Source organism: Lithobates pipiens, unplaced genomic scaffold (genome assembly GCF_037356315.1).
Source record: "Lithobates pipiens isolate NorthernLeopardFrog02 unplaced genomic scaffold, aLitPip1_a1.2 Scaffold_10, whole genome shotgun sequence".
NCBI lineage: Eukaryota > Metazoa > Chordata > Amphibia > Anura > Ranidae > Lithobates > Lithobates pipiens.
Window position 1 is genome coordinate 82,432,289 of NW_027507686.1, and position 72,089 is coordinate 82,504,377.

General features: G+C 43.4%; 1 protein-coding gene across 1 annotated transcript; it reads left to right on the plus strand.

The window, feature by feature from the left end:
• The first annotated feature begins 15,463 nt into the window (after positions 1 to 15,463).
• On the plus strand, positions 15,464 to 18,497 carry LOC143941928 (forkhead box protein A4-like). Its single transcript, XM_077463351.1, has 2 exons — positions 15,464 to 15,532; positions 17,364 to 18,497. The coding sequence occupies exons 1-2, from the start codon at positions 15,464 to 15,466 to the stop codon at positions 18,495 to 18,497; spliced, it is 1,203 nt and encodes a 400-aa protein (XP_077319477.1).
• Positions 18,498 to 72,089: the final 53,592 nt, after the last annotated feature.

The window sequence follows — 72,089 nt, forward strand, 5'->3', positions numbered from 1 at the left end:
TTGGCAGGGGGAAGATATGGTAGAAGTGTGGATTGGATTTGAAATCTGACAAGCCCTCCTTGCACTATCTCTCTTACTTCACAAATGATCTCTCCAGCACATATCTTACCCCCCACCCCTCCCCCTTGCACCGGCCCTCTACTCATACAAAGTGCCCCCCCACATATCTAACCCTCCAAGCACCCCCAGCACATATGGGCACAGGCTGCATATGATGGGCACAGAGGCTGTATGATTGGCACAGAGGCTGCATATGATGGGCACAGTGACTGCATATGATGGGCACACAGGCTGCATATGATGGGCACAGTGGCTGCATATGATGGGCACAGTTACTGTATGATGGGCACAAAGGCTGTATGATGGGCACACAGGCTGCATATGATGGGCACAGTGGCTGTATGATTGGAACAGAGGTGGCATATGATGGGCACAGAGGCTGCATATGATGGGCACAGGCTGCATATGATGGGCACAGAGGCTGTATTATGGGCACAGGCTGCATATGATGGGCCCAGAGGCTGCATATGATGGGCACATAGGCTGCATTTTATGGGCACAGAGGCTGAATTTTATGAGCACAGTGGCTGCATATGATGGGCACAGTGGCTATATTTGATGGGCACAATGGCTGCATTTGATGGACACAATGGCTGCATTTTATGGGTCACAGTGAGGCTGAAATTGATGTTTTTTTTGGGCCACCAGCTGCCACTGCCCACCAGCACATATCTAACTCTCCCCACCACCCTGCTAGCACTAGCCCTCTCCCCAGGACATATCTGACCCCTGCATTCCATGCATAACATTCACAATTCAGCCACATGCACCGTTGTCTGCGGCAAGCTATGTGCCACATTACTACTCTCTTTCAGTGTCCCAGATCTTTTACAATCTCATAGCGTATACCCCCCCCCCCCTCAAAAATGCTGCCGCTAAAGTGTTCAGGTTTGGATTGAAGAAAAGGTGGCAACCCTATGCACAAGGCCTTATTTAATTTTCTCATAGGTATAACTTAACTTTCCCTAACCAGTTCCCATAATCTGCGTTGCGTTCATTTTGCTTTCAACAGCAAGAGGTGGCCTGGTGTCTTCTTCACTGAAATCCCTATAAAGGCCATCTTTACCTCTAGACGCTTCATATTTAAAAGGCACTGCTGACATACACTTATTTACTACTGACATCCATTTATTTACTACAAGTATTTGTACATAGTTACAAAGGTGGAATAAAGACACCAGTCCAACCTGAGTGAGTGCCTACAATTGTCCCTATCCCTGTACATTCCACACTCACATCAGTCCCTACCCTCGAGGAGCCCACAATCCAAGATCCCCATTCATATACTAGGGCCAATTTTGGACAGAAGCCAATTAACCTACCTGCATGTCTTTGGAGTGTGGGAGGAAACCGGAGTACCTGGAGGAAACACATGCAGGCACAGGGAGAACATGCAAACTCCAGGCAGGTGGCGTTGTCGTTGGGATTTGAACCAGCGACCCTTTTGTACTGCTAGGTGAGAGTACTAATCACTACACCACTGTGCCACCCTGTATATGGTGCTTTACATATTGTACATCCACATCAGTCCTGCCCTAAAGGAGCTTACAATCTAAAGTCCGTTACTCATACATACAATAGGGCCATTTAAATGGGAGCCAATTGATCTACTAGCATGTCTTTAGTGTGTGGGAGAACCCAGAGGAAACTGATGCAAGCACAGGGAGAATATGAAAACTCCATGTAGAGAATGTCCTGACCAGAATTAGAACCAGAGACCCCAGCAAAGGTGTGCGCAGCCTATTGCATTAGGATGTGCACCCCAAAGCTCAAACACACTTGCCTTTCTCTGCAGCCTCAGCTGCATAGGCCAGTAAATGAATGGGTGCTCTGTGCTGAGGAGCTTCCTGTTCTTTCACAAATGGAATCATTGTAAACAGTTTACTATGCTTCAGTTATGAATGGACACCGTGAGTGTGTTCATTTACAAAAGGAAGGGGCTGGTAAATTACATATTTACTAGCCCCTTCCCCCACTCTCCATCCTAAAAACATCCCCCACAGCAGTCAGGGAAAAAGGAGGGAAACCAACAGCACTGGGAGGCAGGGGGTGCAGTATAAGAATTTTGCACCACACATAGTGATTTGGGTGTGCCTAGGCACACCCCTTGTGCACACCTATGGCCCCCAGTAATACAAGGCAGAAGTGCTAACCACTAAGACCCCTTTCACACTGGGGCGGTGTGGGCATTAGCGGTGCTTTTCGGCCACTAGCAGGTGCTTTTAACTCCCACTAGCGGCTGAAGAAAGGGTTAGTAGCACTGCCAAAGCATTTTGCAGGTGCTTCGACAGTGCTTCCCATTCATTTCAATGGGCAAGGGCAGTGGAGGAGCGGTGTATATATCACTTCGGCACTGCCCCAAAGATTCTGCTTGCAGGACTTTTTTTCCCATCCTGCAAGGGAAACATCTTTTATTTACTGATCTGTAAAATAACTTTTTCATAGGTTGTATTAAAAAAATGGGAATAGCAATTTAAGCAGCTTAGTTTATACAAGTGATAGTGGCTAACAAGGGTTCCTAGGAATATTTGTGCAGTACAAATGACTAGGCTTCTCTGTATGGGTCTATAGGACAGGTAAAGAATTCCAGTCACAAATGACAACTGCAACTCACAATGCCTAGATATAACTATTATAATACCATAGTTGCCAACTGTCCCGAATTTCACGGGACATTCCTGGGATTAGGACATTTGTACCGAATTAATTTTGTCTCGGGAAATGTCCCGCGAAATTCGGTTTGTCCCGGGAAATCGAATTTCCCGTTTTTTTGCCGCCGGCCGCTAGACATTGTCTCCGCCGGCCGCAATTTTTAAGAAGGCCAGAAGTTGGTCTACACCTGTGGCGCCACCCACCCCCGCTGCTAGTGTGTGTTTGTGTCAGTGTAAAGGGCGGTGGGCAGCGCCACAGTTAAATGTCTGCGCGCGGCAACGGCGGCATGTCGGGGGCCAGTCTGTCAATGTGGATGTCGGGGCGGGGGCCAGTCGGATGTCAGGGACCAGTGATAGTCATGGTATGTGGATGTCGGGGGCCAGTCTGTGAATGTGGGGGCCAGTCTGTGGATGTCGGGGGCCAGTCTGTGGATGTGGGGGCGAGTCTGTGGATGTGGGGGCCAGTCTGTGAATGTGGGGGCCAGTCTGTGAATGTGGGGGCCAGTCTGTGGATTTCAGGGGCCAGTCTGTGAATGTGGGGGCCAGTCTGTGGATGTCGGGGGGCCAGTCTGTGGATGTCGGGGCCAGTCTGTGGATGTGGGGGGCCAGTTTGTGGATGTCGGGGGCCAGTTTGTGGATGTCGGGGGCTAGTCTGTGGATGTCGGGGGCCAGTGGGATGTCGGGGGCCAGTCTGTGGATGTCGGGGGCCAGTGGTATGTCGGGAGCCAGTCTGGAGATGTGGGGGCCAGTCTGTGGATTTCGGGGGCCAGTCTGTGAATGTGGGGGCCAGTCTGTGGATGTCGGGGGCCAGTCTGTGGATGTCGGGGGGCCAGTCTGTGGATGTCGGGGGGCCAGTCTGTGGATGTCAGGCCAGTCTGTGGATGTGGGGGGCCAGTTTGTGGATGTCGGGGGCCAGTCTGTGGATGTCGGGGGCCAGTGGTATGTCGGGAGCCAGTCTGTGGATGTGGGGGCTAGTCTGTGGATGTCGGGGGCCAGTCTGTGGATGTCGGGGGCCAGTGGTATGTCGGGAGCCAGTCTGGAGATGTGGGGGCCGGTCTGTGGAGTATGTGGGGGCAGGTCTGTGCAGGATGTGGGGGGGCGGTCTGTGGATGTCAGAGGGGCACCAGATGTAAGGAGGGGCTCAGCTGATGGACACAGATGTGAGGAAGGTACCTCTGATGGGGCACCTGATGTAAGGACAGACTCCGCTTGGGACACCTGATGGCATCTGGTTGCAGGCAATGTGGCTAGTGACGCGCGCATGGCTCCCACTGATTCTGCATTATGGTGAGTTGAATGATTTCATTTTATATTACAATGTAATAATAGAAATAATGCGCTTCAATCATCCTGACACCATAACAATCATGGTGCCGGGATGATTGAAACGCCAACACCAGGTATTTGGAGTATCTTTATCTGCTGATTGTCAAACTCTGGAAAACACATATTGCTATTGTGGTGTAGGATCGGGGGGCTGCTGTCCCTCCTTTCCCTCCCTTTCCCTCTCTTCCCCCCTCCCTTTCCCTCTCTCCATCCCCCTCCTTTCCCTCTCCATCCCGCATTCATCTCAGACTCTAACCACACCCCTTTGAGCCACGCCCCATGTAAGCCACGCCCACTATTTTACGTTAAAAAAATTGCCGCGGCGTGCTGAGCGCACCGCATTTTTACCTTTTCCTATGCCACACCTATAAATGCATGCCCCGCCCCCTAATTATACCACAACTCCGCCTACTGCCAAAAAAGTGTCCCGAATTTTTTTTTTACAATGTTGGCAACTATGTAGTACTTGGTCTAGAAGTACATGCATTGTGGTTTTAAAACACTTCCTAGAAGCTCTGGGGATTATCAGTCAAACGTTTTATTGGAATGCAATTATCTCTGCAAGCTTAGCTAGCGCAACAACTTGTATGAACAAGCTGTGACATTGATGAGCATCATTTGGATAATGTATAGGCCGAAAGCTGTAACTAATCAAAATAAAGAAGTTCTAAGATCCAAACTATGGTGTAGTCCCAAATAATGTAGCCTTTAATTTCAAATGTTTCCGATTTGGCAAACTTTGTAGTGTCAGTAATATGAGTGGCACAAGCTTACCTCTGTAAAAAGCCATTGGCTCCCACTTCTGTCAATCACAACCAGTGAGGAGGGAGTGGGGTGTAGAGCTGAGCTGCACTCTGTGCATCTACAGAGTGAGCCTGCACAAGTTCCCCCATACCAAGCGGCTTGCTACAGTGGGCACTAAGAAGGAGGGGGAGCCAGGATCACCGGTAGGGGATCTAAGAAGAAGAGGATTGGGGCTGTTCTGTGTAAAACCTATGCATAGAGTATGTAGGTATAACATGTTTGTTAATAAAAAAATTTGGTATTTACAATGACTATAAGAGCCTTCTCACTCGGACAGTGCCTGGCGTCGGGGGAAAGCTCCGCTAGTTTTAGCAGCACTTTACCATAATTTTAGAGGTACTTTTCAGCCGCTAGAGGGGTGCTTTTAACCCCCGCTAGCTGCTAAATAAAGGGTTAAACGCACCCGCAAAGCACCCCTGCCAAGGCGCTTTGCAGGCTCTTCAGTGGCGCTGCCCATTGATTTCAATGGGCAGGGGCGCTTTAGAAGCTGTGTATACACAGCTCCAAAAGTGCCTAAAGAAGCTGCTTGCAGGACTTTTTTTTACATCCTGCCAGGGCAGCACCCCAGTATGAAAGTACTCAGGCTTTCACACTGGGATTGCAGATGAGGCATTTTCAGGCGCCTGAAAAATGGCTCCAGTGTGAAAGGGGTCTAAATACACTGATTTGGCCAGTTCAGCAGAATATGGCTAAATTTTGATCAGTGTGTGGCTGTCTCTGCTCAACAGAAGTCAATCATTTGATTAAGTTCTTCTGAAGGGACATGCTGGAAAGGGTTTGTTGATCAGCTGCTGCAGGCAGTCAGCTGCAGACGTTGATCAGTATATTCTGCTGTCAGAATACAATGTCCTGGTGGGTTTTCTCATCCACCTCATTTGTGTGGATGGAGAAATGGTGAGCCAGCTTTATCTTTTAATCAAAAAACCTAATTATATAAAGGACTGGTTACCAGTAGATTGGACAAAATCTGTAATTTACAAATAACCAGATACCTCCTCTACTGCACTGATCGGTTTGGACGAACCGATTTGCTTTTTACCATTTGCGCTTGTATCTGGAGAATCTGGAGAAGTAATAATAATAACTATCAGAAGTAGGATCCATCATTCATTTTTAAACTCTTCTGTACTCCCGATGAGAAATAATAGAGCCTGTTCTGTTAATCTCATGTAGTGCTGTTGTCATGCCAGAATGCACCAGGGGGCTATACTTAAACCCAAACACATCTGAATTACACAGGTTCTGAGGCTAACTGAATGCAGATAAGGCCCCAAGTAAGTTAAATCATCACCTTGATCAGACACAGAACCTGTGTAATTAATGTGTTCAGTTTTAAAGGGATGAGGTGGCAATCCTAGCTGTGTTGGTGCCCTTTTCTGATGGCAAGGCTTTCACAAGATGCTCCCTGTGCTCCTGCTGTGGGCCAAGAGACAATAATATTAGTTTTTAAACACATATCCTCCTACCTTCATCTACTATATAAAAGTTCATTTAGCCACACTTCTTTCTGCTCCCTTCAAAGAAAAGTTACAGGTTTGCTGAATAGACTGCCTCTTCACTACTAATTCTTACCTACTCAGAATTCCTCTCCACTTTGCCACTTGCCAGAGCTCCTGATCCCTTGTGCTAAGTATAGGTAAGCATGTAAATCACCACTTTATGCCATGATGTAGTGCCTGTGTAGTAAAACATGAGGCTTGAATTTGCTCACTTTTCAAGTTAGAAGAGCCATAGATACAGGGCCGTCTTTAATATTGATTGGACCCTGGGCAAAAATTTTCTTGGCGCCCCCCCATGCAATTTCGCTCCCCACCTGCTCTGAGACATACAATAAATAGCAGCTACAATCAGTTTACTGTATCAGATCAGGCGGCAAATGCGATTGGTTGCCAGAGGTTACAGCATATAATTTCTGCTTACTAACTGGTTTCTAGAGGTTACAGCACACATTAAGGCTCACTGATTAGTTGCTAAAGGTTACAGCATATGATTTCTGCTTGTTGATTGGTTGCTAGAGATTATTGTACAGTAATACTGTTCACTTATTGGTTGCTATAGGTTACAACACATCTTCTCCTCACTGCAGGGGGGCATGAAATACATATGAATGCTACCTTTATTTACATATTGATGTTGCCGGCCTCAGCTATTTACATATGAATGCAGCTGCTATTTACATATGAATGACATTTATTTACATGTAAACACAGGGTCTGCAGGTGAGTCATCTGTACACAACAATAGGGCAAAGCATTAGTAGCAGCACTTCACACTGAGATATCAGGACACCGCACAGGAATAAAACTTCAAGAGATAAGGGAATTTAAATTGGGATAGTTGACAAGTATGAGGCAGCTGCTTTGGGCCCCACAACAATGACAGGGCCCAGGGCAGCTGCCCCTTTTGCCCTGCCTTAAAGACGGCCCTGCATAGATACAATTTCCTTAATACACTCACATTGGGACAGAGAGGCTCCACGGGAAGGCTTTCTGGTCCCCACTGACCTACAGAAAGCTTTTGATTCTGTCTCATGGCCATACCTTTTCGGCATTTTAGAACGGTAGGACTTCATGGGAATTGTTCACTCTCTATTCTACCTCAACTACACAAATTCGGCTAATAGGCCATTACTCTGAAAGCTTCAACATTCTTAAAGGCACTAGACAAGGGGTGCCCCCTTTTGCTGCTCAAATTCGCAATCAAAACACTAACAATAGCTATCAAATCCAACCCAGACATTAAAGGAGCCTCTTGGGGTTCAAAAGAACACAAATGTCCTTTATTCGCAGATGATATGTTACTCTTTGTCACATCACCGTTATTCTCCACCCCCAATATATTACGAACACTTAAATATTTCGGAGCTATCTCGGGCCTCAATGTCAATGTTTCCCAATCGATTGCACTAAATATCTCAGTCCCTCAAAACCAGGTCGATCAAATGAAACATCACTTCCTTTTCCCATGGGCTATTGAATCCATACCATACCTGGGAATCACACTCCCCAATAAGATTGGAAGGTTAGAACTTATGGTGGTTTTACCAGGTGGCACAATTGACCCAATTTTCCACCGTGTTGAAGGGCCGCAAACCAGACTAGATAGCCATATGGAGACAGACAGTTCCTCACCACATAATAGACTTCCTGATGTGGTGCCCTCCAAAACAAAGACCCCCATCATAGCTCCAACTCTTTCACATTCCTTGTGATTTTGTGATGTAATCCACAAGCAGAATGCCCTAGTCTCTACTATAAAACCCCTCCCTCATCTATTTCACAACCAGAACTTTAAGCCAGGGATGAACATTCTAGCCTTTAAGTGGTGGTTAAACAAGTGATTGTTTAGAATAGGTAATTTCTTCACCTCATTGGGCACACTCACACTGGGTTATTGCTCCAACAAACTGGAGATGCCAAACACAGAGAAGTTTAGATTCTCCCAGATTAATCATTTTCTACACACCCTATGGTAGACAAACCTAACCCCCCCCCCCCCCAAACCAACACCCTACGAACAATGGTGCTCCAACCTCATGGATCATAGAGGTGGGATTTTGATCATATATGCCTCTTTGGTGATCGAGACAAGCACATCCCTCTATGCTCAAGCTTGGGAGTCGGATCTGGAACTACAACTGGATCCAGGAAAATGGTTTCTCTCTTTTCAAAACTCATATAAAAGATATCTTAAATAATTGAAACGAATGTTAAGATTCTCACTAGATGATACTATGTCACGCATCAGAGGTTTCTGGAATAGGTTCTTCCATTTTGTAAGGAAGGTCATTGGTATGACAATTCCCCAGAGCCCCAAAATCACGCTTTTGAACCACAGAATAGACAACACTCCAAAACATACCCAAGCTCTGATATTTTTTATGCTTCTGGGAGCTAAAATTACTTCGGCAGGGACCTGGAAGAAGCCCAATGTATCGATGCTGACCACAAAACGCAAGATCTCTTGGATCATGACCTAAGAACAAATTGCAGCAAAACTTTTAGACAAGGTACCTAAGTTTGAAGCAATTTGAAAGTCTTGGCCATCATATATTAAAGTTCCCTTTTACCCGGGCCATAAAACCCTTTAACCGCTCCCGGACCAGATGCCGCAGTTTTACTGCAGGTTGGCTCCCCTGTGCCAAATCACGTTGCTGTAAGTGATCTCGCGGGGCCCGGATAGCAGGTGCACACGAGCGTGCTGATGCTCGTGGCCAATGATCGCAATGACCACTGGCCACGAGCAATCGTGACCAGAAGACATAGAACAGGGACGAGTGTGTGTAAACACACACTTCCCTGTTCTGTTTTAAAAGGAGTGACAGATCGTGTGTTCCTATTAGCCAGGAACCACGATCTGTCACTTCCTGTAGTTAGTCCCGCCCCCATCAGTTAGAATCACCTCCCCAGGGAACACAATTAACCCCTTCACCGTCCCTTAGTGTTAACCCCTGCACTGCCAGTGACATTTTTACAGTAATCAATGCATTTTTAATCGCACTGATAACTATATTAATGCCAATGGTTCCAAAAATGTGTCAAAATTGTCCGATGTGTCCGCCATAATGTTACAGTCTTGATAAAAATTGCAGATCGCCGCCATTACTGGTAAAAAAAATAAAAATAGAAATGCTATAAATCTATCCCCTATTTTGTAGACGCTTTAACTTTTGCGCAAACCAATCAATATATGCTTATTGCGATTTTTTTACCAAAAATATGTAGAATACATATTGGCCAAACTGAGGGAAAAAAAATTATATATTTTTGGGGGTATTTATTATAGGAAAAAGTAAAAAATAATGCGTTTTTTTCAAAATTGTCGCACTTTTTTGTTTATAGCTCAAAAAATAAAAACCGCAGAGGCAATCAAATACCACCAAAAGAAAGTTCTATTTGTGGGAAAAAGGGACGTCAATTTTGTTTGGGTACAACATTGCACGAGTGTGCAATTGTCAGTTAAAATGACGCAGTGCCGAATCGCAAAAAGTGCTCTGGTCAGGAAGGGGGTAAATTCTTCCGGGGCTGAAGTGGTTAAGCAGACTCAACTGGATGCCTAGCTTTTCCTCTCTCCTTCCTTCAATCAAATCGCTATCAATACTCTTTCTTCCCTTCTTTCTCATTTCCTCTTACTGTACCACGTTGCCTCATCAGGCCTAATGCTGAATGGCACAGTTAGGCTCATTTTCAAGTACTTAGTCCTGATATATTGAATACAATATGAGATTTTTCCTGGCCAGGAATCGCCACTTAACGTCATCAATAATTTTGGTTCTGTGAGAAGGAATGCACAGCAAAAATAGGAAGGGGGGGAGGGTGGCGGATTCAGAGTACTGGGTCGGACTATGAGGGGACTGTACAGGTATGGCATGACAAAGGAATAAATGGAAGGTAAGCAGCATCAGAGATGGCAGACTTTTCAGCAAACCTGTAACTTTGTCCTGAATGTCCTGAATGAGCTGAATGAGTCAAATGTAAGTACTGTTTCAGATGTTTTAAATGTATAGGTATTCTAGACTATGAGCATATTGTCCATATGTTCTGATTAGGTATCCAACTGTTTCACTAAAGGTGTTATCAGGATAGACTTCTGCATTGACCTTTTTGCTTAGTCTCTAGTCATGATCAAGAGCTGGTAGGATGGGTTCCCAATCATGTGACCGCTATTAGTGGTCATGTGATTGAGAAGTCATCACAAAAACCCATTTAATGGGATGCCAGGACTGGGAGGGAAAAGGTTAAAATGGTTGGGGGATTCAAAGTCCACTAATCCTAAAAGAAAACATATCTGGGTGTTTTTAGATCCGTGACATAAAGTTTTCATAAATAACCACATGTGCAGATCTGGGGAATGATAGATAACTGAGGGATCCACACCCAAGTCCAAAGATTTTCTAATCCAAAGTGACAGGCCAGAGTGTTTGCCCTTGTACACACGGTCGGAGATTCCGTCGGATTTTGTCCGAAACTGTTGTATACACACGGTCGGACAAAGTTGTCGGAAAATCCAACGTGATGACGTTATTTCGTTATGACGGGACTATGTTCACGCTAGTAGCCAATAGCTTTGGTGTAGGAATTTGATCTGAGCATGCGTGGCACCATGTCCGATTGGAAATTCTCTACACATGATCGGAGTATGTCCGATCGGAGCATTTTGTCGCAAAATATTTCCGGCAAGTTGGAAAAGTTGGTCCGACGGATATTCCAACGGAAACAGTCCGATGCAGACCACACACAGTCGGAATATCCGACAAAACGCTCCGATTGGACACATTCCGACAGAATCTCCGACCGTGTGTACAAGGGCTTAGAGGTCCTTCATTAGAATTAGAATCAATCAATATAGGATTAGCCTAAAAATCGAAATGCTAGACTTTGGATGTGGTGCACTCATTCATATACTATTTCTGGATTTCTTCTGAGATGTCCTGAAAAGGACATCCTGTGTGTTGTGATTAGCCGAAATGACTATACTCCCAACACCAAAATTCATACGGTTACCCACATTTAGAAGTAATCCTAGGTAGCCTATAGGTTTTTTTTTTTCATCTGGCAGGTTAAATTAAGAAAATGACTTTACTTTCTCATCCACATATTCAAGGTGGACAGGGGAATCCTCCCACTGTGTCTTTGTATTCTGACAGCGGAAAGATTCCCCTGTCATCAGAATACACTAATCAGTGCTGCTGGCTAAAGCCGGCAATGCTGTTTGAGCAGCAAAAGACTTCCGTACAACCAGCCTGCCCATACATGGAACCAGCCGAATTTCGATCCATGTATGGCTGGTTTTAAAATCCAGCATCTCCCATCCAAACATCTCACACACGTGCAGATGTCTCATCAGGAACAGTAGATGGTAAAGTATTTGCCTGCCTGGTGTACAGTCAGGTCATATTTTCTTTGTTTCTTTTGTTTAAAGAACTCAAGATATGTAACATTGTATTTAAATCTTCTGTGCAATTATATCCTATTGTTCTCTGCTATTAGACCCTTTGGTGTGAAAGAAGCCGAGGAAAGGCTAAATACCTCAGTGTCCCTCAATTAGATTACTCAACAGGATGTCTTCTCTGTAAAGCTCAATGCCTCCAAAAAGTTCAGATATAAACCTTTTTAAAATTATTAGCCTTGTTATACACACAAGCTCATGTTCTAAGCCCTTGTACACACGGTCGGAGATTCCGACAACCAAATCCGTCGGATTTTGTCCGAAACTGTTCCATACACACGGTCGGACAAAGTTGTCGATAAATTCGACATGATGACGTTATTTCGTTATGACGGGACTACGTTCACGCTAGTAGACAATAGCTTTGGTGTAGGAATTTGATCTGAGCATGCGTGGAACTTTGTCCGATCGGAATTCTCTACACATGATCGGAGTATGTCCGATCGGAGCATTTTGACGGAAAATTTTACCAACAAGTTGGAAAACTTGGTCCGTCGGATACTCCAACGGAAACAGTCCAATGTAGACCACACATAGCATAGCATACTTGCTCATTATGAATAACTTACCTGAGAACAAGCCCCCGAAGCGTTCCTCCTCCTTTATCTTCACCGCTGCCATGCATCCCAGAGTGACTTCCGGGTCTCGCTGCTCCGGCGCTGTGATTCGCCGGAGCCGAGATGATGTCACTCCCACGCATGCGCACGGGAGCCGACACGTGCGGCATATCGCCGTGATCTGCGGCGTGCTCAGTGCGCCTGCACGCCGCTGTCTACAGCGCATGCACCGTAGACAGCGGTGCCTGTCTTTTTGTAAATATCTCCTAAACCGTGTAGGTTTAGGAGATATTTCTTGGACCTACAGGTAAACCTTAATCTAGGTTTACCTGTAGGTCAAAGTGGTTTGTAAGGGTTTACAACCACTTTAAGATGCTGTTGCAAAGTGATAAGTTATCATCATTTATCATTTTAGCATTGTAAAATAAAAAAAGTTAAAAAAAGCTGACAGGGTGTTTGGGGACTTTCCAAGCATTTATCCCTGGGTGCATACTGCCCTAAATGCAAGTATTGCTAGGTGCCCCACCCAGCCCTGTCTAGCCACTGGAGCTGTCAGCCTCATTGTTTGATAGATGCAATTGCTCCCTCTGCCCACAGCTAAATGCCAGAGTTCCATGCACCAAGGCTAAGCGCCCATTAAAAATGAAGCCCAACTAATTCTGCTATATGTGTAATCTTACATTTATGTACTGGGCCCCTACAAATAAAATAATTTTGTAAGGATATAATCTTTACATGGGTAAAATGGGTATTTTACGAGTCTACAGTTTAGTTAATGTGTTCATGTAGATCAGGGGTCTCCAAACTCTCTATACAAAGGGCTAGTTTACTGTCCTTCAGACTTTAGGAGGATTGGACTGTGGCCACCAGGAGTAGAAAAAGTCCCAGCATCAGTTGGAGTAAACCATGCCCCATCTTTGGTGCCTGTGAGGGCAATTATGCCCCATCAATGGTATCTTTGGTAGGAATTGTGCCCCATCACTGGTGTCATTGTGCTCCATCTTTGGTGTCATTGGGTGGAATTGTGTCCCATCTTTGGTGTCATTGGGGGGAATTGTGCCCCATCTTGGTGTCATTGGGAAGAATGGGCCCCATTGTTGATGTCATTGGGAGGAACTGTGCCCCTTTGTTGGTGTCAGTGAATGAAATAGTGCCTCAAGGACCGAATAAAATCAAGCAAAGAGCCGCAGTTTGGAGACCACTGATGTAGATGCTAGAAGACATTCATGCACAGGGCTTTTGGGTAGCAAAAAAAATATTTTTTTCTTTATACTTAGGGGAAATCTTCACAGCCAAAAGAAGATTGCAAATTTGCAGTTATTCTCAGATTCATTTTACAGACTATGTTCCAGATAATCCACCAAACTGTTTATTTTTTTTTTTTTTTTTTAAGCCCCTGGTGTGTGAAACACATTCAGACTAACAACCGGTGCAAAAAATAGTGCACACAAATGTGAGAACACAAAAAAGTGCACAGGGTATACACATGTTCTTCCCCCGAAGAGAAAGGACCCTTACCCTGATCCCCCCGGGGAGCAACACTCCTGATGGGGACTGAGGTACTTCCCTGGCCCACCTAGCCAAAACCAGGCAGACCCCACTCTCTGGGAGGTCTGCTGAAACAGACCAACCCCAAACACTAGGTGGTGCTCCTCCGAGGGGAGACCCCATGAGAGAGGGCGAACTATGTCAGAAGGCCATATCCTCCCCCTCCCAAGACTTTCAGGGCAGGCCCAAGGACCTACAACCTACTAATCAAACGTTAATAAAGTGTACCGTAACAAAAAAAGACAAACGTGACAAACACAAATAAAAGCGGGGAAAAGGAAGTGGAGAAGTGCGAGTAGTGCCATAGTGCAATACCATGGCAGGCCCTTCAGCCTGGAATCAAAAATTCCTCTGGTCTTAGCCAAAAGGCCTGTGTGAAAAAAGTGTGTGGTGGTGCAGTGACCTTGGTGTCAGCAAACTCCAAAATGCCCCGTACATAGTGAGTATTACGGCACCCCTGGATTTCCACCCCAGGGGCACATACACCATGGGCTTCTTTCGGAGCCTGGCCCTCGGCCAGATCAGTCCAGCCCCATCCCTACCAGGAAGGCATCAGAACTTAGAGTGCTTGGAGAGAGCCTTGCCTACAACTGGGGACAAGCCCTTGCGCACAAGGCCGAATCAACCCAGGAGGAAAACTGGCCCCTCAAATTGGCAAAGAGAGTCAGGGTTTTTTCCCTAATGATTGATAAGAACAGATACTACACTTGATCTTTAATCAAAAGGTAGAGAAGCCACCAAGCTGTTGATATACTAAGACTGCATATCAGATCTATACAATTTTAAAATGATTATATCTAAAGCTAATAGGTTATATGGAGCATGAGCATTTGAATTGCATTGGTGCGATGTAAATATATTAAAGTATTAAAGAACAGCTCTATTATCTATCCTTTCTCATTTCTACCAGTTACCTTGTGGCCTCCCTATAAGTCACGTATTACAAATATAGGTCCTAAAATTTGTAGATCCACCTGGCTAGGAAGGTGAAAGCCACACCTACTAGACCCTGTTGAAGGGATATGTATATGACTGAGATTTATTATTAGGACTCTCACATCATGGTGGTCAAGTTAAATTTCTATTAAATGAGATGCTTTTACAAAATGTCCCAAAATTAAGAGGCAGGAAGAGATCCCTGACAATACTTTCTAGAATGAAAATGCCACCATGAACCTATATCCTTGTTGATGGGGAACTCCTTGATCCTATTAGCATTTTGATGAGACAGACTGGTGATTGAAAAAAAGGATAGGAGGTGTGTGTGAATGAAAGCAGTCAGGGGGGTACAAGTAACTTCCTTTGTCCTAAACTGATTTGGCTCTGCAGGTAGCCAGTGAAGAGGTCACAGGAAGATTCAGGAAAAGGGGCGGAGACTTTAAGGAGGATAGGTCTATTCAAATGCTCTGTGCGGTTTGCCTTTAAATGTCTCCAGAGACCCTGCTTTGCTTGGAAAAACTTTTGGATTCTGCACTAGAGGAGTCATCTTTACCACCAACACAAAAAATTGGTGGCTGTTTAAATCCTTTTTAGCGTGAAGGAGACAAACCAAAAGTCAACATTTAGACTATGCTCGGTAGAGTCAAGTTGGAAATGAAAGACCCAATGGACTGGCATTCAATGTACCCAGAAAGTGAGGTAAGTTGGTTTATATACTCCTATAACATTTATTTGATTATTTTATATCTTTCTCACTAAATATACATTGAATTATCTCTGAAAACTAGTGTAATCAAATAAATTCTAATGTTGGGTAACAGTGGACAATAGTCATAATTTAGTAATAATGAAATCCCGTTTTGAAGATTTATCAAGTGCTAAAAATGCTCAGCCATTCTGCAGTATTTAAAGACCACATTCGAGAAACACCAGACTCGATAATTGTCACTTTTTAATGTGTCCATATATGGGCTAATTATTCGTAGAAAAATGTCAATATAGAATTTTTTTTGCTAATAATTTGTCTATCTGTGAATGATCATATACTTGAAAATCATAGACCGCACATAGCCAGAATGGGATATTCATATAAGGACTTTGTCATTGCATTTGTGGTGCTAATTTGTCCTGGAATAACCAATTACATTTTTCTCACATAATATGGCTTTCATCACACACAAATCTGTCATATTTGGCTGTCAACTATAGATGGCAAATCTGTTGTAGATAACATTGCCATCAGCAGACATGCAGAAAATAGATGTTTTGATATTTGTGCATAGCGAGCTGTACACTCTAATATTACCGTAGTCGTGCTAAAACTCATGCAACAATTACTTCTAAATTATACAATATATTCTTCTGAAAATCCTCCACTAACCTGAAAACAATGTATTTTCTGGATCTAGGTCCCCTGCCTACACACACACACACTTCTAGTTTGTCTACCTTACCAATTTATTGTCTCTTAACACAGGCAGCACTTAAAGATGATTAACACATAGTCTTTGTATTGTTCAATCAAATATAGTTATTTTTTTGTTTGGATATTCCAGTAAAATAGCATTTAATTCTTCAAAGTATTTTGTGTGTAAGCCGATATGTTCATTGTATAGCTATATAACTTTCTTTTTTAAAATTTTTTTAAAGTTTTAATGAAATATGAGGGAACTCCTAGTCTATAGTTGCATAGGGGCAGATTATAAAGGGGCAAACTGGCCCCCTTACTGACTTTTTTTTCTTCCAGAATTAATGCCTTTAGACATACAAATGGCAGCTCAGTAACTTATAGTATAGGTTCGGCATGCAAAACACAACATTATAAAGGTAGACTTTCCCGTTTTTGGAAGGAGTGACTTAAAAAACACCTATATAACATGTTTTAGGCACACTGCTGGTATGGCAAGCAAGTCCAGCTTGTGAACTCAGCTAAGACAAAATATTACGGGAATACACATGGGACTGCCATTTACATTTGGGACTGCAAAGGTAAAAAGCAATGTTTAGTAGGCAATTAAACATCATTGTTATTCAACACTAGATGTCTGAAAAGTGCAAGTTCATTTGGTAGAGACTGAAGGAAGTGCTGCTTTGTGGGGAGTGTAATCCCTTTATGTATATTACTGCCAACAGGAAAGGCAGACAACACTGTACAGTGATGCTAAATATCTGAGTATGCATAGCAATAGGAAATGCAAACAGACATTGCAAAAAATATAAAGATATGATATGATATACATTTTCAACTACACATTTTAATAACTGGTAATTTAAGTTTAATACAATGCTTTTAACGACAAGGTCACTTTATTACCACTTCAGTTTTTTCTAGTGTCTCAAAAAATGTGCATTATACAATCTGTTTACATTTTGATATAAGAGAGTAATCATAATTACTGACATTTAATCATATGATATAATTGCTGCTAGAATGTAAACGTAGTTTCAGTGTAATATGTATGATGTTTGTATACTTTGGATATGTTTAAAGAGAACATCTCGCTTCATTATCTTATGTTTATTTTGCTAGGTATATTCTGGAATACATAACATGAACAATGGCCTTCAAAATAATACTTTCATGTCTAGTGATGTCTCAACTGTAACAGCAACAATGACCTACATGAATAATTCCATGGCAGGACCTGTAAGCAGCATCCAGAACCAGAACAATCTGAGTTCTCTGAACTCCTTAGTTCACAATATGGGAGGGCCAACAACATCTTCTTCAGCATCTTCATCTGCTTACCCACTGGGCTATTGCCAGGGAGAAGCAGAGTTCCAGAGGGATCCTCGGACCTATCGGAGAAATTATTCCCATGCCAAACCTCCCTACTCATACATTTCACTTATAACAATGGCCATCCAACAGTCCCCAAACAAGATGATGACACTGAATGAGATCTACCAGTGGATCGTTGACCTTTTTCCTTACTACAGACAAAACCAGCAGAGGTGGCAAAACTCAATTCGTCACTCTTTGTCATTTAATGACTGCTTTGTTAAAGTTCCACGTTCACCAGAGAAACCAGGAAAAGGCTCCTACTGGACTCTTCATCCAGACTCTGGAAACATGTTTGAAAATGGATGCTATCTGAGAAGACAAAAGAGGTTCAAGTCTGAAAAATCTAGGACTGCAGATTCAGAAAAAAAAACCAGCAAACCTGGAGATGAGATGTCAGTTAGATTAAGAGAGTCTCCCGCTGTTTATGATGAGAGTTCCTCTTCACACTCACCAAAAAATGCAATTAACAGTGGAGACAGGGACTCATCTGCGGCAATACCCCAACTGAATGTGTCTTCACCAGTGGGAATTAGCCCTAACTCTGAACAAGGCGGGTCTTCGTTACAGATCTTATACCCATTGAGTCTCTCTAATGATGGTTATCTTGGCATGGTGGGAGAAGATGTCCAGATGAAACATGAACCATTTGTTGGGAGGCACCCATTCTCTATCACACAACTCATGTCTTCTGAAAATGCACACACATACTCTAGTAAAATTGATATGTGTCCAACCACAGATCATCTTGCTCACTACCAGAACTACCCTTCTGATTATCATAACATGACCTCTTCGAAAAATGTAATGGACATGCCATCATCCCCTGATGCAGGCTACTATACTAATATGTATTCTAGACCCATTCTGAGTTCTCTGTGAATGACAAAAGCTTTCATACTAAGCTTTGCTGAGATGCTTTATTTAAACCCATATTAACACAGTCATTTTAAATTCTAGACTAAGATTTTAGAATAACAATAAAAACTGATATACTGGTAATTCTCCAGCTTTTGAACTTCGTTCAGATGTAATAAACTGTGTAAAATTAGGTTGCACAGTTGTCATACATGCTTGAAATAGTATAAATACTCTGCCATTTCTAATCCAGTTATTAAATACATTTCTCGGATTGGTTCAATAGCGCACGATATTATAATATTTTGTGCAATAAAGTAAAAGTTTTAAAAGATAACTATTGTTGAATTGCACAACTGCCTCCCCCTATTCACACAGCAATATTTTTTTTGGTTGACTTTAATTTCCAGTAAAGAAATTAATAACAGTTCTCTCAATCATATCAATTTCATAGTAGTTTTACTGTCTAAAATGTAGACAGATGAAAACTTGTTCTGTTAAACAAGAACACATTTGCACTGAACTTATTGGAGCTTTGCAAATTCGTATTTGACTGTGTGTATATATACTGTATGTCATGTTTGTTTCAATATTTAAATGTTGAAAATGTTTTATTTGTTTTAAAAAGTGTACCTTTTTTACTTTTATATGCTGCTTGTGTTTTTTTTTTATATATTGATGTTTGTGCTGTTTCTTAATATTAATATATTTAATTAGAGCTATGGTCTATATTCTTTACCATGTACTGAATTTCCTTTCCATTATCACTGATATCTAGTTTCTTGGTGTACTAAAACCCCAGCTAAAATGTATTTTTATCGTTTTAGTGGGTGAAAGAGTTTGAACCTCTTTTAGGATCTTATTGTCATATTTCTCTTCTAAAAATGAAACTGAGTGGGAAGAAACCTCCTCAAAATTAGGTGAGATCCTTCCTTGGGCAGTTGTCACTGGAACAGCTGTCTCAGTTGGGTGATTTCTCTTCTCCTGTTCTAGTGATGATTGTAACATTTTAGATTTTCCTTCACTTTCTGTTTGGGTAGCAGTGGTCACAAGAACAGAAATTAAAGTGAATCCTCTTAAAGCAGTCGCTGAGCGCAAAAAAAGCCTACCCAACACTTTAATATTTTCCCACAATAACCAAAAATACATTTTGGATTGTATTTAAACCAATACAATGTTGGGCCTGGTATAAAATGGAGATGAATGGCACTGTAGTGATCTGTAAAAATCAAATTCCAGTTTACTGTAGTTGATTGCGATGGACAAAACCTCCAACGACTAGCCTTAAACCAGCCAAAGACTAGACTATTTTCTTTCCTGCAACCACAGGTTGCAGGAAAGAAAATTGCTTGATTTGACCAATTGTTTTGATGGGGGAATTCCTCTTGCGCAGCTATTGCATTCTGCAGGCGGGGTAGCCGTCCCTGCCGGGAGAATGCAGTGATTGTTAGTGGCCATAATCGCATAAAAAAAATCTGACAGGCTGGTTGTACCCAAGGGGATCGATTGATCAACTTGAGTACAATCAGCCTGGCCATACATGGTTTGAATCTTGGCCAGTCCCTGTTGAACCAGTCGACATTCAAACCCTCTATGTCCGCATTTACACTATTGAAAGCACATTCCTCCACCAGTATGCACGTGTTTAGTTCATTCTCAAATGAAATTTCAAATGTCAAAAACACTTATTTCCAGCATCTTATAGGCGGGCTCCAATCTTCAATTGTCATTGCTGCAAAATATAATTGTAAGGTATGCATGTTTTTTGTTGTGATCTCAGAGAATAGGTGCAGGAACTGCCCCCCCCCCCCCCCCCAATGTGCTGCGTCATAGGGTGGGTATAACCAAATTGCACAGTGGGCGGGTATTAAAGGGGCATTGTAAACCTCTGCCCCCCTTCCTAAGCTCACTTCTGTATCCCACTATCTACAACTAACCTCTGCATCACCGTACATGGCTCACTGTGTGCGCCCTGGTCCACAACTGACTTCTGCACCCCTGTCTGCAACTCATCTCTGCATCCATCATCCAAAACACATCCCTGCATCCCAAATCACAACTCGCTTTGGCATCCCTATCCAAAACTGTTGACAGCTTACTTCTGTACCCCCTGCCACAACTCCCCTTTGCACCCACCATGCACAACTTACCACTCCACCCCCATCCACAACATGCCTCTGCGCCCCATGAAAAACTGTCTGCATTCAACCTTTGCACTCCCTAACTGCAGCTCACTTCTGAACCCCCACCCTTCTGCAATTCACCTCTGCAACCCCACACTCTTCTGCAACTCACCTCTGCACCCCCTGTCAGCAATTCACCTTTGCACCCCCTGTTCGTAAATCATCTGTGCACCCCCTCATCCTTCCGCAACTCACATCTGTACCCCCTGTCTGCAATTTACATCTGCACCCTGCACTCTTCCAGAACTCACATCTGCACCTCCTGTATGCAATTCACCTCTGTACCCGCATCCATTCGCAACCACCTCTGCACCCCCTGCCTGGTGGGAGAGATGCTCTCTGAGCTGTCACTTGTAAATACATAACTGAGGCTTCTGTGTTTACAAGTAACAGTAGGCAGTGGTGAGCACATGGCCGATGCCAGAGGTCATGTTCCTGCAGAAAGAAAGCCTTGGTTATGATTATCTAGGTTGTAAACAGTTATCACTCTAAGGCCCTGATGCCCAACTTGCAGCCCTTTGGTACTTGTGGTGCAGCTCTTGGACCCCAGTCCTTAGTTGTGGGATTGCTGGTTTGTAGCTGGATAATAGCAGTGATCTCTATTAAACTCATGTAATATCTCTATCTTCTACAGCATGTCTTCTCTTCATCATTTTCTCTAAAAAGTCTGAAGTCTCTGACAGGCCTCTTTAGAATTAGATATACCAAATACATGTTCCTTTGCTTAAGGCCCTTCATGACCCATAAGTTGACAACTGCTGTTTTGAGGTCTTTTACTAGCTTATGTAAACCTGATATATTTCCCTCTACATAAAACAAAATGTAAAGTATAAAAATACTTATTTATTACAGGTACTTATATAGCACTGTCAATTTATGCAGACCTTCACATTTCTATTATACATTCATTCCCTGCCCTCAAGCAGCATACATGATTGCTGAGAAGCATAGGTTTATTTATGACCGAAAAATAAACCAATACCTTACCCCACAAAAAGGCATCAAAGCTGATTACATTGGAAATAGGGTAAGGCCACAGCTTTATTGAAATCTGTAAATGTAACAATTTTCCAAATGTACCAAACACCAATGCCAGTCACAGTTATACTGTGAGCATCCAAACAACATAAACCCCTATAGTCTAAAAGGCCTGTCCTCACCATCAGTGCCATATAGGCATTGGACTGATCCCAGAATTTAACTTGAGGGCATATCCCATAAAGCAACATCAATTGCTGGCAAGGTCAAAATCGCCAATAAAGCTTTGACAAAACATCACAATGGGCAGGTAACTCTTGTGACATCTGAATCGCCTCAGAGCACAGTTAGTTCAGGTTCCACCCAGTTCAGGCTCCACCCAGTCACCTCAGGTCTTCATAGCCAATCCTAAGCCCCTGTACACACGGTCGGACATTCCGACGGAAAATGTCCGATCGGATCGTGTTGTCGGATAATCCAACTGTGTGTGGGCTCCATCGGACTGTTTCCGTCGGAATATCCGACAGACAAAGTTTTAGAGCTGGGCTGTAAAACTTTCCGACAACATGATCCGATGTGTGTAGAGAATTCCGATCGGACAAAGTGCCACGCATGCTCAGATCAAATTCCTAGACCAAAGCTATTGGCTACTAGCCTGAACGTAGTGCCGTCCTAACGAAATAACGTCATCACGTTACTTACGATTGGATTTTCCGACAACTTTGTCCAACCGTGTGTATGCAACACAAGTTTTGGACAAAATCCGTCAGCAAAATCCGACGGATTTTGTTGTCAGAATGTCCGACCGTGTGTACAAGGGCTTAGGGAACCACGTAACTTCCCTATTAGGTTCACGCCCACAGTGATGCCATGCTTCCAGTAGTCAAGGCTCCCTTTCCGTAAAGGGGGTGCAAGGGGCCTTTAATCTAAAGTCCCTAGCTCACATTCATACATACGTATACTAGGGTCAATTTAGACAGGATGCAATTAACCTACCAGCATCATCAGCATGTCTTTGGATTGTGGAAGGAAACCCATACAGGCAGAACATGCAAACATCAGGCAGGTAGTGTCATGGTTGGGATTCGAACCAATGACCCCAGTGCTAACCTCTATAAACTGAATACAAGATTTAAGTCAGGGGAAGGCTTGCAGGTGTAGGCGCTGAGGGGACAGTCTCAACATTAAGAAGAGGAAGGAGCTAGTGAGCCTGACCTCAGATTAAAGGATTTGTGTACATGATACGGGTACACTGGGGAAAGACAACTCTTGTGACTGCTAAATCTCTTCACGCAGTTGGACATGCCCCAGTGTAGCCTTTTCTTAGAGTTCAGGCTCCACCCAATCACCTCAGGTCTTTGTAGCCAATCCTAAGAGAGCCACGTAACTTCCCTTTTAGGTTCACATCCCCAGTGATGTCATGATTACAGCAGTCAAGGCTCCCTTTCCCTAAAGGAGGTGCAAGGGGCTTTCAATCTAAGGTCCCTAGCTCTCATTCATACATAAACATACTAGGGCCAATTTAGACAGGATCCAATAACCTACCAGCATATCTTTGGATTGTGGGAGAAAACCCACGCAGGCACAGGGAGAACCTGCAAACTAAAGGCAGGCAGTGGCATGGTTGGGATTCAAATCAGTAACCCCAGTGCTGTTAGGTGGAAGTGGTAACCACTTAGCAACTATAAAATTAATATAAGATTTAAACGTGACAAGCTATAAATGGAGAGAAAATGTCTTCAAGATGATAACTCCATTGAGGACCTTAAGGTGAAACAACACCCTCCTATCCTGTAAAACTAAGGAATCTGCCACCTCACCTTATCCTCTGTTTGATCTGCAGTTTCCATGGTGATAGACCTGTGAATAGCTTAAACGCCAGCCATTTGATGGTTTGGTTGAGAGCTAACCTAAGCAAACTGATACTGGTACCAGTTATTCAAAGCATTCTTTAGATAGAACTATTTTGGGAAAAACTTAAACTTAAATCTATGGATTTAGTTCTGCTTTAATAGCTGAACCCCCCCCCCCCCCCGTTTGGTTTGCTCCAGAATTCTCGAACATTGCGAAAGTTCGGAGCCGAATAATGAACCACATTGAAATCTATGGGGCCCAAACTGGAAAAATCAAGTACTCATTTTGAGGGCTTAGATGCAAGTTATTGGGCATACAAAAGTTTGTAAGAAAACATATTTTTTTTAAATGAGTAGTGATTTATTGATGCTTAACTAGTTGCCGACAGGGCCATAGCCGAATGACGGCTACATCACGGTCAAATAACTCTGGGAAGGCGTACCATGACGTCCTCCCAGAATCGCTCTCCCGTGTGCCCCCAGGAATGTCCATGACTATCTGGTCCTCACCCAGGCTGTAAAAAAGTCTCACACACCTGGTATTGCAATACTCATGAGGAGTAGTAGAATATATTTTAGGGTGTAATTTGTGGTCTGCATATGCTGTGTGTGAGAAATAACTTGTTTATATGACAATTTTGTGAAAAAAAAAAATCTTCATTTTGCAAAGAATTGTGGGAAAAAATCACAACTTCAAAAAACTCATAGTCTCATACTGTTAGCCCACGTACACACGGTCGGAGATTTTGGCAACCAAATCCATCGGATTTTGCCCGTCGGATTTAGTCCGACGGATTGTGTCCGAAACTGTTGCATACACACGGTCGGGCCAAGTTGTCTGATTTTGCGGTTGCCAAGAACGCGGTGACGTAAGCCGTGTACGGCGGGACTAGAAAAAGGAAGTTAAGCACCACGTCTGGCACCCTTTGGGCTCCTTCTGCTGATCTCGTGTTTTAGTAGAAGTTTGGTGAAAGACGATTTGCGCTTTTCAGATTAGTGATTCAGATCGGTACTGCTCTTCAGTTTCTGCTTGTCTTTGCGTATCTGATAATCAGTGCGTGCAGTCATTAAGTATTTGCTTCTCATTGTGGACTCTATCTTGGTATAGTACGCTTTGAAAGGCATTTTTTATTGTCTGCTTGCTTCTGCTATTCAGGTCATCCTTTCAGGCCTTGCTGTTTAGCGTTGCTTTCTGGTGTCCGTTCTGATCACCCGACCGTTTTCCAAACATGTTTAGTCTACATACTCATCGTACAGTTTGTGCTGTGCAGGGGTTCTTACTTTGACTTTGACACAAGCCCTTTGGCTTGTGTCAAAGTCAAAGTAAGAGCCCCTGCACAGTACAAACTGTACGATGAGTACGTAGACGAACCTTCAGGACCAAGTTCTCTACAGGCATCTCCCCCCAGGCTCTGGGGATCATTATTCCAGAGACCTCTTCTGCCATCATTCAGCTCCTGCTGAAGGACTATATTATGCTAATTTTTAACCCTAAACATCACATTCTATGTATTTCATGATTGCTAATGTCTTGCATTTCTTTCCTCATTCCCTAATTACCATCGTTGCAATATGCTCTAATTCATATGCTCTGCCCCTTTGTCCTCATGTGGATTTGCCTCACTAACTTCCCCACCATGCTCTTCTTGGCCCCTAAAACTATAGTCTAGTCACTTGACAATGTCTTTTGGCAGCTCCATAGTATTGCTTTCCCCTAAACACCCCCTAAAATCTCTACAAATGTGATGTGTGTGCTTCAATTCATGCAAAGTGACCTTTTTATTGTTTTTTGGAGTTGTGCCAAACTCATTAGGAACCCCCCTCTCCCCAACTGTTACCTCAGCTGATAGCAATCTTCTATCTGATGACTTGACCCAACCCAATACACACTCTAAATACCTTTTTCATGATCATTTATGGAACAATTCACCAAAGCATGTAGTGTAAGGGCCTGCCTCAATACCTTCAAATGCTAGTTTTATTTTTTTAACACATTCATTTTCTTGCTATGTAATAGCAGAATGTCAAAATGTCCTTCCATTTTGTTATTATGACACTTCTTACCTGTCCGGTGGGCTGCCAATAGTGTAACTAAGGAGGGGCTTCACAAAGTATCACACATTATTTAGGCATTCAGCTCTCAATCAAGTGGAGAGGGTTACCTCTCCTAAATATCCCCCCTCATTTTTTATCAAGGGCCCATCAGATGGGGGGATGGGGGGGTTAGGACTCTCATAAGGGGACCTTATACTTTAGGCTTTAAATACTCATTTTAAAAAATGTTATACTAATTTTGTCCAAAAATGTGGGTGTCTAATCTGCATGCAATGTTGATTTGTCAAATTACTAGTTTTTGTTCTTGTTTCACTACACAGTGTCCTTCAATGCCACAGGAATGGCAGACTGTGGCCTCCCACTTTGCCAGTTTTATTAAAGTTGTGCCTTTTTCACCAACAGTGCAAATCCAAGTTCAGAGCGAGATGAGGGGACAGTCTCTTCTTCAGATAATCTTATTATGTTGTGGGTCTGCTACACACACACCTTCTTTTTGTTAACTAATGTATGTAGTGCATTACTGATCAAAATCGTGCTAATTTTCAGCACCATGGCAGGAAAATGGCATGATTGTCCAAATTTACACATCACTGTGGGTGCTTTTTACTAAAGGCACATCCACTATGCACTACAAGTGCACTGCAAAAGTACACCTGAAACTGCACTTGGAGTGCAAAGTGGAGTTGCCTTTAGTAAATCACACTCCTTCTCAGCACAAACTCAAATTTCACTAAAAATACATTTTACAACATGTACATTGATCCCCCATGATGTGAGATAGCGCCTGTTTACACACTCTGTGCATCTTCCAAATTTGGAATTATGCAAAATACACCTTTTTTTTAAAAACAAACAAAAATAAAACCCTATCTAGTTTTTTCATTTTCACACTCTCCCCAAAACATCAATGGTGTTCTTCATTTTATTTTTAACATCATTGATGTTTTGTTGTACAATTTCCAAATCCCTATTGCACCCCATTATCTCCCCGATCAAGATCTGGGCACTTTCACTGGTAAAACGGGAATCTTCCTCCACATCACCTAGAAAAAAACAAACAAACACACCATGTAATCCAAATATGGTGATATACATTGATGATGAGCTTACCGGAAGCTGTGTTCTCCGACACTCACCTGTTGTGGTGCCAATTTGGCCAACCTCCACGATCTCTCCTTCCTCCTCCTCCTGCTCCTGCTCCTCTGTTTCTTCTTTTGGAAGTTGCCCTTCTTTGGGAGGGGTGTGGTCCCTGGTGTCCTCATGGTCCCTGGTGTCCTCATACTTGCCGAGTCTTCTCTCCCCTATGAGAATGTAAACAAAGATTAATTAGCACACAGAGGGCATAAATAGGAATATGAAACATTGCTTGGAAGTGTTGTACAATTTTTTTTTTGGACCGAGTTACAAGGTGAGAACATTATTGGGGACACTTTGTTAAGCTGGAATACTTCCCTGCAGAACGATGTTTCATACAAACGAACGAAACCATGAGCTTGAAAGTGGCCATTTTAAAATGCACAACATGAAATCAAAGCACATGGAGCATGTCTGCAAGCAAGAATAATGATATGAACACACGACAACTACTTACTTTTTTTAAGAACACGCTTGATCCTTAGGTACTGCTCGTGCTCCCTCAGTTTCAGGTCTGACCAGCGTTTTCTCAGTTGATCCTTGGATCGGCGTACCCCAAAATTCTTCAGAAGACTCTTCACAACTTTATTCATGATCTTGGCCTTTCTGATATTTGGGTTTGGATAAGGTCCATACTTCCCATCATAGTCGGTCCTGTTCAATATGTCAACCATCTCCAACATCTCTCCAAAATACATATTTGAGGCCTTAAATCTTGTCTTCCTGGATCGGGATGTTTCAGGCTCCGGGCTTTCCTCACCCTCCTCCTCGTTAGTGGAACTATTATTGCGCACCTGCGTTCTCTCCGCCATGTGCTCTCCCCACTGCGCGTGAAGCGAAGGGGCGGGGAATAGTCTGGAAAGAACGTCAGGGGCGGGCGGAGTTTCATGCATGTGCACTGTATATAAAACGCCACACATGTGTATACGATCTGGGAGTCACGGACGCGGCGAATGTCGAAACGAAGGTAACATTTTAAAATTTGTGCTTCACTAGACTAAACTGCTTGTATCTAGGCCGCTGTTGGGACCAGATTAGGAGGGATTTTAATTGCATTATTAGTATTTGAGGGTTTGTCTTGTGTTGTGTCTTGCAGACAAAATGGACCCATTCAACAATCCCAACTTTATGGGGCTATTCCTCGAGCTCTACATGGAGATGCCCTGCCTGTGGCAGTTCCACAACAAATTTTATTATGACAGATCAAAGAGGAACGCAGCACTGGAGAAACTGCTTGCTTTGGTGCAGATCAGGGTCCCCACGGCAGACATGACATATCTGAATCGCAAAATTGTGGCCAGTAAGCTTACATATTTCAGGGAGAGAAAGAAGCACCTGGAGTCCTTGAGAGCAGGAGATCCAGATGCTGTTTATTACCCCAGGATGGTGCACTTTGACAGACTGCATTTTCTGGTAGACCAGGGGGTACCCAGGCCACCACTCAGACCACCACTCTCCAGGCTTCCTCCAAGGCATCCTTCACCCCCAGCTGAGGCTTCTGATGTACAACCTGGGCCTTCCAGGCAGCACCATGTGGTGGGGCCCAGCTTGAGACAGGTATTGCATTGTTGAACATATTTCTTGTGTTACATTTAATGATGTTAACTAGATGTTCTTATTGATCAGTAAGTTGAGATTTCTCCAAGTGGTTTACATCTCAAGAGACAGTAGTGACCAAAAATGATTGGGACGGGAAAGAAAAATGCTGGTGTCAGAATGATAGTCTGTTCTATTTGGTAACAGTCAAATAGCAAAAGCCAGGAGCACAAAATGTTGTGATTGATGATCAAAAAACTAAAACTATGTCCCCTTTTCATACACAGGAAGACCTCAGTCGGGGGGAGGCTGTGGCAAGTGGCAGCCAGGAGGTCCAACAACGCCCTCCTTCTCCTCCTGCCCCAGCTACAGGACCCCAGCCACAGCCTGGAAGGATGCCTGGTGGGAAGTCACAAAGGAAGACCAGAGAGTGATGGCCTGGGATGAGTCTGGTGTGCCAGAAGATGCAGCCTCTTGAAGATCCCCATCCTGGGGACAGAAATGGCATCTGAATTTCCTGTTCTCTAGGACTTCGGGACCACACTTCTCTCCCTGAGATATCTACTCCTCAGGCCACCAATTTTTTTGTATATGTCATTTAGTCATGTCTGCCCTGGGGACCAAAGGCTGCACCAAAGTTAAGAAGTTTCTCCAGTGCTGCGTTCCTAGTTTTATTTTCGAGCAATAAAAATTAATTTTATTTTTGTTTGATGAAATACTTGTGTAATGTGTTTTCCTTCAAAAAGTATAGTTTATTTGTGAGCAGGCAGGTACATTTCCAAAATACAAAGTGAAATAAATAACAAGGGGTACCAACACTAAACAACCTCCTGTAGATTAAAAAAGAAAAAGAAAATCTAAAAAATACAATAATGTTGTTGTTGTAAGTTTACACCCAAAAATAAAAAGTTAAAAAAAAGGAGAAATGAGCAGTGTCTTTAAAGGAGATTTTTAGGGAATCCCCCCCCCAAAAAACATCCAAAAAATAAAAAAAACATTGTGTAGATGTGACTTAAACTAAAATTGTATTGCTGAAATGGTTAAAAAAGAGTAATGAAATCCGTTCGGGAGAAGTGTGTGTGACTATGAGCATCAAAAGAAGTTGGTTCTTGCAGCATTGTAAAGAACAAGAGAATGCGCTTGATGAATGATTTTTTAACATTGCAGCGTGACGAATGTGCTATATCGCTTACGAGCAGCAGTTTTACCTGAACGAGCGCTTCCGTGTCGGAATTTGGATGTGAGCATGCGTGGCACTTGGTCCGATGAAAATGCTCTACACATGATCGGATTAGGTCCGTCCGGCCCAGTTGGTCGGGAAATCTTTCCAACATGTTGGAAAATTGGGTCGGACGGAGATTCGGACGAAATCAGTCCGATGCATACCACACACAGTCGGATTATCTGACGACACGGTCCGATAAGGCTCATTCCGACAGATTCTCCGACCATGTGTACAAGGGCTTAGTGTCTCAAGAAACGAGATAGGCCTTCGGTACATCAGGTGTGATCAATTTTCAGAGATTGGCACCATAGCTTGTAGTCTCTATAAATTTCACAAAGAACAAATAATATACACTTATTTTGGTTATTTTTACTAAAGATATGTAACAGTATACATTTTGGCCAAAATTTATGAAGAAAAATGACTAATTTGCAAAATTTTCGGTCTTTTTTCATTTATAGCACCAAGAGAAAGCTCTATTTGTGTGAAAAAAAAGAACAAACATTTCATACGGGTACAATGTCACATGACTGAGTAATTGTCATTCAAAGTGTGAGAGCACAGAAAGCTGTAAATTGGTCTGGTCAGGGAGGGGGTTTAAGTGCCCAGTGGGAAAGTGGTTAAAGTGAAATAAAAATGAAAGATTCCTTTAAATATAGTGTCGGGGGGGGGGGGGGGGGGTCCCTAGTCTGCCTATAAAGTGGTGCAATTGTATCATGTGTAGAACCTGCTGCAGCAAAAATTGCAGGTCCTGCAAACTTTCTTTATTTTATAAACAACAGCCTGGGAGCCAGTCTCTATGATGAGGCCACAATTTAGTGCAGAGGGAACAAGATTAGATATTTTTTTAAATAAATTCTGGTGTCTGTTTTGCAGACTTTGGGTAGAAGTAACAGGTGTGGAAAAATTGAGCTTTGGGTGTTGATGGTGCCTTCACACCATAACCTTATAATGGTACTCTTGATGAAAGCATGAATTGGCCTTGCTGTCTAAAATGTAAATGATATGCTTCGGTCAAACAGTGGCCCACCAGGCCTTGTCATGTGGCCATGTTCAGTTTCACAGCCGGCTCAAACCCTCGGTTTCCATTCCACGCTGTCACTTGTAAACACAGAAGCTGATCTCAGATATAACAGATCCCTGCATGTAATCATGGTGGAGACAGATCTCCAGTGAGAGAAAACGATCTCCATGCAAGGTGAGGCAGAACTGCCTACACAGGTGGGCACTAGAGCAGGACCAGGTAGGAGAGAGAGATGTGAGGAAGCTTTGGGGGGGTTGGGTTTGGGGAACCCCCCATAAATCCTGCATTCTCTACATAGTGCACCCCTGAACTTTGCACTCTGTACATAACGCACTCCTGAACTCTGCACACTGTATATAGCACACCCCTAAACCCTGCACTCTGTACACAGTGCACCCCTAAACTCTGCACTATGTACATAACGCACTCCTGAACTCTGCACACTGTATGTAGCATGATTTTGAAATCCACACTCTGTACATAATGCACTCCTGAACTCTACACTCTGTATGTAGCACACCCTAGATACAACCGGACCTGTGAGGGTAACCACACTACTGATGCTGCCCGCAATTGTATTGAGTTTGACATCCCTGCTTTACTTTTAAGAGCTTTTTTTTCATCAGTTGTATCTTATTATATGTAGGTAAGAGCTAGAAACTATTATTTGCAACATTTTGTAAATGTTGTGATCATTTTAGGGTATATCAGATAATTTATGAGCATATCACATAAATCTCTATTCATAAAGATACATACAGTATATTAGAAAATAACCTTGCAACAATCTAGAAGGTTTCTGTGATATGTAAATTATAGAAAACAGCACAGGCAAGAAACACGCATTTGCAGGAAGTGGAACAGGTAAATTAATAATAAAATAATAATATAAATAACAGAGAATGTAATACCAGATTCATCCAAAGGTGGTCTAATCCACAGTAGCCTGCTGCATTTAGATTATTTAGGGCTCAGTCTAACATTCTGCAAGAATTCGTTTTTAGAACTGGATCAATGCCAGTCACAGCAAGGGCATGCAGTTAACAATGTTTTTTTACAGTACATGCTCCATTCATACCACAAATCTGGTGTGACATGTGGTGCAGTAGACTGCAGAAAAATGGAGACACGCCGCATTTTCCTGCAGTGCACTGGATATGGAGATAAGTCTAAAAAAAAATGATAAGCAGGGCCTTGTGAGTAGGGATGAGCTTGATGTTCAGGTCGAACATGAGTTTGTCTCGAACATTAGGTATTTGCCCGTTTGCCGAATATCGAACATTATGGTGCGTTTGCGGGAAATTCGAGATCGCAGTGCATTGCTGTATGATGATTGGCCAAAGCATGCACCTGACCTGCATGCTTTGGCACCTGACCTGCATGCTTTGGCCAATCCCAGCGCCCTCTGCTAAGAGAGACATAAGTCCATGCCCCACACTATATAAGGCTGCCTGCATGGCCGCCCTGTGTAATGTTGTTGGCGTGGTCAAAGACATAGCTTGATTTAGATTTCAGCAGGCAGGTTATTCAGTTAGTGGCAGTGTATTATATATATATATATATATATATATATATATATATATATATTTATGGCCCAGAGCCCTCTGACCGATACGGATAAGGATGACAAACAAGGTTAACACAAACTCGCTTACTTGAACCGGACCTGAAAGTGTGCCCTGGCCTAACGTAGGGTATACCAAAATAAGGGGGCATACCCTTGATAGAGAAATGAGTAATAAATGAAATGAAAATGAAATGAAGTGAAATGAGTACTCGCTCGAGGAGTATAATGCTTGAGAAATGCCCTGACAGGGGATGGGTGGGTGGGTATCGCGCACCGGAACCGACGAGGTAGCCAGGCGAACGGGCTGGTTATATACACCACCGGGCTCCACCCATAATTCCAGGCCACCATACTGGCCTTTCCATTTATGGCCCAGAGCCCTCTGACCGATACGGATAAGGATGACAAACAAGGTTAACACAAACTCGCTTACTTGAACCGGACCTGAAAGTGTGCCCTGGCCTAACGTAGGGTATACCAAAATAAGGGGGCAAAAACATACAGGTAGGGAATGCCTTTATTGATTCAAGTTTGTTACTGGGTGAGCTTGACAAAGGCCTGGGCCATCTCTACTTGCGGATTGGGTATGTAACGGGCGAAACAGGTGGACTTCCACCTACCCAACTTTTTGATAACGTGGACCGGGACCCCTTGGCGGGAGGCAGTTGAAGCCGCTCCGATCCGAAATGAATGTCCGGAGTAGTGAGCCGGATTGAGGTGAAGGATGCCCAGGAGTATCCTGACATGCTCCATGAACTGGGCTGCGTTCAGTGGCTTACCGTGGAATGGCAGAAGCGGGCTAGTTCCTGGTTGATCGGCCAGAAGGGTCAACAAGCGGGTGAGCATGGCGACCGGGCACCAGCGGTTGTTAGTTTTATAAAAATGTATGTCCGTCCCTGGGCCGAGCTGCTGCGTCTTGGATACTGCTATATGTAGGATGAAATGGTCTCCGTGCCTGACCAGGTGGTGCTTGCATAGCGTGCGAGCTGAGGGGCTACTGGAGGTAAACTCGCCTGGCCGCAAGAAGCCGTAGAAGGCCAGGTGTATGGCTGCTTGTATAATGATACTAGTGTGGAGTCCGAAAGGCGCAGTGGCCAGAATATCGGACATGTTTCTGAAAACGTCTCCTGTGATAGGCAGGCGTTTGAGGGAAGCCGCAGGCTGGCGTTTCTGGATGCCACGCATGACGGCCCGAATGGCGTGACAAGTGAACAAGGAGGGTTCAGCAGGGTCCTGGAGGGACGTAAAATGTTGTACCCCGGCCAGGTATAGTCGGATCGTGTTGAAGGATAACGCCAAGTCCGAGTGGCAATGGGCAATGAAGGCCAGAACTTGCTTGACCCGGGAGGTCTCTGTGGAGCGAGATGTTAAGAAACGGTTAAAGGCCCTCCAGGCTGTTTGGTAGGCCTTGCGGGTATTGTCTGCGAGGGAGTGATTGATGAGTTGCGTCGCGGCTACTAGGTGAGGGGTTAATCCAGGGTCAGTTGAGACCAGTCCGGGATAACTGCTGACGTTGGTCCGGCTCCGGGCACCTGATCGAAAAAGGAAACTAAGTTAAAGCGGGAGAGGGCGTCCGCTGCCCGATTACATTTACCGGGGATAAAGGCACAATGAACATTAAATTGAAACAATAACGAGAGCTGGACCAGCCGCCGCAGGAAGGACATAATCTCCAGAGACTTGGACCTGCCTTTGTTAATGATTTCCGCAGTGGCGAGATTGTCCGTTGAAAAGGTCACTGTTTGACCGGACCAACTGCGGCCCCACGTATGGGCAGCGGCTACGATGGGGTACAACTCGAATAGGGAGGACGTCTCGGTGAAGCCCGGAATAGCCAGTATCTGAGGAGGCCAAGGGGCTGCAAGCCAGAGGTGGCCAAAAATTGCCGCAAAACCTGTGGAGGCCGCTGCGTCGGTCACGACCTGCGGTGACGAGGAGGACACGGAGGGAATGAATAGGGACACACCATTCCAGGACGTCAGGAATTCCTCCCACATGGCAAGATCAGCTATAGCCGCGGGGTCCAGGCTGAGGATATGCTCCGGGTCTTGTGAATGAGACAGTAGGACTAACAGGCGTGATATAAAAGCGCGACCTTGAGGGATGATGCGCATGGCAAAATTAAGCATACCGAGAAGGGACTGTAACTGCCTCTTGGTACAAGTTCTGGTGCGGGTGAAGTCCCTCATGACCGACCTGATGCGGCTTAGTTTATCCGGGGGGAGGCTGGCCTGCATAGTGCTGGTATTTAAGCTGACCCCGAGGAAGGTGATTGCCTGCGCAGGGCCCTCCACCTTGTGCTCAGCAATCGGGACGTCAAGGTTATTGAAGACCACCCTTAGTTTATCCAAATCCCCTGGAAGGGAGCCAGGTGACTCGACCAGCAGGAAGTCATCCAAATAGTGTATGACTCCCTGGCACTGGGCTACGTGCAGCAAGATCCATTCGAGAGCCTGCGCAAACGAGTCGAAGAGCCAGGGGCTACTCTTGGACCCGAAGGTTAGCTTAGTGGCAAAATAGTAGAGCTCCCTCCATTTGATGCCATGCCAGCACCAGAGAGATGGGTGGATAGGAAGGAGCTTGAAGGCGTCCGAGATGTCGGCCTTGGAGAGCCATGTTCCTGTGCCTGACTTGAGAATGGCCTGGATGGCCATGTCTACGGACGCGTACTTAAGGGAGAACTCCTCAGAGGGGATAAGAGAGTTAAGACTGGGGACAGAGGAAGAATAAGGCGCTGACAAATCGTAGACCAACCTAAGTTTATTGGAGAACTTGCCCTTGACAAGCCCAATAGGGCTGACTCGCCAGGTGTTAAATGGGGGCTTCGTGAAAGGGCCTATGATGAAATCCCGGTCTAGCTCTGCCTGTAATAGCTGGTCGATGGCTTGTACGTCCGTGGCTGCTGACCGCAGGTTCTGGCACTCGTGTGTAAGGTGAGGGAGGGAAATAAGTCCTGTATGAAAGCCCTGAGTAAAGCCCTGGACTAGGTAGGTGGCAAGTGAGGGGGTGGGATGATTGGCGAGGTAGACGCTGAGCCACGACACGTTGACCCGGCTTAGTCAAGATTTTCTAGCCTGCTTGACCTCGCACATGAGCCTGGGATGAGCTCTATTACATCGTGAGCATACATGGAGCAGCCTGCACTGGCTGAAATTGCACGACCCGCTGTTGTAGTTGTTACAGATGGCTGCGCCCCCCAAGGTCTTGACCGGGCGCCCCAGTTTATCCGTCTGCGGCAGGCGTACCGGCGCCGGTAGGGCCTGGGCAGTGCCTGAGGTCGATGGACCGTCTACGGGTGGGGTTGCCACTGAGCTGGCACACCAAGTCGCGGTGTGAGTAGCCGACTGGCAAATGGCACAAAGAGGAGACCGCAGCCCTGCGAAGTGTCGACAGAACAACTCGGTGTCCAAGACACTCCAATCCGTAGGTATCTGAAATTGGGAGAGCCTGGCGGCCGCCTTAGCGGAGAAGGAGCGGTGATAGTCATAAAATGCAAAACCGCCGTATTTGTACCCCAGGTCAACTACTACGTGGAGGTAACGATCCAGTTCCTCCCTCCTGCCGGGGGAGGCCGAGCAGATGACATCCCTCAGCATGCCGAAGGCCAAGGTGAACTCGGTGACTGAAAGCTTCCTGTCCAGCCTGGGGTCTTTGGCTTTGAGGACCACCGACACGTCCCCCAAGTGTAAGCTTTATTTTCTGCCAGCTCATGAATGGATATCAGGAGTGAAGCCAGATTGACGTCCTTTCCCTCTAGGATGTCCTTCCTGATGTTGGCTGATATTAAATGAGAAGGGTACACTACTGGTGTACACCCGGGGGTACCTGCGCTGGTGTTCTCCACTGCTTGTAAAGCTGGTGTAGGAGGAGAAACAACTGGGCGGGTCTCGAGGAGGGCCACCCGACTCTGAACCTCTGACATTGAGGTCGTCAGGGATGACACCAGCGTGTGAAGCTGCGTGATGGAAGCAGCGATAGAGCCCAGGGAGGCCTGCTGGACACTATCCTCAACCGCGGCTGGGGGAGGAAAAAGGAGCCCGAAGAGCTCGGCCTTTCTGGCTGTAGCTGGGAAGGGTACACCCCTACGCCTCAACTCGGCTGTCAGCCTTGGAATGGTCCATGATCTGAAGGACCTTTGGCTGCCGCTCTCTGAGACGAGAGACGGAGACAACGGAGCCGTGTAGTCCTCGCTGCCAGCCTGGGACATGGTGGCAAAATCCAGGCTTGGTGAGCCTATTAATCCTAGGGTCCGGGTTTTTCTCCTACACGGAACCTAAGAGGGTGACATGGATTACAAGACTCGTAGGAGACTCCTAAGCAAACATTTTTTTTTTCCTTTTTTTTTTTTTTTTTTTTTTAGAGAAGGATACTACCGCTTGTGAGCGTTCCCTTCCCAGAAGATTCTCTTACCTAAGGAGGCACCGTCCGACCCGGTGCAGGTTGGACCTACTGAAAACTCGACTGATCTGAGGAGATGAAGGTGAGTTTGTATGAGACTCCTATACCTGCAGAGAGATGTCTAGCTAAATAGTGGAGGTAAGACTTGAAATGTGATGGAAGACATAACTGAAACGAGCTACATAAATAAAACGAGCAGACAACTGAATTTAGAATAACGTGCATATGGCGACAGAGACGTGACTTGGTTGCGCCGCAGATGCAAAATTTCCTTTCCTTCCCTTTCCCCATTTTTTTTTTTTTTTTCCTTTTGTTTCTAACGCAAATTGCCCATAGAACGTGGGGCTCAAGCGAAGGTGGACCCTGCCACGTGGAGCTCAGGCAGGGGGGTGAACCCCGCCACGTGGAGCTCAGGCAGGGGGGGGGGGGGGCCTGCCGCGTGGAGCTCAGGCGGGGGTGGAGCCCGCCACGTGGAGCTCAGGCAGAGAGGGGGGGGGGGGCCTGCCGCGTGGAGCTCAGGCGGAGGTGGAGCCCGCCACGTGGAGCTCAGGCAGAGGGGGGGGGGGCCTGCCGCGTGGAGCTCAGGCGGAGGTGGAGCCCGCCACGTGGAGCTCAGGCAGGGGGGGGGGGGTCTGCCGCGTGGAGCTCAGGCGGGGGGTGACCCCGTCACGTGGAGCTCAGGCAGGGGGGGGGGGGAACCCCGCCACGTGGAGCTCAGGCGGGGGGTGAACCCCGCCGCGTGGAGCTCAGGCAGGGGGGGGGGGAGGGGACCCCGCCGCGTGGAGCTCAGGCAGGGGGGGGGGAGCCTGCCACGTGGAGCTCAGGCAAAAGGGGGGGGGTACTGAAATGAGGTGTAGCAGCTGGGCGCACCAGAACGAATCGATGCATAAGGAATGCGATGGGATTCGAATTGGAGCGTAATAAGTGACAGAAATGTTATGCCATGACAAAGACTAGAATCAAGGACCATGCTTGAACCTGCGAGTGACTCAGTCTCTGGAGCACGTACAGAAATGAGGCCGAACCTTGGGGCACTTCGAAGCGAATCGGTGCGTTAGAGATGCGACGGGATTCGAATCGGAGTGTGGTAAGTGACAGAAATGATAACATGGTTAGAAGTGGCAGAAATGAAATGATTCGACATAACCGACTGGCATGATTGAAATGACTGCAATGATTGACATGGAAAGAAATGACCTGACGGACATAGTACAAACGATATGAAATGATTTTTTTTTTCCTTTGAACAACCTGAGATTTGACATTGCCCGGACTGCTCAATTTAGCGTGACAAGCAGACAGCTGTGCTTTCGAAACGGTTCGATCGATTCGAACACGACGAAATGAGTCGTTCGGTATAGCAATGACGTGCTACGAAACGAAGTGCCTGTCGGCACGAACGACAAGTACCGAAAAGGTGACAACGACTTCTTCGAAGAAGGGGTAGTGACATGAGGTATCGAATATAAGTTAAGACGTTCGTGTAATCTAGAGTGAGTGGTTCGTGAGTTCCGGAATCTAGTTTACGTGACTTAATAACACATGAACGAAAAGGGTGCCGAAGCCCTACCTGCGACAGCCGGCCCAGACGTGTTGTACGACAACGGAAAATTCGATTTAGAGTATAGCGACTCAGACGGCAACCAGACGGACGCTGACGAACGACAAGGCTTTGTCGACACGAGGCGGACGAAAACGTGGAACTCACGAACCCGGCTCACTGTAAAGTCTTGTGGATAGTCGGCCCTTGATTTCTGACGTATCAGATATCGCGCACCGGAACCGACGAGGTAGCCAGGCGAACGGGCTGGTTATATACACCACCGGGCTCCACCCATAATTCCAGGCCACCATACTGGCCTTTCCATATATATATTTTTTTTTTTTTCACTCTGCATCCAGTCAGTGTAGCCTAGAGATCTACATTCTACAGTGCATTCCGTTGATTTTATATATATATATATATATATATATATATATATATATATATATATATATACTAGACTGACTGTGTATGTATGTATGTGTATGTATATATATATATATATATATATATATATATATATATATATATATGAAGGCCAGTATGGTGGCCTGAATTTATGGGAGGAGCCCGGAGGGGTATTTAACCAGCCCGTCCGGCTGTGTTCCTCGTCGGTTCCTGTGCGCGATATCTGTTACGTCAGAGATCTAGGGCCGACTATTCTAGACTATACGTTGTGAGTTCTGTGTTCGTGAGTTCCCGTATTTGTTAGTCCCATCTTCGTGAGTTTGTGTTACGAGTCCATTTTCGTCAAATCCGTGTCCATGAATTTAAGCGTTCGTGAGTTATCGTCCTTCGAGATTCGTAACACTCGAGTCGCAGTTGTCGTACAACGCGTCTGGTTCGGATGTCGCAGGTAGGGCTTCGGCTCCCATTTCTCATTTCATGCATTTTTGTTGTGTCACTAAACTGTGATATCCAGAGCTCAAGCGTTACTCACAAACATTTCGTAATCGTAAAATGTATACCTCTCATTCGCACGCGTTCGTAACCAAACATCGGTTGCTCCTACGCTTCACAAATGACTCGTAGTCGCTCGTTCGTGACACATCAGTCGATGCCACATCAGGCACTCATTTCGTAAACATTTCAATTATTTCGAATAGTTCCTAATCATTTCAAATTGTTCTAACCATTTCTAAAAAGACATTGCGAGTCATTGCTTATCATGTCAAAACAATTCTAATAATTTCGAACCATTTCTAATCATTTCTGGAAACCATTTTTCGAATAATTTCTAATCATTTCATTCATTTCTGTCACGTATCTCGCTCTGATTCGAATCCAGTCGCATCTTCGATGCACCGATTCACTCAGGTGTGCCCCAGTTTTCGGCCTCATTTCAGAACATGCTCCAGAGACAGATTCACTCGCAGGTTTAGGTTCAGTCACTGATTCTTGTCTTTGTCATGGCATATCATTTCTTGTCACGTATTACGCTCCGGTACGAATCCAGTCGCATTTCAGAAATGCACCAATTCTCTGTGGTGTGCCCAGTTGTTTGGCCTAATTTCAGTACATGCTCCAGAGACAGATTCTCTTGTCAAATTCATTGGCTCGGTCACTGAATCTTGTCTTTGTCATGGCATATCATTTCTCGTCACTTATTACGCTCTGATTCGAATCCAGACGCATTTAAAGATGCACCTATTCACTCCGGTGTGCCCAGTTGTTTGGTCTCATTTCAGTACATGCTCCAGAGACAGGATTCATTTGTCAATCGTAGGCTCCCTCTCTGATTCTTGTCTTTGTCATGGGTATCATTTCTTTGTCACCTATCACGCTCTGATATGAATATAGTCACGTCTAAGCACTAAATTAGTCTCGGCGTGCCCCAGGTCAAGACATATTTCAGTACATTCTCCAGAGTCTGTTTCGTGCTCAGTCGCAAACTACGGCATGGCGATCTGGGCCTCTGTCATGGCAGAACTACTCATTTCATTGTCACGTACTGCGCCCCGGTTCGAGTCCAGTTGTATCTTGCAATGTTACGATTTGTCCCAGGGGGCTTTGGTTGTTGGCCTCATTTCACTAATTGCCTAATTTCAGTACATGCACCAGAGTCCGGTTCGTTGTCAGTTGCATCTGCGACACAACCGAGTCGTGCTTCTGTCATGGCAGATGTTCATTTCATGCAATCTTTTACATGATTCCAGCACAAAAAAAATCTATGAAAAAAATAATTAAATATTATATTTTTAAATATATAAATATTATAAATATTTTTTATATTTTTTACATTGATTTTTTTTTTGTGCTGGAATCATGTAAAAGATTAGTAACTCATCTGCCATTTGCTTATGATTAGGTAATAATTCGTTTTTTGTATATATTTCTACTTTCAAATGAAAAATGTATTGTTGGTGCATTGTCCTACAAATTATATATTGTGGACATGAATGTTAATGATTGTATCTGTTAGTTGTGTTGCCTGGGTGGTACTGGGGCTGCGCATGACCTGTTTTTCCATTCGCTATAAGTCGTTAGGGATTCAATATAATTGACAATTATATTCGCTATAATTCAATAAGGATTTGATATAGTTGCCAATTATATTCTTTATAATTCGATAAGGATTCGATATAAATGTCAATTATTAGTGTTCGTTGTGTTGCCTGGGTGTACTGAGGCTGCGCACGACCTGCTTCCCTATTTGCTATAATTCGATAAGTGATTCAATATAAGCGGCAATTACGAGTGACCCAGTGCGCTTCCCGAAGATGTTAACAACGAAACGTACGTCGGAGCGGTGCTTGGTCACGCTATTCAATGCCACTTCCGGCCCTCTGGTTCGTCGGTCTGCAGGCCTGGAACGCACGCCATATCGAATGCGGAAGGACCTTTTCCTTGGGTCGGAGAGTGAGTCTTTCGGTCAGAGCGAGCAGTCCCAGTGCCAGGTCAGGCACATAACCATGTAAGGAGCCTTTTGGCTGTCTGTTTTTTACTTATTTTTTATTAAAGTCAGTATTATGCTATGGATCTTTTTGTATTTTTTCACATTTGCCGCTTGAGTCTGTGAAGAGAGACATACCATCTACTATCATTTGCATCAGTATCCATATGAGCAGGCATTATCCTGTACAAGCGTTGTTTGACTTAATTTTTAATTAAAGTGGTCAAACGGATCTGGTAAGCAGTTTGGACTTGCATCTTCACAACTGGTGTAGTTCTGCGTGTATGGTGGAGGGAGTCGCAAGCCTTTTTCCAGACTTGTTGCTATATCACGATTACTATCTGTTTTCCACATTCTGGATCGGCAGAATTCGGCAGAATTCATTTTTTGTAGAGACACGTCATTGGGACTTTGTCAATTATTATAATTATTTTTGGTGGTTCACCAATGTTCACTATTTCTTCAGTGTAATTATTGTCATCATATATGTGCATATTTTTACTCTGGTGATTATTATATTATTTTAGGTATTTTTGCCACAGCTATTGTAAATTAGTGGTTTAGAAAATATTTTTTGCAGAGCGCCCCTAATTATTGTTATTTCTCTCAAGTACGCCTCTGTGGATATGGCCATCCAGGCTATACTCAAAACGGGCACTGGCACCTGGCTCGCCAAGGCCGATATCTCAGATGCCTTTAAGCTCCTTCCCATCCACCCGTCTCTTTGGTGCTGGCATGGCATCAAATGGAGGGAGGCGTATTACTTTGCCACCAAATTAACCTTTGGGTCAAAAAGCAGCCCCTGGCTCTTCGACACAGTCATGCAACCGCTTACATGGATCCTCTTACACAAAGCCCAGTGCCAAGAGGTCATCCATTACATGGACCATTTCTTGTTCTTGTCTTCCTGCTGGAGCACACGCTTCATGGAATAATGGACAGGGCACTTGAGGCAGAACAGAGGGAGGAAGAGAAGGAATTCCTTATCTCTCAAGGCCCCCTTTATCCAAACAGTATTCTCACACAGGTAGAGGAGGAGGAGGATGAGGATTGCGTCAAGTGCCCTGTCCATAGCAGGGGCATGTAATTGCAATTTTTGATCAAATATTTCACAGCAGGGCCCGTTCCTGCGCCCAACAAGAATAACTGTGAGGGGTTACAGTGTTGTGGCACCACCACCGCCACTGCCTAAGACCCAATTTTTCTGCCCCTGTTTAAGAGAGGCATGTAATTACAATTCTTGATATAATATAATATAATATAATATAATATAACAGCAGGGCCTGTTCTTGCGCACAACAAGAATAACTGTGAGGGGTTACAGTGTTCAGGCACCACCAACACCTAAGGCCAAGTTTCTGCAGAGTATTTAGGGCAGGGTGTATAGTATATATACTTCTGTTCAGAATATATAGTGCCTGGGGGCCCCCTCACGTCATTTCTATTAAAAATGTGGGTGCTGGGTTCCCCTTAATATCCATAGATAGATATAGAGACCCAATGAGCCTTGTAATGGGCTGGGGGGGGGGACCCATGCTATTTTCTCAATGATTTTCATGTAACAGCCGCAAGCAGTTTTTAATGACTTTTTTTCCTTTTGAAATGTAATTTTGCTGTGGTATTGTTCTAAACACGAGAAAACTGCGCCACTTTACAGGCATACTATAGACACCCCCCCAGGCATGATATTTAAAGGAATATTTCAATTTTATTGTTTCACTTTAAGCATTCTTAAATTCCCTTCTCCCTTTTTTTTTCATTGATACATGTCCCCAGGGTCAGGACCCAGGTCCCTAAACACTTTTTAGGGCAAAAACTTGCGTGTTCGAACAAACTTTTTTGCATGTTCGGATGTTGTTGTGCGAACCGAACCGGGGTGGGGGGGAGGGGGTGTTCGGCTCATCCCTACTTGTGAGTAAAGAACAAGGCACCGCTCATCACTGCTGCTACACATTGGCAACTAGCTAAATGCTATGACTGAACATTTTAACGTGAGTGAGTTAAACAAACTCTTAATAGCATTACAAATTATAAACAAATTATAATGCAAATTACAAATATATTATTTATATATAATTATATAATTTGTATATAATTACAAATGTAATACATAATTTGTCATGTAAAGGCACAGAATTCTGTTAAAATGAACGCACCTAAACGCAGGTACACACAAAGAGTAAATTATTTGCAAAATTTCAAGGAAAACGCCTTCAGATTGTTTCACAAATAATCGCACGTTCGTCAATGCCAGTGTGGATAAGGCCTAAAGATTGTTACTTGACTCAAACTATTCTGATGCAACTGTGTGACAGCAGGGACGAATTAATACTTCTCTAATCCTAAATCAACTGTCCTGAGGCACTCCACTGTTATTCAAGATAACTGGCTAGTTTTAGTATCAGATCTAATAAGACCAATCAGTATCAGACTAATAAGATCAAAACTCAACGTTGGAGCTGAAGAAGATAGAAGAATAACTTTAGGTGGCACACACTTGGCTGCCCATAGTCTGAAAGCCATACTTGTGACTGATTCCTCAGCTACACAGTTTTATATGAAAGACCATACAATAAATAAATAAATATATATATATATATATATATATATATATATATATATATATATATATACTGTATGTATATATTAATAATTATCAACAGCCTCAGTCGTGTGCACAGCCGCGATCCGGTGCACCAAATGTATTTGTAAACCCAGTTATTACCCTTTGATGGTAAATTACATTCTCTACAAAGACATGTGCATTTAACTTATTTTAGACCTATCTATGCCAGTGTTTCTCAACCTTTTTCAGTCAAGGTACCCTTTAAAATTCTGCACAGTCTCAAGGAACCCCATTCTATAATGTAAAAATCTAAACAACTAGATTTACATTGCAGCAGCATCCACACATGTAAGGCACCCAACATTGGAGGTGATTTATTCTTTCAAAGCAAATACACTTTTGCAAGTATTCCAGCATTACTTCTTGCTATTTTTCTCTCCCCCATGCAGCTAATGTTACTCCCATTGCTGACAGAGAGGGGTGGGGGTCAAACATGGATAATGTGCAGGTGTCTGATGTCCTCCTTATCAATCAATGGTTTTAGTGGTTGTTATGATGCTGGCGGCTGGCCTGTACAGTGCCCAAGGTTGTAACGTTGCACAAAAAAAACAGTGGTCTACGCTGCTAACACATCCAATGTACTTAAAAAAAGTACACATATATACATTCCAGAGCCAAAGCATGGGGGGCGGCAAACTCCATATAGAATAGTGTCCTTGCAACATAATGACCGGTTTTCCCCATCGGAATAAACTCCGAAGGTTCTTCTGATGGAGTTCTGCTGAAACTGTCGTGCGTACACACGATAACACCAAAGTCCGATCGTTAAGAACGCACTGACATACAACACGTACAATGGGACTAGAAAAAGAAAGTTCAATAGCCAGTAGCCAATAGCTTCCGTCTCGTACTTGCTTCAAGACATGTGTCGTTTTTGGTATGTCCGAACAGCATGCAGACAAGCGGTTTTCCCGATAGGAATTGGTTCCTTTGGAAATATTTAAAACGTGGTCTATTTCTAGGTCCCTCAGAATTTTTCATTAAAAAAAAGTCAGATGAGGCATACACAGGATCGGAATATACAATGAAAAGCTTCCGTCTGACTTTTTCTGTTGGACGTTCCGCTCGTGTGTACGCGACATTAGAGTGCTAAGTACATAGCAACCCTGCTACCCATGCTTAAAATGAAATAATCATCATAAATACTACAACAAAAATGCATATAATTAACGTATAATTAATATAACACATTTATTTTGTTAGAAACATCAGTAGTAATATTTCTGTGCATGAATTGCCCAGGCTGAACTACTAATTAATAGCGTTATATTACCATTCACAGTCAGGCAGTATTCTGATGAGCATTCTGTGAATGTGAGCGTTTGGTACACATACACTGCAAAACTATCATATTTAAATTCTAATACACACATTAACTTGAAAATAATGGAAATATTAGCTAGAACACAAAATGTTTATTAGGGCTAGGCTGGACTAGTATATAAAGTAAAACACTATCTTAGTACCCTACAAATTGCTATCTCCCAGCCAATCGGGAAGCGGCTCCTGAGATGTGGGGCACCTCCCGACCGTTGGCGCACCAGCCGCCACTGCCTCTGTGAATGCAGATTAAGAAGCCAGGTGCTAATTTTGCCCATCAGGCTACAACTGTACCTAAAGCTGGCCATACACTACGAACATCTATATGAAAATTCTGATCAGTACATTTGATGACCTGACGATGACAAATGTAATTCGAAAATAAAAAATTGAATTTGCTTTTAACATTTGATTTAGTAAAGAATGGAATTTCTTGAATGAAAACCACTGCCACAGTCACTATTAGAAATATTTTGTTTGGGGAAGCATTGCCATCCTGCTCCCTTGAATTTTCTCATCACTGTGGTCAAAAAGAATAATTTATTTGACCGCACTAATAATTAAAAATTAAACAAAAATTATGAAAATTAAAATTTACTAAGAAATTTCAATGAGAGTATGTTCAACTTAAAGTAGCTGTAAAGGCTGAATATTTTTTTACCGTAATGCATTCTTTGAATTTGTGACATTTGTATAGCACTGATTGCTGTATAAATGACAACGGTCCCAAAAATGTGTCAAAAATGTCCGATGTGTCCGCCATAATGTCGCAGTCATGATAAAAATCACAGCTCGCCGCCACTAGTAAAAAAAATATTAATAAAAATGCCATAAAACTATCCCCTATTTTGTAAACGCTATGATTTTTGCTCAAACCAATTAATAAACGTTTATTGCAATTTTTTTTTTTTTTTTACCAAAAATATGTAGAAGAATACGTATCGGCCTAAACTGAGGAAATTTTTTTTATATATTTTTGGGGGATATTTATTATAGCAAAATGTAAAAAATAATGGGTTTTTTTCAAAATTGTCGCTCTTATTTTGTTTATAGCGCAAAAAATAAAAACCACAGGGGTGATCAAATACCACCAAAAGAAAGCTCTATTTGTAGGAAAAAAAGGGACATACATTTTGTTTGGGCGCCACGTCGCACGACTGCGCAATTGTCAGTTAAAACGACACAGTGCCGAATCACAAGAAGTGCTCTGGTCTTTAGCCAGCAAAATGGTCTGGGGCTTAAGTGGTTAAGTATCACTTTTGTACACTATGTATACAAGGGCAACTACATTTGCTTAACATATGCAACCTTTGCTTCCTCTCTTGTGGCATAGCATAATATGTTCTTTTCTTTTTTGAAAGTCTATCAGTCAGCTCAAATTACTTAAAATAGACTTCTACAATTATGTGTATGTGTGAATATTGAACATTCTTCAAAATATGATATACCCATCTTGTAAATTTAAAAATCTCGGCAAAATAGCATTGAAATAAACATTGTAAAAATAATTCAAATATTTAGCTATCACATCTGATGTAACAGAAACCTGGGTTACATCAGAGGGGGGCCCATACGTCATTGGGGAAGCCCTGGCTTCCCTCAATAGTGTCAGAGGGGGCGGGGTCAGGTGATGGGTGGCCCCGCCCTCCTAATATAAGAAACGTCAGGCGCTGGGATCCCCGCAGTGTCTCCTCAGTGGAGACAGAAGATGGATGCATGGATGGACTGCGCTAGACTGAAAATTACCCATTGCTGAATCAGAACAGCCATCGCTGGACCCCGGAGAGATGATCATCTGTCTCTGGATAGCAAGAGTGGATTACCACCGCTGGAATCTTTTTTTTATTTTTTTTATTTTTAATAAAGGAATTTTTCAAAAGTGTGTTTGTCTTATTTAACAATTTTTTACACTTTCTTTGTAAATGACTATTGTAGCCCCTTACCATTTCAAACAGGGGGGGCTGGGATCTGGAGGTCCCCTTGTTAAAGGGGGCTTCCAGATTCTGATAAGCCCCCCACCCGCAGACCCCCACAACCACCGGCCAGGGTTGTCGGGATGAGGCCCTTGTCCCCATCAACATGGGGACATGGTGCTTTGAGGGGTCACATACCCCCAAAGCATCCTCCCAATGTTGAGGGCATGTGGCCTGGTATGGTTCAGGAGGGGGGGCGCTCTCTCATCCCCCCCTCTTTTCCTGCGGCCTGCCAGGTTGCGTGTTTGGAGAAAGGGTCTGGTACGGATTTTTAGGGGGACCCCCATGCAAATATTTTTAAATATTTTTTAAAAATTTGACGCGGGGTACCCCATGTCAATTTTTTTTTACATTTGACGCGGGGTTCCCCTTAATATCCATACCAGACCTGAAGGGCCTGGTAATTGAATTTAGGGGAATGGCCTTGTAAATGAAGGGCCTGGTAAATGAATTGTTGGCTGAAGGGCCTGGTAAATGAATTGTCGGCTCCCGTAATACAGAGAACTCTCATTGAGTGTTCTCTGTATTACAGGAGCCGACAATTCATTATAGCCGCGAGTGATTTTAAAATACTTTTTTTCCTGCAGAAATGACACTTTGTGCAGGGACAGTTCTAAGCACGGGAAACATGCGCCCCTTCACAGGCATACTATAGACACCCCCTAGGTGTGAAATTCAAAGGAATATTACACTTTTATTGTTTCACTTTAATCATTATTAAAATCACTGCTCCTGAAAAAACGTCTGTTTTTTAAAACTTTTTTTTGCATTGATCCATGTCCCCTGGGGCAGGACCCAGGTCCCCAAACACTTTTTAGGACAGTAACTTGCATATTAGCCTTTAAAATTAGCACTTTCGATTTTTATCCCTAGTATCAGTTAAGACAGCTCTCATAGGAAAACATTGAATTTCAGATGCCGCGACTTGGAATGCGTGTGAACCAAATACAGCGTTGCTGAAGGACGAACAGACTGAAATTGACTTTATAAATATTATTGACATTACAACAATTTTTTTTAAATAAGAGACATATCAGACAGAATTAAAATGAATATTTAATACAGGTATACATCCCTATATAGATCAAATATTTACTTTTGCAAAATATCCTCTAGAACTTTAAATCATTTTCCAAAAGGCTTATAAGTTTTGTATCATTTATTGGTCTATATGTGTGGGAATATCTCTTGCTTGTTTCTCCATTGATCATTCTTTAAAATGTCTCTGACTGTTTACAGTGTTTACAGTTCCAATTACAGGCCTGATGAACGAAGGCTACAAACTTCACTTGACTCTTCTGTTGCCTTGTTACAAACATGCTGGCCTTGTGCTGTCACCCTCTTGCTAGATTTTATACAGGGTGGCAGTCGTCCTGAGCAAACAAGCAGTTTAAACAGGTGTGTATGTGTATTGGGGGAGGTATCGCTTAACAAGGGTCACTTTTTTGAGGCTATGTACTAAAACTGCAATAAATGTTAAACCTTTTTTTTTTTTTAGGTGGAAACAATGCGTGGTATTTTAATTGCTCCAACTTCCAAGTGAAAATTATTTACAATTATATATATTTTTGCAAATATGAATTGATAGCTTGTATTTAAATGTGTTACTTTGTTTAATCATGATAATTATGATTTCCATGGAGAATATTCCATGGAGAAATTGTAATAATAATAATAATTTATTTGTATGCTGGTGGGTACAGGGGAAAATAGGGGTTTCAGGGTAGCAAATTCATCCCAAAGGTGTTCCTTTGGGTTGAAGTCAGTACTCTGTGCGCACCAGTCAAGTTCCTCCACCTCAAACTCACTCACCCATGTCTTCATGGATCTTGCTTTGTGCACTGGTCCAAATCATTTGGTGGAGGGGGGATTATGGGGTTGTTTTGCAGGGGTTGGGCTTGGCCCCTTAGTTCCAGTGAAGGGGACTTTTACGGTATAAGCATACCAAGACATTTTGGACAATTCATGCTCCCAACTTTGTGGTAATAGTTTGGGGATGGCCCTTTCCTGTTTTCACATGTGCACAAAGCATAAAGATATGGATGAGCGAGTTTAAGGTGGAGTCCTGACCTCAACCAGATAGAACATAAATATATATATATATAGTTACATAGTTAGTAAGGTTGAATAAAGACACCAGTCCATCCAGTTCAACCTGAGTGAGTGTCTACAATTGTCCCTATCCCTGTACATTGCACACTCACATCGGTCCCTACCCTCAAGGAGCCCACAACCCAAGGTCCCCATTCTTATACTACGGCGAATTTTGGACAGAAGCCAATTAACCTACCTGCATGTCTTTGGAGTGTGGGAGGAAACCGGAGTACCCGGAGGAAACCCACGCAGGCACAGGGAGAACATGCAAACTCCAGGCAGGTAGTGTCATGGTTGGGATTTGAACCAGCAACCCTTCTTACTGCTAGGCGAGAGTGCTAACCACTACACCACTGTGCCGCCCATATATATACACACACATACACACATACATATATAACTGTGAAGTGGAAGGAAAATTATAAATGTTTCTCTAAATATATTACAAAAAAATATCTGAAAAGTAAGTGTGGTGTGCATTTTTACTCAGCCCCTCTGAGTCAATACTTTGTAGAACCACCTTTTGTTGAAATTACAACTGCAAGTCTTTTTAGGGATGTCTCTACCAGCTTTGCACATCTATAGAGTGAAATTTTTGCCCATTCTTTGCAAAATAGCTCAAGCTCTGTCAGATTGGATGGAGAGCATCTGAACAGCAATTTTCAAGTCTTGCTACAGATTCTCTATTGGATTTAGGTGTGGACTTTGACTAGGCCATTCTAACGCATGAATATGCTTTGATCTAAACTATTCCATTGTAGCTCTGGCTGTATGTTTAGGGTCATTGTCCTGCTGGAAGGTGAACCTCCCCCCAGTCTCATGACTTTTGCCGGCTCTAATGGGTTTTCTTCTAAGATTCCCCTGTATTTGGCTCCATCCATCTTCCCATAAACTCTGACCAGCTACCCTGTCCCTGCTGAAGAAAAGTATCCCCTCAACATGATGCTGCTGCCACCACCATGTTTAAAGGTTGGGATGGTGTGTTCAGGGTGATGTGCAGTGTTCGTTTTCCGCTACACATAGCGTTTTGCTTTTAGACCAAAAAGTAAAATTTTGGTCTCATCTGACCAGAGCACCTTCTTCCACATGTATGCTGTGTCCTCCGCATGGCTTCTTTCAAACTGCAAAGGGAAACTTCTTATGGCTTTCTTCTTGCCACTCTTACATAAAGGCCAGATTTGTGGAGTGCACAACTATTAGTTGTGCTGTGGACAGATTCTCCCACCTGAGCTGTGGATCTCTGCAACTCCTACAGAGTTACCATGGGCCTCTTGGCTGCTTCCCTGATTAATGTTCCCCTTGCCTGGCCTGTCAGTTTAGGTTTGCAGTTGTGCCAGACTCTTTCAATTTTCGAATGATGGATTGAACAGTGCTCCATGAGATGTTCAAAGCTTGGGACACATTTTTTTTATAACCCAACCCTGCTCGAAACGTCTCCACAGCTGTATCCATGACCTGTCTGTTGTGTTCCTTTTGCCTTTATGATGCTGTTTGTTCACAAAGGTTCTCTAACAAACTTCTGAGGGCATCACAGAACAGCTGTATTTATACTGAGATTAAATTAGACACAAGTGGACTCTATTTACTAATTAGATGACTTCTGAAGAAAATTGGTTCCATTATATTTTAGTTGGGGTATTAGAGTAAAGGGGGCTGGATACAAATGCACGCCACACTTTTTACATATTTATTTGTAAAAAAAAAATGTAAAAACATAATTTTCCTTCCACTTAACAATTATGTGCCATTTTGTGTTAGTCTATTACATAAAATCCCAATAAAATAGGTTTATGTTTTTGGTTGTAACATGACGAAATGTGGAAAATTTCAAAGGGTGTGAATACTTTTTCAAGGTACTGTGTACATATATATATATTTTTTTACATCATATATATATATATATATATATATATATATATATATATATATATATATATATATATATATGATTTATTTATTTATCTAATGCCTTTATGCAAGATCCATCCTGTATTGATCTTTATGTGGAGGAACAACATACCTTATCACCTTTTTTTTTATTTTTTTTTTTTTTTTTAGGCATCAGGCTTTTTTTCTTATAATAATTTCCTTATATGGTCTTTATTGTTTCCACTGTAAAGATAATGATAGAATATGTTATGAAAACCACGGGTATTAATATATCTAGTTTATTAGGTGTGAAAATTGAACAGGCCTAGAATACAAGCAATGATTTTATTAACAGATGAATTTTGTACAAATTCATGGCTACGTACCCAGATAAAATGATTAACTTTGTATCTTTGCATCTTGGTACCACCATCTGGGTGTCAAATGCCATTCACTAAGCCATGAGCACATGCTCTAATTACTAGCACAGTTCTACTAAGATTACCAGGATTGATGTGCAGCTGTAAACATAAGAAATGACCAGTTAGGAGGGTGTTACTTGGGTTCTGTATCCTGCAAATGTACAGTACAAGACTGTGGTGAAGACCAACACCAGAGTGCTAGACTGAATGTGCATTTCCACACCTGCTGTTTATTCCTCTATTATTCTGGCAGATGTGAAGACCAATTTCACAAGAACACTGGGTAAGCCAAAAAGTAATCTGTTCGTATACTGAGCAAAGCGGACCTTATCTCATTTAAAAAAAAAAGGGTTTGCATCTTTTGCAGCTTTAACCACTTCAGCCCTGGATCATTTTGCTGGTCAAAGACCAGACCACTTTTTGCGATTTAGCACTGCATCGCTTTAATTGACAATTGCGCGGTCATGCGACGTGGCTCCCAAACAAAATTAACGTCCTTTTTCCCCACAAATAGAGCTTTTTTTTGGTGGTATTTGATCACCCCTGCGGTTTTTATTTTTTGCACTATAAACAAAAATAGAGAGACAATTTTGAAAAAAACACATTATTTTTTACTTTTTGTTATAATAAATATCCCTCAGTTTAGGCCGATACGTATTCTTCTACATATTTTTGGTAAAAAAAAATCCCAATAAGCGATTATTGATTGGTTTGCGCAAAAGTTATAGCGTTTACAAAATAGGGGCTAGTTTTATGGCATTTTTAATAATAATGTTTTTTTTACTAGTAATGGCGGCGATCAGCAATTTGTGACTGCGACATTATGGCGGACACATCGGACATTTTTGGGACCATTGTCATTTATACAGCAATCACTGCTATATAAATGCAGTGATACCTGTGTAAATGACACTGGCAGTGAAGGGGTTAATCAGTGGGTGGCAGTGTAGGGGTTAAGTGTTCCTAGGGGTGTGTTACTAACTGTGGGGGGCTGGGCTTTCATTTAGTGAACACTGATCTCTGCTCCAATCACATGGAGCAAAGATCAGCATCACTAGTTGCTAGGCAGAACGGGGAAAAGCTGTTTACAATGGCATTTCTCCGTTCAGCCGCCCCGTGAGACGATCGCAGGTATACCCGCGGCGATCAAGTCTGCGGGACCCGCGACCGGACTCATGGGGGTCCCGACCGGCACGCGAGCGCGCCGCCGGCAGCACGCTCTCGATCGCAGGGCAACAAATTTAAAGGGATGTACAGGTATGCCCATTTGCCTGTCCGCGCCATTCTGCCAATGTACATCGGCATGTGCCGGTCGGTGAACCGGTTAAAGTAGATGTAAACCCTAACTGAATTATAAGTATTAGCAAATTAAACGTCTTTCAGTTAGGGTGTACATCAACGCTCAAGCCCAAAAAAAATAAAGAAAAGGGGGTGCCCCTTAGCCACACTCACCCTCCCCCACACCTAAATATTATATTTTTCTTTAACCACTTGAGTCTAAAGCTGGCCATACACTATCAAATGTTTGAATAGACATTCATATGAACATTCATTTTTGATTTTGGAAGTAATGGACTTTACCAAGAAAAAACACATTCACTGTTAGAAATTTGTTTGTTAGAAAAATAAATGTCATCCTGCTCTTTTTAAATGTTCTCATTACTGTGGTCTAAAACAAACATTAATTCAGTGGTGGTCCATCCATAAGGGGCACAGGGGTGCCGCCCCCCTAATCAATGTTTCCGGCCCCTAATCTACATGCAGGGCGCCCAACGCATGGATTCCAATGGAGTTTTTTTTCTTTAGAAGCCAGAGGTCTTAATTGGCTTCAAAAAGGGGTGGGCTCAGGGTACAGAGCACTGCACCCTGAGCCCACCCAGCTGTGTGGCAATAGCAAATTAATATTCGCTATTGTCTTCCTGATTCTCCTCCTGGCTAATCAGGAATTGGGTCCTGAGACCCGATTGGCCTAGAGGGGAAACAATTGTACTGGCCGCCAAGGAGGAGGAGATGCAGGGGAAGCCACCGTGGAGCCAAGGAGGAGGAGACACAGGGTGAAGCCAACGAGGTTGGTTTCGGTAAGTGGCGGGGCTGGTGGACTGATGATCGAGCGATGGGGGGGGGTGTGACCGACCTACCGACTGTATTTGGCTTCATCCATCTTCCATCCAACTCTGATCAGCTTCCCTGTTCCTGCTGAAGAACAGTATCCCCACAACATGATGCTGCCACCACTATGTTTCACAGTGGAGATGGTGTGTTCAGGGTGATGTACAGTGTTACTTTTCCACCACAGATAGCGTTTTGCTTTTAGGCCAAAAAGTTCAATTCTTGTCTCATTTGACCAGAGCACCTTCTTCCACATTTTTGCTTTGTCCCCCAACTGGCTTTTCGCAAACTGCAAATGGGACTTCTTATGGCTTTCTTTCAACAATGGCTTTCCTCTTTCCACCCTTCTATAAAGGCCAGATTTGTGGAGCGTACGACTAATATTTGTCCTGTGGACAGATTCTCTCCCCTGAGCTGTAGTTTTCTGCAGCTCCTCCAGAGTCACTATGGGCCGCTTGGCTGCTTCTCTGACTAATGCTCTTCTTGACCGGCCTGTCAGTTTAGGTGGACGGCCATGTCTTGGTAGGTTTGCAGTTGTGCCAAACTCTTTCAATTTTCGGATCATGGATTGAACAGTGCTCTGGGAAATGTTCAAAGCTTCGGATGTTTTTTTATAACCTAACCCTGCTTGAAACTTCTCCACAACTTTATCCCTGACCTGTCTGGTGTGTTCCTTGGCCTTCACGATGCTGTTTGTTCACTAAGGTTCTCTAACAAACCTCTGAGTGCTTCACAGAACAGCTGTATTTATACTGAGATTAAATTACACACAGGTGGACTTTTATTTAGGTGACTTCTTATTAGAGTAAAGGGGGATGAATACAAATGCATGTCACTCTTTTCACATAGTTATTTGCAAAAAATTTGTAAGACCATTTATCATTTTCCTTCCACTTCACAATTATGTGCCACTTTGTGTTGGTCTATAGCATAAAATCCCAATAATATATATTTAAATTTTTGGCTGTAACATGACAAAATGTGGAAAATCTCAAGGGTCATGAATAATTTTTCAAGGCTTATATATGACATCTTTATAAATAAAGAGTGTATGTTAAGTTAATGACATACCACAATCAGTTTGCAGCTGGATTTGCAGAATCAGATCGCATAGGTGAAAAAATGGGTCCTGCACGAGTTTGGTCTGAATGCAATGAAAATTCCCCATGACTAAGTTCCGGGAGGGGGGGGGGGGTAGGTAAAACGCATTGGAGGCGTGGCCTGATCGGAGTCCTGGCTGCAGTTGCCACTTGATTCATTGCAGCAGGACATCATAGATGTAGGACTTCCAGGGGTCACCCTTCCTTCCTTAAAGCGGGAGTCCACCGGGACTCCGCGTTTTTTTTTTTTTTTAAAAGCCAGCAGCTACAAATACTGCAGCTGCTGACTTTTAAAATAGTGACACTTACCTGTCCAGCGCGCCCGCGATGTCGGCACCCGAAGCCGATCGCTAGGTCGTCTGTCGGGTCCTGCCGCCGCCATCTTGGGTATGGGAATCAGGAAATGGAGCCTTTCGGCTTCATTTCCCGGTTCCCTACTGCGCATGCGCGAATTGCGCTGCGCAATAAGGACGCTCCCCGCTGCCTCTGGGAGCTGTGTGTTTCCCAGCAGGCAGCGGGGCACTTGCGGGAAGGGGCGGGCACTTGCGGAAAGGGGCGAAAGTTACGCCCCTTTCCGCAGAGAGCTGTCCCGGAAGTGGGTGCAGTAACCTGGATTATCCAGGTAACTGCACCCCTCTCCCCCCTGAAAGGTGCCGATTGTGGCACCGGAGGGGGGGAGGGTTCCGATGAGCGGAAGGTCCACTTTAGGGTGGACCTCCGCTTTAAGCTTTCGCAAGAGCCAGGACAAGCTGCATCCCCTGTCAGCACTCTAGCAGCAGCTGCTGATGCACTGTCTAAATACCCCTTCTCTATTGAGCCTGAGCAGCCCACACACTTTTCCCAGGTCACTGCAATGCAAATTCAGCCATACAGTTTGTATGGCTGAAATTTGCATTGCACAGACATCACATTTGATCTACACAGCAATTTGCAGCAGTGTGAACAGGCCCTTAGGGATTGTTTCACATTTTTGGTTCAAACTCCAGCCAACAGCTTGGAAATTGAGCCAAACACTAATCCCAGGGATCCTCCTTGAACCCAAGGCAGAGGCAAACATGATTGTCATCCCTATTGTGAAAGCATGCTATGATAATCCGTGCATGTGCTACAGAGCCCTCCATGCATTTTCAAGGTTGGCTCTACGTCCTATCAGATGTCAATGTAGAGAGATAGGGAAAGAGGTTATCAGCACTGCATATTTCAGAGAAGAACAATGGTGATCAAGACAGGTTTTGTTTTTTTGTTTTTTTAACATGCCTGATTGATGCTCTCATCCAAAGCTGTAGACCAGCAGGTGTCTTCCAACCACCCTAGACAGATATTCTCCCCTAATCCAGTCAAATGTCTCTGAGCTGCCAGAAAGGTGCCTAGAAGTGCAGTATGCTTATGGACAATTTAGTTATACAGAGGTTTGCTAAAACACATTTAGAAATATCTTATGATAATCAGGTACTGTATAAATCAAAGTCAGTAGGATACCAAGGTACTGAAATGAATGGCAATTGTAAGCATCAATTGCAATGTGCTGGAAACAATATGGTCGGAACAGCACTTATGAAGATAATTAATCTGATTGTAATTTGAAAACATAACCTTGGAGATTATTACAGGAATCTGCACTTCTTCAATCATTTTCAGTATGAGATGATTCTCATCAATTGAAGCTGTGACACATCTTCTATGGAGATGGTACATTATATGGTGACACTGGTGGGAACAGAATTCTCAGGCATAATAGGCTGCATCCTTACAATGCTAAATCACCAGGAGGGGGAGATTACATGCGCCCTTCTCTCCAACAAACTTCTAAACGCAGATATAGAATAATAACAATTAGCCATTGATACAGATAGAGAAAATGTCTTGCTGCTATTGGATTTCATTACAATAGACAGGCAGGGAAAAGAGGAGGAGAGAAGAAGGCCTACAGATCTGCTTACAATAGCTCCTGCTAATCTCTCCTTTTGTAAGGTAATTAGAGGAGCTCATTCTCTGAAATGATTACTGTGTGTCTATTAGTTCGTCGCAACCCATTATCCTGTCTGATTTGTAAGGTCACAATAGGGCAGTGAATATAGGAAAGCATAAGGACTACACACCAAATGTACAGAATTACACATTGCCCTGTATTGGCAGAGACTCTAGACAGATTAGAATTGTAGCTGCATGCACCATATAAAAGCTATTGTTGGCCTCTGCTCAAGGTAGTAGTGTAAGGCTGGTCATACATTATACAATTTTATTATTCAGTTTTCTTTAGATATACCTTCAATTATGTAGTCCAAGGGCCTGCCTGATTGTATACAAGTTGAAAGTGTTTAGGTTTGACCTCATACGATATGGTTATGGTAAAAAAACATTGGACAAGAAAATTGTATAATGTACTGTATGGCCAGCCTAACTGATGGTAACATTTACAATAGGAGTTTACTTTTTATTTTATTTTTTGATGTCTGGTCACATTTAGACAGTAAGGATGAGCTCAGGCGTGCTTGCATGCTTCACGTGCAGAGCCCGCCAGGAAGTCGGCACAGCGCTGCGCTAATCACAGGCAGTGAGACATTTTCCCGATGCGCAGCTGCAGAGATCGGGCAATATCTCACTGACTGTGATTAGCGCAGCGCTGCGCCGATTTCCTGGCAGGCTCAGCACGTGGAGCATGTGAACACACCTGAGCTCATCCTTAATAGACAGTTACAGATAAATGTGACAACAGAACGCATGGAAAGTCTCAGGCAGTAAGGTTCTCCCAGACGTTAGATGATAGTCTTTATATAGCGTGTCTAGGTGAAGTACAATCTAGGCAATGGGCAGATTCCCATCTGCTATTGTACAGTGGGCAGACAGCTTTTCCAGTCAGTACTTTTTGTAACATAAAAACGAATGCTGGAGGTTTATACAGTGCGTGTATCCCACTTGCTTCCACAAGCCCCAGTTGATTTTGCTTAGGTACGCCTTAACCAGCAGTCAATGCCAGCAGTCACTCCAGGTACCCGGGAGTGTTCAGATCATATTTACACATTCAACTACCCCTGAGACCCCTTTCACACTGAGGTGTTTTTCAGGTGCTAAAGGGCTAAAAATAGCACCTGAAAAACGCCTCCCCAGTCAGCCAAATGTGAAAGCCCGAGTGCTTTCACACTAGGGGGCTGCGCTGACAGGATGTTAAAAAAAAAAAAAAAAAGTCCTGCAAGCAGCATCTTTGGGGCAGTGGAGGAGCAGTGTATACATCGCTCCTAAACTGGCCCTGCCCATTGAAATGAATGGGCACCGCTGCCGAATCACCTGCAAAGCGATTCGGCAGTGGCGCTACACAGGCGTATTTAACCCTTTCTTCGGCCGCTAGCGGGGATTAAAAGCCCCCTACTAACTATCAAATACCATCGCTAAAACAGCGGTAAATTGCCGCTAAAACTAATGGCGCTTTACCACTAACGCTGCCGGTGTGAAAGGGCTCTAAATGTATATTGATAGCTTTGCATTCATCTGTTTCTTTGACTGATTTCCATTGGTGGACTGTACAGTTAAATGGGGACTTTATATAAAATGGACATTATGTTATCTTCTAATTTCATAAATATATAAAATTGATGGTTTGTAAATGTTCTTATGGCAATATTATTATTATTATTATTATACAGGATTTATATATCACCAACAGGTTGCGCAGCGCTTTACTACGTGAGGGCCGACAATACAGTTACAATATAATTCAATAAAGGAGGAATCAGAGAGCCCTGCTGATTAGAGCTTACAATCTAGGAGACTATGATTACTAAATGCAGCAAAATACATGTAATATAAAAATATATAAAAATATATAACATTCGCAGTTTTGCATCTCAGGGAACCACCTTTGTGACACTCTTATTACATAGTTACATAGTAGGTGAAAAAAAAGACACAAGCCAATCAAGTGCAACCTATGTGTGTGATTATATGTCAGTATTACATTGTATATCCTTGTATGTTGCGGTCTTATGTTGCGGTTGTATGTTGCAGTATATGTTGCGGTCGTTCAGGTCGTTGTTCTACTTCATATAGTAACATGGTCAGCTCAATTTTATTTATTTATCTGCGCTATGTTGCTACAGCTCAGAGAGGCACTAGGTGGGTGGAAGTTGAGCGTTGTAGACTTTTTTTCATTTACTTACTAAACCCACAACAGTAAAATCAGTCTGTATATGACGTAAACTAAAGAATGCTTGTTATGCCGCATACAGACGATCGGAATTTCCGACAACAAATGTTCGACGTGAGCTTGTTGTCGGAAATTACGACTGTGTGTAGGCTCCATCGGACATTTTCTGTCAGAATTTACGACAACAAAAATTTGAGAGCTCGATCTCAAATTTTCCGATAACAAAATCAGTTGTCGTAAATTCCGAGCGTGTGTACACAATTCCAACGCACAAAATTCCACGCATGCTCTGAATCAAGTATGAGACGGAAGCGCTCATTCTGGTAAAAATAGCATTCGTAATGGAGATAGCACATTCGTCACGCAGCAATTTTTTAAATCTTTTAAGCATTTTCTTCTTCTTTATAATGCTAGCATAATGAAGTTGTGTTGCTGCTGATATTCACACAGAGTTCTGACAAACGAATTTCTTTCTCGTGATCTCATGAATAATCCACAACACCATTATTATCTTGTATTTTTTTACCTCAAAGAGATTGGTTGGTGTTGGTGTCCCTTGTTAATTTGCCATTGTATTTTGTAAATGTACCAGCCTACTCACAAACAAACTGTCCTTTTTGAACTAAAACACATAGCTGAGTATTTGTGATAAATACACAGACATTTATTAGGGGTCATAACAAAATAAAGAGGAAGGCAACGCTGGATAAACTGGTGAAATTGACGAAGCCTTTGTACCCTAGGGCACACATCAACTATTTGACAGGCAAAATTCGTAAAAACAGGGGTGAACAGCGGTACTAAATATGGTGATAACATAAAATGATATAGCAACTGGAATATAGGTATACATAAAATGTGTGTGTGTGAATAAGCACACATAATATTAAAAGATTAGTTTAAAACATAATGTCCATAAATGATCCGAGATCTTGTATGATTAGCACCTGGAGGCATCTCCCTTAGAGTAAAGCGATGGGTTCTGTGTAGAAATAGGAACATAGGGGCACCAGACTGAGTGCAGTATAAATCATATATTTAATAAAAACAAGTAGTAACTCACAGGTTAAATTAGATGAGTTCAGTATGTGGTGAAAATCGCCAGTCCTGGAGTCTCATAAATGGTGTGAGAGCACTGGTGTGATCTCCAAAAGCCTGCGTCTTTTGTCAGACCAGACTGAACCCAGGCCATCACACTCTTGTCTTCCTTCCACGCTTGCTTCCACGCTTGCTTATGAGCCGTGGCTCTAGTGTTGAAGTTGTGGCAGGAGGTGGAGGAAGAGGATGGTCCAACTCACACAGGTGGGTTTTGCTTGTGAGTTAGCCCCTCAACCCCTTATTTAGGGCCAGATAGATCACTTCTTCACAAAAGAGGTGTTAGCCCACCTCCATTTCCTGTATTTTTCTGGCTACCATATACCTCTTGAATATTGGGGGTGGTTCTGAGGGCCGCAGTAGCCTCCCAAATCAAAGAAAACACTGACTCCTGCACGTTCCTCCCCTTCCTGGTCCTTTTTATTGGAAGGCGGAGGGGAGGAACCTGGGATTTGGTCAGGCTACTGGGCCACCTCCTGCCTGCCAATTCCCCCGGCCACCTCCAGGGTGCCACTTTCCCCCGCCACCTCCTGGTTGCCACTTTCCACAGCCTCCTCCTGGCTGAGGCTTTCCTGTGTATGAAAATCGGACATAGTTTTAGTTCATTGTTCATCAATCAAACATAATTTTGAGAAATATGTTATACCTGACTCAAGCTGGGCTCCTCCACATCTTCTTCCTGGATGGAAGGCCCAGGTTGGATATTGAAAGCCTCAGCTGTGGTGGAAGGAAGCATGGAAGGAAGGGTTGAGAGTGATGGCCTGATTTCAGTCTGGTCTGACAGAAATCGCAGTTTGTCTTAGTACCACAGCCTGGGGACATAAATGTCATCTGCTGCTGCTCCTGTTCTCATGGAAACTTTCTTGCACTCCCTATTATATGTGCTCCTCAGGCCACCAATTTTGGCCTTCAAATAGTTGATGTTTGCCATGAGGATCTGCAGCTTCACCAATTCCAGCAACTGATGCAGCACTGCCTGCCTCTTTATTTTATTTATTATTTATTTAGGAAGCTGCGATCATTGAATCGATTTTCTCTGCAAGACATAACACAAGACAAACCCTAATGTTAGGCTAAACTCTCCTAAACTTGTCCCAATATGGGACTCAATCTATAAGCAGTATAGGCCACTGATGCCCCAAGTTACCTTCATTTTCACGATCGGGGCTTATGCTACTCCATCCTCCGCTCACAGATAATACGCACGACGCAACGCGTGTTACGCTTTATATACACTGCGCATGTATGAAACTCCGCCCGCCCCTGAACTTTTTTCTAGTATATTCCCCACCGTTCTCTTTTGGCGCAGTGGGAGAGCACATGGCCAAAAAAGAGCAGGGGCATGCAGAGGAGAGCAGCAATGAGGAGGACGACGAAAGCCCAGAGCCACAAACGTCATGATACCAGAGGAGATTTAAGGCCTCAAATATGTCCTTTGTAGAGATGGTGGAGATGGTGGACATCTTGAAGAGGGCTGACTATGATCGGAAGCAAATGTGGGAAAGGCCAAGATCATGTCTAAAGTTGTGAAAAGTCTGCAGAAGAATTTTGGGGTACGGAAATCCAAGGATCAACCGAGGAAACGATAGTCAGACCTGAAATTGAGGGAGCAGGATCAGTACAGAAGAATCAAGAGAGTGCTGCAAAAAAGTAAGTATTTTGTTGTGTGTTCCTATTATTATTATTACATTCGAGCTGGTCCATGTGCTTTTCTTTACTGTTGTACAGTTTAAAATGGCAAGTTTCAGGTTCGTGTTCACAGTAATCGTTCATAGTAAACATTGTTTGTTCGCTCACTAATATGATGTTTTTGGCATATGCAGGTTAACTACACTTGTTCATGCCTATTTGTATTAAAATAAGTTTAGTACATTGTTGTCTAGATGGGTTTGTAACTAGAATTAAATGCAAACTTGATTCAGTGTAAGGAGAGGACACTCAGCAGCTGTTTACACATCTGGACACCGGAGCACTAGTGTGGGACACCAGAACAAAGTGTCCTACACAGGTGCTCCAGTGAATACTAGGGGTGTCTCCATGTGTGAAACAAAACAGGTAAGTATTCCAGCTTTAGAAAGGGAAAAAAATGTCTTCAGCTTGGAACTCTGCCAAAACAGACAATTGTACGACACTTCCAAGCAATGTTTCATATTGTCAGGTACTCACCAGGGCCGAAATGCTGAGAGTGGCTTCCCTTGAAACTGAGTGTGCTATACCCCTGAAGGTGGCACAGAGGGTATCGGGCACGGAGAGGCACAGGTCGCCAGCAGGTGGATAAGGCTTGAGAGAATATCTTCAAGAGAAGAGTAGACCCGTGCAGAGCGGACTTGTTGCTGGACCTATGAGATGTCTGGCTGGGACTCAAACACCTCGATCCGGAGAAGGAAACTGGAGCTGGGTCAGCTGATGAGGCCGAGGGTCAAGCACAGAGGTCCCGGTGTAGAGGAGTCCTTAGGCAAATAGGCCAAGTTCATACACGAGGGTCAGGCAAATAGAAGGGATCCTGGAGCAGGCTGAGGATCAAATACAGGGTCAGGCAATAGCAAGTCCTTAAGGCAGGCCAAGGGTCAAACACAGGGTATCAACAATAGCAAGTCCTTTGAGCAAGCCGGGGGTCAAGCACAGAAGTCAGGCAGAAGTGTAAGATGGGTGGGCTCCTTGAGGGTAGGGACCGATGTGAGTGTGCAATGTACAGGGATAGGGAGAATTGTAGACACTCACTCAGGTTGAACTGGATGGACTGGTGTCTTTATTCAACCTTACTAACTATGTAACTAAGTGAAGTCCTTGAGAGAAGACGAGGGTCAAACAAAGAGAGTAGTCAAGCAGAGAAGCCCTTTAAACAAGCCGTTGGTCAAGACGATCTGTGTCACAACAGGCAGGCACAGGTACACAGAGCTAGGAACAGGAACACTGGAAGCTGAAGAGACAAACCAGCAATTAACAAGGGGCAGAGCTACCTTTTATAGGCCCGCCAGGGGGATCTAACTCTGTGTGCATACGTGCCCACGCAGATGTGCCACATCACGCACCCGCGTGCGCTGACCCGTTCAAATTGCACACCGGTATTTGCTGACCCGTCGGATCGCGCACCCGTATGCGCTGGTGCTTTACTCCACCACGCAGGTGCACAGGAACGCGCCGATACTGACAGGCTCTGATTCTACTATTTCTGGCCTCAAATTTCTGTGTGCTAAGTATACCTTTTTTAAATTCACATAGGGGAGAAAAGGCTCGGGACATTAGAGGACACTAGGGACCCCCAACCTCATAAAGAAGGGGAAGTCACCACACCACAACCTCAGGATGTGGAGGAAGGAAAGGTTTATGAAGTGGGCGAAATAGTGACCACAACAGGTGAGTGTCTGAGACCACAGCTTCAGGTAATAGATGTATGCCTGCATATATATAATACATGGCGTGTTTTTTTATTTTAGGTGATGTGGATGTTGTGGAAGAAGAATCTCATTTCACAAGTGCAAGTGCACAGATCCTCATCGGGGAGATAATGGTGTGCAATAGTGATTTACAGAAGATCAAGGAAGACATTAACGATGTGGAAAAAAGACTCAAAAACATAATTGATGTTTTAGGCAGAATCTAAAAACACACTATAATTATTCGACCTTGTTTTTAATTTTTGATTTTTCAAACTATTTTTAAGTATTATGAAAGCCAAATTTTTAAGATGCACACAGTGTGTCAACATGTGCTATCTGCCATGACGGGATATCAATGTACGCATTTTTTTGGGTGCAACCCCTTCCTCACAACCAAAGTAGATGAGTGGAAGGGGTTGCACCCCCGAAACACGTCCATTGATCCCCCATGATGGGAGCTAGCACATGCTGGCATTAGGCATGGGATCAGGAGGGAAATCCACATTTTAACTCCTAATTTGTGTGCATCTTCAAAATTTGGCTTTCACAGGGGTGACATTACCCCATCTGATGAAGGCAATACCAACACAGTTTGGACATACTAATGTCTGATATTGCCTTCACTTTGTCGAAGTTGAACTTTGTAAGTTCCTGAGTTGTGTAAGTTTTATGATTTTAAACATGTCTGTTTAACCTAAAAAAGGCTATTTCTACTGTCAAACCTAAAAATGTTATACAGCATATATGTTGGTTTGTTCAAAAACCTTTTTCTAACGCACATGTGACTGTGCTTTGAGTAAAATGTTTTCTACTCAACAAAGTGTGGCTTCTTCTTTAAATACTCAGTACCAGTTTTTGCAGTAAGTTGGTGTTTACAGTGACAATGGGGGTTATTTTCTAAAGGCAAATCCACTTGGCACTACAACTAGCGCAAAGTGGATTTTCCTTTAGTAAATAACCCACACAGTTCTCTAAAATTTACCCCAATCAGACCAGTTTTGAGACTCAAAATAATTAATTCATGGTGCTGAAAGGGATGTTTTTTTTTAATCATTAATGCATTGCATACATTAATACCAAAAACATTGTGTGTGTGTAGCAGACTCACAGCATAATAGTTAGCTGAAGAAGAGATTGCCACCTCATGTATCAAATACTTTACTTTGCACTATTGAAGAAAATGGCCAAAAAGAAATGCCAATTGGAGAACCTAGGAGACAGCTAAGAGAAACACAAGCAGTAAATCAAATGAAATATTATTTCAGTTTAAAATAAAATGTATTTTAAAAATGTTTATGAAAAATTTACTGACATATCAATGGCCCCCCTACCCGTAAAGTATTCCATATATTTTTGACGGACCTCGCTGGCGCTTTGGGGGGCAAGCCAGGATGGTCAGCTTCAAGCACGATCAGGGTTGTTGTTTGTTCTGGAAGTCCGGCCTCAGGCCCAACTGAGGCCACATAGTTCGTAGAATTTCTCCTGAGAAAGTTGTATAGAATGCAGCATGATTTCGTTTATATTCCGCCTGGCGCCAATCTATTGATAGGCATCAGAAATAGGCGAAATCGGCTGACCATTATGCCGAAAGCATTCTCCACCACTCTTCTAGCTCTGGCCAGCTGGTAGTTAAAAACCCTCTGGTCCAGGGTGAGGGTCATCATCGGTAACAGCCACATCAGGTGATCACCCAGCCCAAATGTTTCATTAGTGACAAAGACAAATGGTAGACCATCCATGTTGTCTTCAGGAGGTGGCAAGCCCAAGCCACCACTCTGGAGCTGTCCATGGAAGTCGGTCTGGGCAATGACTCCACTATCTGACATCCGGCCATTCTTCCCCACGTCAACATACAAAAACTGTATGTCGCTGACACCACCGCTAACATCACAGTACTATTAATCCCCTTATAATTACAATAGTATGACCCTGAGTTGGGCGGTGGGATGATGTGGAGGTGTTTCCCAGCAATTGCCCCTCCACAGTTGGGAAAGTCCCACCGCTGGGCAAATTAGGAAGCCACAATCTGCTATTCCTTTGGCGTTGAAAGAAATTGTGGAGTCAAGCAAGAAAAAAATAAATTAGTACTTTTGCACATAACATTGAAGCAGATTAGACACAAATATTCTTGTCCAACATATGTATAAAACATTTATTATAAGGAGTATTTAAAGACAAAAATATAAATGTCCACTTATCAGATTCCTCACCCCCTCTGATGGCCCATTGTAAAAATAATAAGGTGAGGGTGGATGTTTTGGACAGGTAACCCTCTCCACTTCATTGAGAGCTAAATGCATAAATAGTGTGTTTTACTTTGGTCAGTCCCTGCTTACTTACACTATTGGCAGCCCACCAGACAGGTAAGAAGTGTTATAATACAAAAATATGAATACACACTGTCCAAATTGAAGCACATTTTTACATTCTGAAATTACCTATCAAGATAATAGGAGAACAAAACTTTAACCAGTACCATTTGAAAGTATTCAGGCAGGCCCTTTCACTACAGGCTTTGGTGAATTCATCCATAAATATGACCACAAATGAGGTAGGTATAGTGTGTATGAGTTTGGCAGAGTCAGCAGATAGAGTATTGGTACCGGATGACTTAGGTTGGGGGGGGGGGGTCCAAATAACTTTGGGACCCCCAAAAAAGGCTCTTGTACTCTGCCTGAATTTAAGGATAAAAATCACATTTGTACACATTTTAGGGGGTGTTTAGGGTAAAGCACTACTATGGAGCTGACAAAATACATTGTTAAGTGACTAGGCTAGGTTTATATGGGCCCAGGATAGCATGCTGGGGAGGTTAGTGAAGGCAAATATGCATGAAGGACAAAAAAGGAACATTAAAAACTGTGCATGAGGACAAAGAGGACATTCACAGCATATTACAATCATGGTGATTAGGGAATGATGAAAGAAATACAATACATTAGCAAACATTAAATACATAGAATGTGATATTAAAGGAGAAAACTTACCCTAATATAGTCCTTCTGCAGGACCTGAATGATGGCAGAACAGGTCTCTGGAATAATGATCCCCAGAGCCTGGGGGGAGATGCCTGTCGAGAACTTGATGTCCTGCAGATTTTCCCAAGTACCGCAACGTGGCAACTAGCCTTTGTTCAGGAGTGATGGCTTGCTGCATGCAGGTGTCCTGCTTGGTAATATAAGGGGACAGAAAAGGAAACAAACGGTGAAAAACGACCCCACCTGTTCACTGCTTGAACCCATTTGGGGTGGACAGGTGGTCTGGAGGCATATTTCATTAATTCTCTCATATAGTTTGTTCCTAATTTAGTTCAGTACTTATAATATTATAGTATACAATCTCTATGTTACTTATACTTTCACTTATAATATACCTAATCTATGTGATCAATACCTGATTATAACTATATTGTTAATTTACGATACTCATGATATGATGCTCATTATGATCTGTAAACTTCCCTTTTTTTTTCTCTTGAAATTCAATAAAAAGATTTAACAAGGAAAAACGGGGTCCTTGATCCTGAGATAATTCCTGAAATCATCAGGATTATTTCCTGGATCTCCCGCAACAAAGGCATGTGCGAGAATTGGTCATGCTGGAGCAACCAATTCTTTGTCCATGAACTCCTCCCCGCCCTGTTCATGGACTGGGCTTGGGTCAAAGTAAGAACCCCAACACCTAGCACCCACATTGCACAAACTCTTTGATGAGTACGTAATCACAGCATGGCTTCAAAACGGTTGGCTGGTCAGAAACAAAATGCACTGAAAATCAGAAAGGCCTGAGGAGAGCGACCTGAAAATCAGAAACGAGCGGACACGAATGCACTGAGAATCAAATACGTACTAGAAATAGCACCCGCTGAAAACCAGATGTGAACTGATTACACGCACTGAAAATCAGATACGAACCCACAAGCACAAACTGAAGAGCAGTAACGATCAGAAAAGCACAAGGTTGAAAAGCGCAATTCGTTCTCTCACCAAAATTCTACTAACACGAGATTAGCAGAAAGAACTCAAAGGGTGACGCATTGGCTATTGAACTTCCCTTTTCCAGTGCTGTCGTACGTGTTGTACGTCAGCGCCTTCTTGGCGATCGGAATTTCCGACAACATTTGTGCGCCCGTGTGTATGCAAGACGAGTTTGAGACAACATCTGTCAGAAATAAATCCAGAATTTTATTGTCGGAATGTCCGATCGAGTGTACAGGGCATTATACACACTGTGGAACCTACGTGGTTAATCCTCTGCATTGTGTAAAAAAGCTATTTGATCCTTTCTTCTCTGATCCTCCCCTTCTTCCACTGTCCCCAATATATCTCCTGATAGTACAGAACTAGGGGACAAGCTGCACATGCTCTGTTTGGTGTATTGCTAGTTTTTTTTTTTTCTTGGGAGAGTGCATGTGATCAGCACAGGGCTAATCAGCACTGTCCAGACAGAGGGTCAGGGGTCCCACATCCTCATAGGACAATCATGGGAGGATGAAAACTCCTCCTACAAGCTTTAACCTGACACTGATAGTTTTCAAAAGACTGCTATATACAGCTGATGAGAAAGGGTATTAAGCAGTTTATACAGTGCCTTGAAAAATATTCGTACCCCTTGAAATTTTCCACATTTTGTCATGTCAAAAATGTAAATGTATTTTATTGTGATTTTATGTGATAGACTGACAATTGTGAAGTAGAAGGAAAATGATAAATGTCTTTCAATTTTTTTTTTACGAATAAATATCTGAAAAGTGTGGTGTCATTTTGTATTCAGCCCACTTTACTCTAATACCCCTAACTAATCCCTTCAGAAGTCCCCTAATTTGTGACTTGGGTCCACCTGTGTGTAATCTAATCTCAGTATAAATACAGCTGTTCTGTGAAGCCCTCAGAGGTTTGTTAGAGAACCTTAGTGAACAAACAGCATCATAAAGTTGTGGAAAAGTTTAAAGCAGGGTTAGGTTATAAAAAAATATCGCAAGCTTTGAACACCTCACGGAGCACAGTTGAATTCATCATCCGAAACCCACCAAGACATGGCCGTCTACCTAAACTGACAGGCCGGCAATGAGAGCATTAATCAGAGAAGCAGCCAAGAGGCCCATGGTAACTCTGGAGGAGCTGCAGAGATCCACAGCTCAGGTGGGTGAATCTGTCCACAGGACAACTATTAATAGTGCACTCCACAAATGTAGCTTTTATGGAAGAGAGGCAAGAATAAAGCCATTGTTAAAAGAAACGAACTAAACAAAACTAACACCGTACATCACTCTGAACACACTATCCCCACTGTGAAGCATGGTGGTGGCAGCATCATGTTGTGGGGATGATTTTCTTCAGCAAAAAAGCATCAGCAGGGAAGCTGGTCAGAGTTGATGGGAAGGTGGATGGAGCCAAATACTGGGCAATCTTAGAAGAAAACCTGTTAGAGCCTGCAAAAGACTTGAGACTGGGCCTAAGTTCACCTTCCAGCAGGACAACGACCCAAAATATACAGCCAAAGCTGCAATGGAATGGTTTAGATTAAAGCATATTCATGTGTTAGAATGGCCCAGTCCAACTCCAGACCTAAATCCAATTGAGAATCTGTGGCAAGACTTGAAAATTGCTGTTAACAGACTGTCTCCATCCAATCTGATAGAGCTTGTGCTATTTTGCAAAGAAGAATGGGCAAAAATGTCACTATGTAGATGTGCAAAGCTATTAGAGACTTATGCCAAAAAAAATGCAGCTGTCGTAATTGCAGGGAAAGGTGGTTCTACAAAGTATTGAAGGGGGGCTGAATAGAAATGCATGCCACACCTGTAGGTGCAAGAAATATCTCCCAAACCTAAAATGTTTAGGAGATATTTGTAGGATTAGCAGCACCAATGTCTACGGCGCATGTGCCGTAGACATCGGGCGCAGGCGCACTGAGAGTGCCATTTCTGACGGCTCCAGTGCGCATGCGCGGGAGTGACATCATTGCAGCTCCAGCCAGTCACAGCACTGGAGCCGCGATACACGGATGTCACTCCGGGATAGATGGCGGCGTCGGAGGAGGCGAACGAGGGCCGATGCTGGGGCTTCGATCTCAGGTAAGTAATTCATAATGAGCTAGTATGCTATGCCTTTGCCTTGTTTGTATTAATTTATTTTTTTCAAGAGGCTTTACTTCCTCTTAGAACAAGGAGAACAAAAATAAAAATGTTTTTTTAATTTTGGATAGAGGAAGGGAGGGTTATAATTACTGTTGGGTTGTTTATTTATTTTTTGTGCCATCTATGTCCCATTGGAGAGATTTCCCTTCACTTCTTGTCCCATGGACAAAACAGGAAGTGAGAAAAAATCTCTCCAAAATAAGGGTATCCCTTGTCACCACAACTAGTTTACTCATTAGAAGATTTACCCCCTATTATTATTTTCTTTTACTTTTACTTTCAGTGGGAATGGTAAACAGAACAAATAGAGGAGATGAATCTCTCCAACAGGGGCACAGACAACAACAAAAACCTGACAGGTTTTCTAATCCTTCTCTACTCTATCCAAATCAACAAAAAACTGTTTTGGCTTTAATTATCATTTAACAGATACAAGTGGATGCCGCACTTTAATTTTTCATGATTGCAAAACATAAGGAAGATGCCAGGAATGTCTGTACCTCTTTCTAATCTACATGAACATAAATGTGGGAGGGTGCAGCGCGGTGCAACGACAGTAAATCACACAAAGTTTAGTTGCAAATAGAAAGAACTTTAACCTCCTTAGTGGTATTTCCGAGTGTGGCTCGGGGTGAATTTTCAGTACCAAAAGAGGTACCCAAAGCCACACTCGGGATTGCATTGCGGGATCCAGGCAAAGTTACTTACCTTGTCCCCAGGATCCTGCGATGTCTCCCTGCTGTGTGTGCGAGCCGCCGTGTCTCGCTTGATCTATCACAGTGCCGAGCTCCATTCCCTGCGAGCGTTGCGACCAGTGGCGGCTGGTGAAGTTTTATGATGGGGTGGGTCGCCAGACCCCACCCTTCCTTTTTGACCCCCTCACACTTGAAAATGGATATTATTTCAGCAAAATAGTGGGCGTGGCTCTAAGGTGGTGTGGTTAGCGTCTGAGATTAACGGGGGATGGAGGGAGAGGGAAAGAGGGGGAGAGAGGGATGGAGGGACAGCAGCCCAGATCCTACACAACAATAGAAATATGTGTATTCTAGAAAGTTTAACAATCAGCAGATAAAGATATTCCAAACACCTGGTGTTAGCACTTCAATCATACCGGCACCATGGTTGTTATGGTGTCAGGATGATTGAAGCGCATTATTTCTATTATTACATTGTAATATAAAATGAAATCATTCAACTCACCATAATGCAGAATCAGTGGAGCCCAGAGCGTGTCACTAGCCACGTCGCCTGCCACCAGATGCCATCAGGTGTCCCCAGCGGAGTCCGTCCTTACATCAGGTGCCCCCAGGGAAGTCCCTCCTTACATGCAGCCTGTATCACATCAAATGCAGCCTGTGTCACATCAAATGCAGCCTGTGTCCCATCAAATGCAGCCAGTGTCTCATCAAATGTAGCCAGTGTCACATAAAATGCATCCTGTGTCCCATTAAATGCAGCCTGTGTCCCACCAAATGCAGCCTGTGTCACATCAAATGCAGCCTGTGTCCCACCAAATGCAGCCAGCCTGTGTCCCACCAAATGCAGCCTGCCTGTGTCCCACCAAATGCAGCCTGCCTGTGTCCCACCAAATGCAGCCAGCCTGTGTCCCACCAAATGCAGCCTGCCTGTGTCCCACCAAATGCAGCCTGCCTGTGTCCCACCAAATGCAGCCTGCCTGTGTCCCACCAAATGCAGCCAGCCTGTGTCCCACCAAATGCAGCCAGCCTGTGTCTCACCAAATGAATAAAGCATGTGCCCTACCAAATGCAGCCTGCCTGTGTCCCACCAAATGCAGCCAGCCTGCGTCTCACCAAAGGAAGCCAGTTTGTGTCCCATCAAATGCAGCCTGCCTGTATCCCACCAAATGCAGTCAGACTGTATGCCACCAAATGCAGCCAGCCTGTGTTCCACCAAATACAGCCTGCCTGTGTCCTATAAATGCACCCTGCCTGTGTCCCACCAAATGCAGCCTGCCTGTGTCCCATGAATGCAGCCAACCTGTGTCCCACCAAATTCAGCCAGCCTGTGTCCCATGAAGTGCAGCCTGTGTCACATCAAACCCCCCTCCCCCCGTTCTCCGTGGGCGTGCAGCAGTACTTACCTTGCTGTTTCGTCCTCTCCTGTAGTGTCTCCTTCCACTGACAGCGGCGATGGAAGAGTCCGCTCCTTATACTTCCGGTTTTCTCTCTCTCGGGCGCAACTAACTCTGATGTCAATCAAGAGCGCCACAAGGAGGGATAAAAGACCGCAAATGAAGAGCTGCATCTGCAATCTCGTGATTGCATAGACATGGCACTTCCCATAGTGCACTGTGTCCGGCATCCGAACACATTGTACTTAAGGAGCTTTTTTTGTATTTTTTTTTAAAGGGGCAGTTTAAAAAAAAAAATGTTTTTACATTTTTTTTGTGACTGCCTTTGGGGAGTGGGGGGTGGTGGGTCTTAGCCCGTGCTCCCCCCTACTGGTATCATTTTTTTTTACATCCCTTTTGTCCCTAGTGGTTTGTCCAGTGCCATGCATGCAGGTATATATTATAAATAGTGTTTTTTATGCCTGTAAACTGGAGATTGTCCATAGCAACCAAAAAGTGTCCCTTTACATCAAAAGTGGTTTTAGACCAGCTAGAAAACAGCGATAGTAAATTAGAATCACTTGCAGAATTGAGCGATATTGATTCATGGAGAAATCTGTCATCAAACACTGAAAGTAATGACAGTGACAATTCTGCAACTGAGCAAATTTCAGTGTTTTTAATTTGATTACATTATTGAATATTTTTTATTATTAATATAATTATTTATAGTTATTTATTATATTATAATTTATTCTTTCGTGTTTCAAACTTTATCATACCCGAGATGTCTATTAGACTCTTGTTTAGACAGATTTAAGTGTGTTATTCCTAAGAATTACAGGCCTACAATATAAAACGCCAAATTTCCATGCAAAACATTGTACC

What these genes read in the sequence shown, in the direction of transcription:
- LOC143941928 (XM_077463351.1), top strand. Translation starts at nt 15,464, where the DNA reads ATGCTCGGTAGAGTCAAGTTGGAAATGAAAGACCCAATGGACTGGCAT. An exon ending in CAATGTACCCAGAAAGTGAG is followed by an intron (nt 15,533 to 17,363) that starts GTAAGTTGGTTT and finishes TTATTTTGCTAG; the next exon opens with GTATATTCTGGAATACATAA.